The sequence below is a fragment of the Xenopus laevis genome, chromosome 7S (assembly GCF_017654675.1).
Source record: "Xenopus laevis strain J_2021 chromosome 7S, Xenopus_laevis_v10.1, whole genome shotgun sequence".
NCBI classification, from domain to species: Eukaryota; Metazoa; Chordata; class Amphibia; order Anura; family Pipidae; genus Xenopus; species Xenopus laevis.
Genome location: NC_054384.1, coordinates 5,833,943 through 5,906,031, shown reverse-complemented (window position 1 = coordinate 5,906,031; position 72,089 = coordinate 5,833,943). Strand labels below are relative to the sequence as shown.

The window sequence follows — 72,089 nt, the reverse complement described above, 5'->3', positions numbered from 1 at the left end:
CTTTTACTTGAGAGGTAAGTTCCGCCTCGCCCCTTCCTTGGTCACATTTCAAGCCTTTTTGGGTTTGGATATTTTTTGAATTTAACATCATTTGGGATCATGGTTATGTCTGCTGGTGGCAGGGCCGGGCCGGCATCCAAAAACTGGCTCTGTGGGGCCACATTAGTTATCCAAAATGGGAATGTCCAGTGTAAAGCCCTGTAAAGAATGCTGTTGTTGAACTACAATTTCCATTTAGTGTCAATTCAACATGAAGCCATTCTGTTCTTTCCCGTTAGGCCTCCCATTCTTTCAACCCCACGATTGCAGGTCATGGTTAATCTGTCCCACCACACTAGTGATGTTACTATGATAGACCAATATAGTGTGTTTCCTTTTGCCACGAAGCCTAACCAGCTAACCTTGGTAAACTACAACTCCCACAATTTTGAGCTATGAAGGGAAGTTGAGAGCGATGGATCATAACAATTTAGAGGGCCACTGGTTCGGGAAAACCCCCTGGTCTATCTCTTAATTATGGCACTAGGTATGAACATCTACAGGCCAAAGAATAAATATTAATATGATTATTAGATTTAAAAAAAAAAAAGCTTATTCCAAACCACCAGAGAAATAGAAATGCCTGCAATAGACTAACGCCTAACAAACAGCGACCCCTAGTGTTCAAGTGAGACAAAACAAGGCTGATAAGGGTCGCACAAGGGGGAAGCCAATTTAAAAGGACCCCTACCAATTAAAAATGTTATTTTTTGGCTCCTGTTTTGATGTTTAAAGTGTAAACAGGCAGCCCCTGGGCATTTAAAGCTGATTGTGCGGTGGTATTTATGCTCCTTCAGCGGAGCAGTCCAGTCGTGTTTTATGACCGTTCCCAAAATTGCTTTATAGTAGAGCCCACGGGGCAGTCGTTATTGGGAATATAACAACATTCTGGTAAACCCTGATGTAGATAACACAACTCAGGCTACAGCAGAGGAAAGGGTCAGTGAATGCAGCGATTCCTTGTCCCCAGGAAACAGTATGGGAACAGCCCATATAAAGATATTAAATTTTTTTAGCTTTTATAAGTCTTTTTTCCTGAAATCTCTTGTAAAGTAAATCTCTTGAGCCACCATCTATCAGAGGATTGTGGGAGTTGTAGTTTATCAGGCATGAGTTATTCTCTGTATATGGTAAGTGGTAACGGAATGCTGTGACTGTAGCACTAATGCCCAGCGCCCCGCATTCCCCTGACTATTGATTCCAGCACGGTGGGCTATTTTTGTGCGCGCGGGTGGGACAGGCAATAATAGCGCTTCTACTTTAAACCGCGATGATTCCATTAGGCAGAGGGAGCCATAAAAGGAGGGGTGGAAGGTGATAACAGATAATGCAAGTGCTGAGCAGGCAGCAAAGGAGAAGGGAGAGAGGGAAAAACAGGAATCTAAACCAATTAACTTTCAAAACCAAACTGCCATCTAGTTGCTAGGGACAGTGACCCTGGCAACCATAAATCACAGCCTGATGATGGGAGAATTTTGTCTATATTTTCGGTTAAGCACTTTCTGGTTTGTGAAATTAAAACCAACGACGTAACTTTGGACCTGCCACCCTTACACATGGGCCCCCCTCTTTATAATGCTCCCCAACCTGTGATGTATGGACTTCATCCCTTTTGATCTAAAATAGGTAGAGGGTCTATAACAGGGATTGTGGGTCTAAATAAGGGATTGGGATCCACCCCACAGACAGGCCAGGATATAAATTGCGGGCCGTGGGGATCACAACCAATGAGAGTTCAGCAGTTATGGATCCTTACTAGGCTGTCTCTAGCTGTTGGCTCTGTGATTTATGGTTGCCATGGTCACTGTCTCTAGCAACCAGATAGCATTGGTTTAGAAAGAGACAATTTAATATATAGTAGGCCTATTATTCCTTCTCTCCCTTCTCATTCCTTTTGCTGGAACATTGAGGTTGTGTTTGGTGGTGGATTCAAGCAGGAACCCCCAAGATTTTTTGGGAGGGGTCTGGCTCTGTATAGTTATGATATATACAATTATTATATTATTATACAGTGGTGTAACATGATGTTACTGGGCCCCGCAGCAAATTAATTTTAGGTAGGGATGCACCGAATCCAGGATTCAGTTCAGGATTTGGCCAGGATTCTGACTTTTTCAGTAGGATTCGGATTTCGAATCCTTCTGCCCGGCCAAATCTAATCCAAATCCTAATTTGCATATGCAAATTAGGGGCGGGAGGGAAATTGCGTGACTTTTTGTCACAAAACAAGGAAGTAAAAAATGTGGAATTAGGATTTGGTTCAGTATTCGTCTGAATCTTTCCTAAAGGATTTGGGGATTCGGCCAAATCCAAAATAGTGGATTTGGTGAATCCCTAATTTTAGGGCCCCTAACATTTCCAGAGGTTGTCCTTTTTTACCAATACATATTGAAATTGCTCATTAGGGCCTCATGGGGCCCCTATACCTCCTGGGTCCCCCAGGGTCTGCTTTCTCCGTAGTTACACCGCTGCCTTTATACTCCCAAGTCCAATTTAGGGTAGGGCAGAAATGGCATAGTCATGAGCCCCCCAGGATCAGAAGGGCCCAAGAAATAATAATAATAATAATAATGTGATTCCAGGGGTGTAACTGAGGATACATGTGCCTCTCCCCCCAACAACAGAAACACCATTCTGTCCTACAACGTCATATTTGTAATGTAAATGTGTTATTTTAATGGAGTATCAAAGCACATGTGCTACCACTATATTTACACCATTTAGGGCTCTTACACACGGGTGGTTGTACCTGCGCTCCCCTGCGTTGCGATTTCTTCCGTTCAGTCGCAGGGAAGCGCAGGATTAGACGCACTCAATAATTGTGAAGGGGGCTGTACTCACACAGACGCATGTAAGCGCCGAACGCAGGTGAAATGCAACATGCTGCGTCCCACCTGCGTTTGGCGTTTACATGCGTCTGTGTGAGTACAGCCCCCTTCACAATTATTGAGTGCGTCTACTAATGCGCTCCCCTGCGGCTGAATGGAAGAAATCGCAACGCAGGGGAGCGCAGGTAAAACCGCCCGTGTGTAAGAGCCCTTACTGATTCCTTTATACCATGTAACATATTCACATTCACTAGCAGCTAATAAGCCCCTCATGGCTACATCATTGATACATGAAACATATTTACATTTTCCCTGACAAAGGAGCAGTTATTTGTAGCAGTGAGGATTTTGGGCACAGCCAGAAGCCCCCCATAAGCCTGCAGCCTTCGTACATATATCTGCAACAAGCGAGCCATAGACGCGCTAACTCCCAAATACCTCTCACATAGCACCGCAGCTCTATATTTGGACTTAAGTAAATATTCAACTTGAAATAACACGGGTGGCTGGGCCGGCTGGCAGCATGTGTGACCCATTTCTGGGACGGAGGATTAGAAAACGAAGGTGACTTAGTGACTCCTTTCATGGTGCCTTGTTAATTTAGCGCCTAATGATTAATAGGGACCTGAATGTGCGGCTGTTACTAATTCCGTGGCTAAAGATGTGGGCCTGGGAAATGCACGTTGCCTCTAAACCAGTGTTAACCAGTGCCTGTCCAGTTTCTCCGAACCAACAATGCGCCTTAAAAAAAAGTCTTAGGGCTCTTACACACGGGCGGTTTTACCTGCGCTCCCCTGCGTTGCGCTTTCTTCTGTTCAGCCGCAGGGGAGCGCAGGAATAGACGCACTCAATTATTGCAAAGGGGGCTTTATTCACACAGACGCATGTAAGCGCCAAGCGCAGGTGGGTTGCAGCATGTTGCATTTCATCTGCGTTCACCGCTTACATGCGTCTGTGTGAATAAAGCCCCCTTTGCAATAATTGAGTGCGTCTATTCCTGCGCTCCCCTGCAGCTGAACTTAAGAAAGTGCAACGCAGTGGAGCGCAGGAAAAACCTCCCATGTGTAAGAGCCCTTAGGTCGACAGGAGATTAAAGAGCTGGATATAAATATACAGATTTATTATTTGGCCAATCTGGGCATGACCCTTCTGTAATTGCACTTGGCTGCTGTTCGCCTGGCAGGACTGAAAATCTGCTGAAAATTCTCTCTAGTTTGGAATTTCAGCAGCTCTTTGGTTGCTAGGGACCAGTTTACCCATAGCAACCAAGCACTGGTTTGAATGAGATACTGGGAGATATATAGGGGAGGATCTTAAAGGATCTTAAAGTAGTGGTTTACCTTTACATTAACTATTAGTATGTTATAGAACGGTCAATTCAAAGCAACTTTTCAATTGGTCTTCATTTGTTATAGTTTTTTTTTTTAATTATTTGCCTCCCTCTTCTAAATCTTTGCAGCTTTCAAATGGGGGTCACTGACCCCATCTAAAAAACAAATGCCCTATAAAGCTACAAATGTATTGTTATTGCTACTTTTTATTCCTCATCTTTCTATTCAGGCCTCTCCTATTCATATTCCTTTTATTCAAATCAGGGCATGGTTGCTAGGGTAACTTGGACCCTAGCAAGGAGATTGCTAAAAATTGCAAACTGGAGAGCTGCTGAATAAATAGCTAAATAACTGGAAAATCACAAATAATAAAAAATGAAAACCAATTGCAAATTGTCTCAGAATATCCCTCTCTACATCATACTAACAGTTAACTCAAAGGCGAACAACCAATTTAATAGAAAGACAAGGAGTAAAAAGTAACAAAAAGTGGCCTCACAGAGCCATCGGGTTTTTTTGGCTGCCGGGATCAAATCTGCAAAAGGGCAAATCATGAAAAAATGATTTAAAGGACCAGTAACATAAAAAAATTCAATAGTAACATAAAAAAACAACCAAAAAGACAAATTAAACTTTAAAGTAGGGATGCACCAAATCAAGGATTCAGTTCGGGATTCGGGCAGGATTCGGCTGTACCAACCCCTAATTTGCATATGCAAATTAGGGGCAGAAAGGGAAAGTGCGTGACTTTTTGTCACAAAACAAAGAAGTAAAGAATGTTTTCCCCTTCCCACCCCTAATTTGCATATGCAAATTAGGATTCGGTTCAGTATTCGGCCAAATCCTTTGTGAAGGGGTTCGGCCGAATCCAAAATAGTGGATTTGGTGCATCCCTTCTATAAAGTCTTTATTAAGAAATAACTTACCGAAACAACGCTTGCACTCATCTTCAGATCCATTGTGTGGTGCTCGATTTCTCCTCTCTGCCTTCCTTATAGGAGCTAGCCAGGGAGGAGAAATCAAGCGACGCACGATGGATCGACACCGTTTCGCCTTTTCTGAAGAGGAGAGTTTCGGTAACTTATTTCTTAATAAAGACTTAGCGATTTTAACGTTTAATTTGTCTAGGTGGTTTTTTCTCGATGTATTCTAACATTTTTAAAAAAAAACACTTTTTGATGTTACTGGTCCTTTAAAAAAAGACCAATTGATGAGCTGTCAATTAAAAAAAAACCTTCCCTGCTGAAGTTACGTGGTACAAGGAGTGACGTTAATACACAAACACTCCCTATAGATGATAAGTGAGCGATCAGAGGATTTGGGCGACCCCCCAAAATTTCAGGGTAAGTTGACGGCTCTGCAAATAAAAAATGACTAAGAACAGGGCATCCGAACAGTTAACTTAAAGGTCAACTACCCCTTTAAAACTATAAGTGCTGAGTCCTAGCAATAATCACTATTTAGCAGGATGACAAAACATCAGCGCCACCTGCTGGAGACTTCCACTGACTGGCCTGACAGCCAAGCGAAAATTTCAGAAGAGAAAAGCTTTGTAATGTTTCTTTTCTTCCGAAAAATTCCCTGACAGCAGAACTGACCAGCAGGTGGTGCTGTTGTTACAATGACATTCCATTAGCGGTGTAATAACTCATAGGGGCAGATTTACTAAAGGGCGAAGTGATTAACGCTGGTAATGGACGTTACTCCGCAAATTCACTAAGATGCGGATTTTACTGAACGTTATCTCTTTCGCCATATATATGTATATATGTGTGTATGTGTATATATATATATATATATATATATATATATATATATATATATATTATATATATATATATATATATATATAAACATCCACAAACCAGTGCACTCTTAACCCAATGGCCAACCGCCTGGGTGCCGGTCAAAAAGAGAAATAATATCAATACAAAAAAAGCCGCACTCCTAGGTCTTTTGTAGATAAAAAAGGAAAAAATTTTTATTAATTCAACGTTTCGGCAACCACACGTGTGCCGTCTTCAGGAAGGTGACACCTTCCTGAAGACGGCACACGTGTGGTTGCCGAAACGTTGAATTAATAAAAAATTTTCCTTTTTTATCTACAAAAGACCTAGGAGTGCGGCTTTTTTTGTATTGAGATATATATATATATATATATATATATATATATATATGTATATATATATATATGTATGTATATATATATGTATATATATATATATATATATATATATATATATATATATATATATATATATATATATATGTATATATAGGTGGTTTTGTTTGCTCTGCCTTTGCTAACCTGCCTTCTCTCTTCCCCTCTTCTATTCAATTCTGTTACAGGCCTCTCCCAGCTGCAGTGCTGACTATTCCTAGAAGCCTCACAGAAACATTTGATGGGCTCCTATGGGGCCCAAGAACAAGACTGTACCAGAACCAGTAAATAAGGCAAAGGGCCCAACAGTCCTCATGATACAGGTGTGGGAATAGGGACTTACTGGAGCCTGGGAGTTTGGGTGTTTCCCAGTACATAAAACACCCGTGAAGATCAGTGTATTTTTCCAGGAAGGGAGTAGAGGAAGTCACGGGAGGATCAGGAAACACAAATTAGTGCATTAAAAGAAATAATAGCTCATAATCAGTATTATTTTAATTAGGCAAAATTTAATTATTTTTTTTTTTTGGTTTGGTTTTTATGCCTTTTCATTTCAAATGAAAGGCGGTTGTTATTTACATTGGACAAAATGTGATTATGGAGGTGTATTTACCCTTTATATAAATGCCGCCCAGTTAGGCTGTGCTGTAGCTCGGTGTCCCTGATATTCTATATTTAGCCGAGACTGGGAATGACACACAGAGCTGAGAATTCTGGTCAGTTTCAGGTTTTATTTGCCTTCTGGCCGGGGATTAAAGGGCACTGACGGGAGGTCATTTAAATCTGAATTGGTTTCGTTTTATCTTACGGGGGCAGCTTGCAGGCAAGTTCAGGCACATAAATGGCCCATCCTTGTGTAACAATACAACACTGGTAAATATTGTGTCCTTAATAGAGGCCAAGGCACAATGAGGAAGGAATTAATAGCAGCGCTCGGGAGAAACCATTATACACAATACTCGTAGGGAGCATGAGTGAGACCACCAGAGTCAGGACCCCCCACCCTATGTGATACCTGAGAATCATCCTACAGACAGAACATAAACTGATCCGCATCCCACGTACTGTACACATCCAGTGTAACAATAGCCCCATCATTCTGCTCTACACTGTCATTAAAGGGGAACTAGATGCTGCCAGAGGATTAGGCCAGATATGAGATATAAAGGGGGGATGTACACTGAGAAGTGATATAATCAGTCTGCTGCTATTAAATGCTGTTAGGCTAATGCAGGGGCTTATCTCGGACTGGACATAAAAGAAGGCAAGAATCAGCCCCTAGACTGGCACCCGATTCCTTCTTCACCTGCACCTACGGTTCCACCTTTTCTGGAAAATACCGGCCTTCCTATATTCTTGCCTTTTTTTCCTATTAATAACATTCAGGGCCGCCATCAAGGGTGGACAGGGGGGGACAAGTGTCCCGGGCCTGGGCCTGAAGGGGGGCCCGGCAGTGCTGCATTTTTGAAAGAGTCGGGCCCGAGCCGTGCGGCCATTTCCCAGGTTGTAGAATGCGGAAGTGCCTAAAAGCCGAACAGCCGAAGTCCCGAAGCGGCGAAAAGACTCGAAGTTACGAAAGGAGACGAAGTTGAAGTACTGAAGCCTTGAGTTCAATTCTACTGAACACCAGTTTTTTTTTTTTAATCCCCTGGCCACCAATCTATTATTTTAATATTCTATAGGCCCCAATTTTTTTTAACTTGTAACTTGCCACCAATGTTTTCTATTTTTTTTAAATTTTATTTAAAAAAAAATTTAAAAAATTTTGGGGCCCAAATTTTTTTTAAACTTGTAAGGGGCCCTTGCCACCAATGTTTTTTATTTATTTTTTTTTTTTAAAAAAAAAAATTGAAAATTGTTTTTGGGGCCCTTGCCACCAATGTTTTTTTTTTAAAAAAAAAAATATTTACAAAAATTTTTTTTTGAGCCCCCAATTTTTTTTTAACTTTGTTTTTGTTTTTTTTTTAAATGTAAAACTTTTTTTTTTTGGGGCCCCAATTTTTTTTAACTTATAAGTGGGCTCTGACCATCAATAGCTTTTTATAACTTGTGTGTGGGGGGGTTACTTTTTTAGGAGCTGATGTCTGTGTGGTCTTTTAACTGTGATGTGGAGTGGGCGGGATATGGGGTGGGGCTTGGGCGTGAGGGGCCTTGAACTTGACTTTTATCAAGTTTTACAGCAATGTATTAACATATATTTTCCCTTTAATCAATAAGAATTGATATAACCGTTTCAGTAGAACAATAAATGCCCGCAAAGCATTTGTTAGAGGACAATGAAAGTATTTTCCTTTGCGCCGGTTCAGGTTCCACATTTGCTATTTCGGCACACGCACCGGAGCGAGAGATCCCTGGGAAAACGAAAAACAAACGGCAGTGCGGAATTAAGAAATGACCCAAGGCTTGGGCATTGTTTTACAGAAGAGGAGTTCAGGTATGAGATCCGTTATCCAGAAAGCGCCAAATTACGGAAAGATCGTCTCCCATCGACTCCATTATAATCAAATAATAGATAGCAGCTCCCTAACACAAGATAACAGCTGCCTGGTAGATCTAAGAACAGCACTCAATAGTAAAATCCAGGTCCCACTGAGACACATTCAGTAACATTGAGTAGGAGAAACAACAGCCTGCCAGAAAGCAGTTCCATCCTAAAGTGCTGGCTCTTTCTGAAATCACATGACCAGGCAAAATGACCTGAGATGCACCTACACACCAATATTACAACTAAATACACTTGCGGGTTCAGGGATGACATTTTATATTGTAGAGTGAATTATTTGCAGTGTAAAAGATAAACCACCCCTTAAATAATAGAGGGTGTAAAGTCAAGTCAGTGGAGATTTCTCTCCCAATGAAGTAAATGAGCCCATTGGTTGGAACAGAGCTTTGAGCCTTTACATGTTTCATCGAGAAATCAATGACAAGAAGACGAGGAAACAATACAATAAAAACGTATCTTTTTGCCAAGACTGAAATAAATAATCATCTCGACCCTGGATAGATTGTCCTTTAATCGTGTGATCAGCACCTGCCGCCGGACTGGCGCCTCCTATTTTCCTTTCCCCGCATCCCAGACATGATTTATATTCCCGCTGAGGGTAAAATGCTTTACGAGTTTGCTTTCTGGCGTTTCTATATTTACTTTTCCTGTTTTCACGTTCCTCTCTGTGTGAGTAGGGTCCTCAGAGAGTATTTATTAGTGATTATTTATTTTCATAGCGCTGACTAATTCCAAAGGGGGAAACGGAAAATTTCATGGCCACGTTTTTTTTTTATTTGTCTAAACTGCGGCCCCTTATTTATCAGTAGAATGGATTTTCCTACAATATTATTTAATACAATATTGCCATATTACGTGCCTATTATTTAATAAAATATTGCCATATTACGTGCCTATTATTTAATAAAATATTGCCATATTACGTGCCTATTATTTAATAAAATATTGCCATATTATGTGCCTATTATTTAATAAAATATTGCCATATTACGTGCCTATTATTAAATAAAATATTGCCATATTACGTGCCTATTATTAAATAAAATATTGCCATATTACGTGCCTATTATTTCATGAAATATTGCCATATTACGTGCCTATTATTTAATAAAATATTGCCATATTACGTGCCTATTATTTAATAAAATATTGCCATATTACGTGCCTATTATTTAATAAAATATTGCCATATTATGTGCCTATTATTTAATAAAATATTGCCATATTACGTGCCTATTATTAAATAAAATATTGCCATATTACGTGCCTATTATTTCATGAAATATTGCCATATTATGTGCCTATTATTTAATAAAATGTTGCCATATTACGTGCCTATTATTTAATAAAATATTGCCATATTACGTGCCTATTATTTAATAAAATATTGCCATATTATGTGCCTATTATTTAATAAAATGTTGCCATATTACGTGCCTATTATTTAATAAAATATTGCCATATTATGTGCCTATTATTTAATAAAATGTTGCCATATTATGTGCCTATTATTTAATAAAATGTTGCCATATTATGTGCATGGCTGGGGTAATCTTTAAGATAGCAGAGCTTGCAATCGAAGGTCCCTATCACATTTACACACACTAGGACCTGTCTGTATTTGGAGTGTGGGTGGAAAGCAGAGGAACCAGGAGAAACCCACACAGGAATGGGAGAACACGCAAAGATACAGTATACTCAATATCTCATAATGGAAATGAAACACATTGTTTAGCGTAAAGATAAAATTATACACAGATGAAGGTCTGGTAGGAGAATCTGATATGGTGCTTGGTGTTCAGGGGGCAACAAGAAGGCCAACAGGGCTGAACTAGGGGTAGGTAGAAGAGGCAAGTGCCTAGGGTGCAAAAGTAGAGGAGCACCAGACACTTACCTCTTTTGCAGCTAGGGTTGCCACCTGGCTGGTATTTTAGCGGTCTGACCGGTAAAAATGATGGTTGATCCCAATGTTATTAATAGGGAAAAAAGATAAATATATAGGAAGGTCAGTGATATGATCCCAATGTTATTAATAGGGAATAAAGATAAATATATAGGAAGGTCAGTGATCCCAATGTTATTAATAGGGAATAAAGATAAATATATAGGAAGGCCAGTGATCCCAATGTTATTAATAGGGAATAAAGATAAATATATAGGAAGGTCAGTGATCCCAATGTTATTAATAGGGAATAAAGATAAATATATAGGAAGGTCAGTGATCCCAATGTTATAATAGGGAATAAAGATAAATATATAGGAAGGTCAGTGATCCCAATGTTATTAATAGGGAATAAAGATAAATATATAGGAAGGTCAGTGATCCCAATGTTATTAATAGGGAATAAAGATAAATATATAGGAAGGTCAGTGATCCCAATGTTATTAATAGGGAATAAAGATAAATATATAGGAAGGTCAGTGATCCCAATGTTATTAATAGGGAATAAAGATAAATATATAGGAAGGTCAGTGATCCCAATGTTATTAATAGGGAATAAAGATAAATATATAGGAAGGTCAGTGATCCCAATGTTATTAATAGGGAATAAAGATAAATATATAGGAAGGTCAGTGATCCCAATGTTATTAATAGGGAATAAAGATAAATATATAGGAAGGTCAGTGATCCCAATGTTATTAATAGGGAATAAAGATAAATATATAGGAAGGTCAGTGATATGATCCCAATGTTATTAATAGGGAATAAAGATAAATATATAGGAAGGCCGGTATTTTTTTCCAGAAAAGGTGGCAACCCTATCTGCAGCTAAGGTTGCCTCCTGTCCGTTTTTAACTTGGACAGCCCGGTTTTTTGAAGGGCTGCCCAGGTCAAAACTGCCTGCCTGGTTTTCCAAAAGAGGAAAACTGGGTAGGATTCCCTATGATTGCCACGTCAAAGCCCTGCCTCTGATGTCATGACCTCCCCCTGCAGGGTCACAACCCCATTTTGCCCCGGCCCCGCCCCCTGCCCGGATTCAACAGGGCCAAAAGGTGGCAACCCTATCTGCCACCTTCCCCTACTTCCTTCCTTCTTCTGCTTCCTTCCAGAGCATGCCAGGGTCGGACTGGAGGGCCCACCTGGACTATTGTCCAGGGCCCCTTCCGACCCCCCGCCACCCTAATATGACGAGCTGAGTGCGCATGGATGAAGGCGCCTGCTACGTCAATTGGGCCCGCGCACATGCGCAGATGGTACTGTGCGGCGCTTAAAAAAACCTTTTCCCCCCCCGAATTCAATCAGGAGAGGGGACTGGCTCGGCGGGGGCCCATTAAGGGTTGGGGCCCACCAGGTTTTTTCCCGGTGTCCCGCTGGGCCAGTCCGACACTGGTGCATGCAGCACATATTCGACGCATGCTCTTTCCGCAAGAGGAGGCGCGACATAGACTCGGCCCAGCAGCGGTGGCCAAGGCCTAAACCTTTAGATGAAGCATCATGGGCTACTAGTTATTCCTCTGTGAATACATATACAATTTGAAACATTAAAGGGAAAATGTCAAATATCCAGAGCAAAGTAATAGATTATTCTGTGACACAGAGAGGTTGATGTACCCCCTACTGTCATTAATAAGGCAGCACCGGAAGATAACATTAGCTCCAGGGTTTCCATAGCAGCCTGTGTCAACAGACTAGTACAGTTGTACCTAAATAATCCTGATTTTGCAATGCAGTTGAGTCCGATTTGTGCCACAGTATGAGATTATGTCAGGTAATTATGATTGTGTCTGTATTGGGTCCAACAAAACATGCCAAATTGATTCTGATATTTGACTTTGCCGGTAAATGATCTTATAATGCGGCAATTTAAGGGTCAGGACGTCTGACGGAGACTGATATGTCATTCAGGCATTATTTTCTGTCACGTAAAATATCAGATGGCGATTCGTATCCCATTGAATAACCTTGCTAAAACCCTGCAGCCCATTCCTTCAAACTAAATATAGAACCAGTTCCAAAGAACAAATTATTTGCCGAGGAGCGAGTCCCAGAACGTGACTATTTGACTAACAATTCTTCATTTAAATGGAGAGACCTTGAGCGCCTTTGGAGAGAACTGGGCCAGCAGCTATTTTTAACAAGAGCTCAGATTAAAATGAATTGTCAGAACTTCAGCCACGTCCCAGATCTGCTGCCTTTGTTTGGATCTTACAGCTTGAGGCTCTCCCCGCGCTCCTCGGATTCTCGTATCATAGAGAGTGTGATACAGACTTAATGGAAGTGGAGGGATGAGAATTTGTCATTTATCCTTATGTGCAGTGTGGGAAAGAGTTGTGGGGAAGGTGAAGCCTGTGAAGGTCCAATGAAGTGCGTTCCCCACACAGACGCTAAAAACAGAGGGCAACCTTAAGGCTCCCATACACGGGCCGATAAAAGCTGGTGACAGACCGAGTCGGCAACTTATGCGGGACCTTCCGACGGGCTTCCCCAATCGATATCTGGACAAAAGTCGGCCAGATCTCGATCGGGCAGGTTAAAAAATCCCGTCGGATCACGGCTGCATCTGTGCGTGTATGTGGCCCCACGATCCGACCGCCCATTTCAGATGCATTATGATCCGATCATTGGGCCCACGATCGGATCAGCCCGATATTGCCGACTTCAACGTGGGCATATCGGGGAGAGATACACTCATTTGGCGACATTGTTAAACAAGCAGATTTCTCTAAGTCTATGGCCACCTTAAAGGGATACTGTCATGGAAAAAAAAATGTTTTCAAAATGAATCAGTTAATAGTGCTGCTCCAGCAGAATTCTGCAATGAAATCCATTTCTCAAAAGAGCAAACAGATTTTTTTATATTCAATTTTGAAATCTGACACGGGGCTAGACATATTGTCAATTTCCCAGCTGCCCCAAATCATGTGACTTGTGCTCTGATAAACTTCAATCACTCTTTACTGCTGTACTGCAAGTTGGAGTGATATTACTCCCTCCCTCCCCCCCCCAGCAGCCAAACAAAAGAACAATGGGAAGGTAACCAGATAACAGCTCCCTAACACAAGATAACAGCTGCCTGGTAGATCTAAGAACAGCACTCAATAGTAAAATCCAGGTCCCACTGAGACACATTCAGTTACATTGAGAAGGAAAAACAGCAGCCTGCCAGAAAGCATTTCTCTCCTAAAGTGCAGGCACAAGTCACATGACTTGGGACAGCTGGGAAATTGACAATATGTCTAGCCCCATGTCAGATTTCAAAATTGAATATAAAAAAAATCTGTTTGCTCTTTTGAGAAATGGATTTCAGTGCAGAATTCTGCTGGAGCAGCACTATTAACTGATGCGTTTTGAAAAAAATATGTTTTCCGATGACAGGATCCCTTTAAGGCACAAGAAATCTTTACCTGCAAATTTTGCACTGGAACCCATGAGCCTTCACTTCTATTCTTTTGGAGCGGTTCCTATTCATGGGTTTTAGGGTTATGAAAACTACAACTTTCCATAAAATCAAAACTTTCTGCTTCACATTTCCCAAATAAAAACCATGGGGCAGATTTACTAAAGAGCGAAGTGGGTAACGCTGGCGTCGATTCAACAGCGTTACCAGTCGCAGGGAGTTCGCCGATTCACCAACGGGAGCAGGCGCCAATTTGCTAGTGAACGAGAAAATTCGCCAGCATTCGTCGGGCAGGACGAAACTTTGCATTTTAGTAAATCAGAGTTGTCCCAGCAAATTTTCACCTGGCGAAGTGTTGCGATGGGTGCAAAGCCGTCGCTGGCAGATTTTCGCCGCTTAGTAAATTGACCCTAATCATGAGCAGAATTCCCATTATCTCTAGCCTGGTATATAGCAGTATATAGTCCTTGACCCTGTGCGGCTGGATAACTCTCCTAATGTCAATTAAGGAGGAACTCCACGGGCGATTTCGATTTGCGCAAAAATGAAGGCGTCAAGTCGGATGCAACGAAAATAAGGTTCCCTAAAAACGTTTATAAGCCCTTTTGTATTTCACTTTGGTTAAACCAATTACACAAGTCATTTCCTCTGATAAAAAAAAAAAAAAATAATCTATTTTTAAATTTGGAACTCGGAATGTTTTCCTTTTTAGATGATGCAGAGAGGGGGGAGCTCTGAGGACAGAACTACGGGCACCTCCCTAAACCATAACATTTTTAATCCAGATAAGGAAACGGTTCTTCCCCTCATTCAGATCAGCCGAAATCGGCGATTCTCTTGAACCGGGGACCCAGTGTGTTTGTAGGTGAGAGATGAAAGTCGGTAATAATTTAAGAAAAAGCCTGGTTGAAAAGTTGACCCTTTGTACTGAAAAAGAAAAGACTGTGTTTATTTCTGGATAGAGATTATCCCCAATGGGATTCACAGTCTCTCATATAGAGATACACATGGTGTGAATTAGAGAGTTTTTACTTTCGTTATTCCAGTTGACCCGTTAGTGCTACACTGTGTGGTCAATATTTCATTCCATAACAAGGGGGGTTGATGTGAATTTGAAGCTCCTTTGCTTTTCTGGGAAGGTTCCCAATAAATGTTGGAACATTGTCGTTGGGATTTGCTTCCATTCAGCCAGAAGAGAGAATCCCATAGATCTGATGTTGGGGGATCAGGCTTCGCTCACAATCTCTGTCCCAATTCATCCCCCCAGGGATTCAGTTGGGTTGATGTCAGGACTCTGTATAATCAACTTCTTCCACTTCCATCTCAGCAAACCCATCTGTACGAAGCAGGCTGTGGACCTTCCCCCAAACTGTTGCCACAAAGTAGGAAACGCAGAATAATAAAGAGTCGCATTGTACCCTGTTGTTTGTACTTCAACCAGGACACCAAACCATGAACCAGACCATTATTCCTCCTCCACCACCAAACCTTCTGTGTTTTACATTCAGACACTTAGGGGCAGATTCATTAAGGGTCGAATTTCGAAGTTAAAAATACTTCGAAATTCGACCCTCGAATTGAAATCCTTCGACTTCGAATATCGAAGTCGAAGGATTTAGCGCTAATCCTGCGATCGATCGATCGAAGGATTTTTCGTTCGATCAAACGATTAAATCCTTCGAATCGAACGATTCGAAGGATTTTAATCCAACGATCGAAGGAAAATCCTTCGATCAATAAATCACAGGCAAGCCTATGGGGACCTTCCCCATAGGCTAACATTGACTTCGGTAGGTTTTACCTGCCGAAGTAGGGGGTCGAAGTTTTTTTTTAAAGGGAAAGTACTTCGACTATCGAATGGTGGAATAGTCGAACGATTTTTACTTCGATTCGTTCGAATTCGAACGAATTTAACCAATTCGATGGTCGAAGTACCCAAAAAATACTTCGAAATTCGAAGTATTTTTCATTCGAATCCTTCACTCGAGCTTAGTGAATGGGCCCCTTAGTGTTCTCCAGCATCATCCAAATCCAGATCCTCCAGACGATGAATATTTCTTGTGCAGTGAGTATTCCAAGTGAGGACATGACACTTTACATGTGTACTTGCTGATTGGTTGTTATGGAATATTCCTGCAGAATAAATAATTCCAGTTTTTTTTAATAATCCCCTACTTTACAGGCCACTCTTAAAGGGACAACAGACTCCTATGTTCAACATAAGAAGCAGGGCCGGAACTAGGGGTCGGCAGAAGAGGCGGCTGCCTAGGGAGCAATGATAGGGGGGCGCTGGGCAGCTACCTCTAAAATTGTCTTCTGCCGACCCCTAGTCCATGTTTGCACCCCTCAGTCTTATTCCCTCTCCCCCATCATCCACCCCTCTGTCACACCACCCTCCCCACCATCACGTCACCCTCGCCTCCGTTACCCTCCCCTCCATCGTATTTTCTTCCCTCCCCTCCATTGCGCTCTCCTCCCTCCCCTCATTAACGTCAGACATACCAGTATGATCACTGCCTAAAATGGAGAATGACCTGTCCCTTAACCCCAGACATGCCATTAAGATGTAGAAAATGTATAATGAGCACTGAGTTAACCCTCAACATGAATGTATCAGTTAAATCAATGCAAAAACGGATAAGGAGCACCATATTAACCCCTGCCGTGCAAGTAAAACCACTGTAGAACTGGACAATGAACACTACATTAGGGGGCCGATTCACTAAGGGTCGAATATCGAGGGTTAATTAACCCTCGATATTCGACTAGGAACTAAAATCCTTCGACTTCGAATATCGAAGTCGAAGGATTCAGCGCAGATAGTTCAATCGAACGATCGAAGGATAAATCCTTCGATCGAATGATTAAATCCTTCGAATCGAACGATTCTAAGGATTTAAATCCAACGATCGAAAGGAATATCCTTCGGTCAAAAAAAGTTAGCCAAGCCTATGGGGACCTTCCCTATAGACTAACATTGACTTCGGTAGCTTTTAGATGGCGAACTAGGGGGTCGAAGTTTTTTTTAAAGAGACAGTACTTCGACTATCGAATGGTTGAATAGTCGAACGATTTTTACTTCGAATCCTTCGATAGTCGTAGTCGAAGGTCGAAGTAGCCCATTCGATGGCCGAAGTAGCCCAAAAAAAAACTTTGAAATTCGAAGTTTTTTAAATTCGAATCCTTCACTCGAAGTTAGTGAATCGGCCCCTAACTCTAGATGTGCCAGTAAGATCACTGTAAAAAACATATAATAAAGCATTCCATTAACTGGTACTGGCTTTTAATCCTAGTGGTCTATAAGCAGCTGTATAAGTGGTATATCATATGATGGACAAGTAATGCTGGCAGGAGTAAAGTATAGCAGCCTGTAGAGTAGTCGAGATGAGTTAATCAGTATATTTTTTGCAAGTAGTTGTTATGGTTTATTCCAGTCACTAGATGGAGCTGCAGGATAGGAATTGCCCTTGAGGAAGTTCCAGAGTAGGTTCTTCTCTCTCTCTCTACATATAAATATATATATATACATATACAGTTAGGTCCATAAATATTTGGACAGAGACAACTTTTTTTTTTCTTCTAATTTTGGTTCTGTACATGACCACAATGAATTGTAAATGAAACAACTCAGATGCAGTTGAACTGCAGACTTTCAGCTTTAATTCAGTGGGTTGAACAAAAAGATTGTATAAACATGTGAGGATCTAAAGCCTTTATTTAACACAATCACTTCATCTCAGGGGCTCAAAAGTCATTGGACAAATTAAAAAACTGAAAATGAAATGTTCATGTCTAATAGTTGGTTGAAAAGCCTTTGCTGCCAATGACAGGCTGAAGTGTTGAACTCATGGACATCAGCAGATTGTGGGTTTGCTCCTGTTTAATGCTCTGCCAGGCCTTTACTATTACTGTTACTGTTTGTTTGTGGCCTTTCTGTCCCAAGTTTAGTCTTTAACAAGTGAAATGCAGCTCAATTGGCTTCACATCAGGTCACTGACTTGGCCAAAGATTTATGGACCCAACTGAATGGTAACTTTACCGCAACCCCTCTGTGTTTATCTTCTATTTGCCAGGGCCGGGGGCAGCAAAGACAGGGAGCGAGTCTGGGCCCACGATAGCCGGGGCCCCACCAGGTTTTTTCCCGGGGTCCTGAACATCAGCTCTTCAAGTATTTGGATTGAAAGTGATCCATGATCCCTGGTATAAAGGGATAAATAGTATGAGAAACATCCCCATATCATGATACCTCCCAACATTTTGGAAATAAAAAGAGGGACAAAAAAGTTACAATTTTTGACCACTCCCATTTTGTGGCCACGCCCCAAAATTTGGCAGGCTATGAAAGTTTGAACACATTTCTGTGTTTTTTCCCCCAGTTATTACAGTTTTGCTAATGAAGGTGAATTGCCCTTTAAGCTGTGAGTTAGAGTCCTGCAGCGGGTCTGGTACAAAAACCTGCGGTACACTGCGGGTTGTTGGTAGAAGTTCCGGGAGCGGGTATAGACGCTGGTCGGCGGTTCTGCGGGTCGGGGAGCGAGTCTTCTCAATAGCGATTTTTACTCCTTTTTTCTGTTCACGTCTACTTCCGATGATGTCACTTCCAGGACACAATGACAGCACTTCCTGCTTTACTCCTATTTCCCCGATCACGCCTACTTCCGATGATGTGACGTCCGGTTTACAATGACAGCACTTCCTGATTCTTCACGTCAGAGGGTCACGTGTCTGGGTTGCGGATAAGGTACTTGCGGGTTGGGTCGCGGGTCCAATCGCGTAAGAATGCGGGTTGCAGGTTGCGGGTACGGGTTCCAAAAAATGGACCCGCACAGGACTCTACTGTGAGTCACAGTTCCCCCAAGGGACCTGTTATCTTATATTGTTACAATTACTTATTTGAAATTGTTACAAAAGTCTCCAAGTGCACCTGTTCTGGGCTCTCTGCCAAAAGCCAATTAAGTTACAAACATTGTTTCTTTTTCTGGTTGTTCAGTGCAGAGAAAAATGTGACTTTCCAGTACAAATGAGGAACTGCAGGTTGAGCTGTCTCTAAAAACGGGACAGTTGGGAGGTATGCTGTGGCTAAAATTCAGTGTTTGGGAGGGTCATCTGTGCCCCGAGACCCAAAAAGAACAATCTTGCTTTCATCAGTCCACAAAATGTTGCGCCATTTCTCTTTAGGCCAGTCAATGTGTTATTTGGCAAATTGTAAGCTCTTCAGCACGTCTTTTCTCCCGGCTGTAGGCTCCACTAGTAAAACTGACCAGCAGGTGGCCCTGTTGTTTCATTTAAATTAACTAATATTTTTTAAATCTAGCAGAAAAAAAGAATAATAAACTACAAAAGTAGTATTAAAGGAGAAGGAAAGGCTAAAACTCAGTAAGCTTTATCAGAAAGGTCTATATAAATACACCAGTAAACCCTCAAAGTAATGCTGCTCTGAGTCCTCTGTCAAAAGAAACAGCACATTTCTTTCCTTCTATTGTGTACTCATGGGCTTCTGTATCAGACTTCCTGTTTTCAGCTTAAACCTCCAGGGCTAGGGCTTGAGCATGCTCAGTTTGCTCCTCTCTCCCTCCTCCCCTCCCTGCTGTAATCTGAGCCCAGAGCTATGAGTAAGCAGGGAAACTCAGGCAGGAAGTGATGTCACGCCAAGCTAATATGGCAGCTGCCATCCTAAACAAACAGAGAGCATCTAAAGCTTTTTACTCAGACATGGTAAAGCATTCTGCAGAATAAATATAGTGTTATAGCTTGTACTATTGTGGTTATTCTATTGGCAATAAACTGCTTCGGTACCTTTCTTCTCCTTTAAGCCCATCCCACTGGCATGTATGAGGCACTAAGCTTACACACATACATGACTACATCAGCCAATGAATGGAAAGAGGTGTGTTTTACTCCTACTCCTGTTACAGGGGGAAAATAGTGTTTCCTGACCAGTAACGGACAAACAGAACATTACAAAATGGCGTCTCAGGATAAATGTATAAAAGGACAATAATTACCGATATATACACGCAGATTCAATAAGATCTTTTATTAGGTCACTTATTGGCCGCCCAAAGGATTCAACATGGCCACCTGAAGTTAAATATAAATGTATTTTAATTAACAGTTCTGGAAACTACAAAAAAAAAAAAGGGGGCGGGGAGGAAGTGTGACAACAGCAGTAAGGAAACAGAGGAGGGTCAAACATAATAAGAAATTCATATGAAAGTATTTAGAAAGCTTGTAGGGGGCGGGGTTTATTAAGACCATAATAGACACCATAAATAGACAAACAGGGGAGTCATAAGGGAACGCTACAGACACAAGCACAATTTCAAGTGTTTTCTGTTTGCGCATTTTTTTCTCATTTTTTTTTATTTTCAATCACCAATAGTTTTTTTTTTTACAGTACAAATATCACCTTGTGAATACACAAAAAACACAGAAGAAAACTCTGCTTTACAGGAAATACAGAAGAGATATATACGTGAATATATATCTATTATAGAGATTTTTTTTTTTTTAATTTCCCATTCTTAAAAAAATTAGATTCTGTACATTGGCAATCATACCGTCGAATACTTCTTGGAATTATCAGGGTTAGGGTAAAAAAAAAAAAACTAAAACAAAACGTAAAATTTAAAAAAAAATAAAAAGTAGAAGAAATAAGAGAGAGAATGTGTAATTGGGGGACAGGACTTGGCATAACATAGGGGCAAGGAAAAATAAGAGGGTGGGATCTGTAGGGGGGATAATGTATAAATGGGTGATGTCAAACCTTTAGTTGCTGAACTACAACTCCCAGCATCCCTCCGACAGGAGTTGCAGTATAACAGGAGCTGGCCCGTATACGACCATCTTAAAGGAAATGTAATTGCTCATATTGCTCTTCTGAGCACATTTTAAAATAGTTTTCAAGATATTAACACTTTTTGAACCACTTTTCTTAGGGATGCAAAACTGCAGTGGCAACTTATGTCGGCTGAAAATGTATTTCCTGATAGAAACAGATGTGGCATTTCGCTGGCCAGTTCTAAGCAGAGCAATATCTCAAGATGTTCCTTTTGGCAGGAAACAATTTCAATGGCCCGTCGCACAAATGATGGTGGAGAGGTTTGAATTAGTCATATTTAGGTTCAAATTCATTATATTAGCAGTTTAAAACTGCTGATATCTTGAAAACTAGAAATATAAATGCAAAAGTGCTCAGGAGAGCGATCTGAGCAATTTATTTGTTTTGTGGGCCAATATGGGACATGACAAAAGATCTGCCTGAAAATTGGCCACACGTTTATCAGAAGGGATGCACCAAATCCAATATTTTGGATTCAGCTGAACCCCCGAATCCTTCGGGACTAATTCGGCCGAATACCGAACCGAATTTGCATATGCAAAATAGGGGTGGGGAAAACATTTTTTACTTCCTTGTTTTTTGACAAAAAGTCACGTCATTTCCCTCCCCACCCCTAATTTGTATATGCAAATTAGGATTCGGTTCGGCCGGGCAGAAGGATTCGGCCGAATCTAAATTCTGCTGAAAAGGGCTGAATCCTGGCCAATTCCCAAACAGAATCCTGGATTGGGTGTATCCCTATTTATCAGGCAGGTTTAGGGTTGCCACCTGTGCAGTATTTTACCGGCCTGACCGGTAAAAATGATACTTGTGCCCAATGTTAATTAATATGGAAAAAATCGAAATATATTGGAAGGCCGGTATTTTTTTCCTGGAAAAGGTGGCAACCCTAGGCAGGTTATTAAAACCATTGATGCAGTCTTCATCTGGCTGGTCTCCCTACAACATCACTATGCTCCAATCATCAGCCCAGGGGACTAAAATGATTGGATCACCCTGATTTGGCCCGGCCTGTTGGTGGTCAAAATGGGTAAAATGAGCAGATGCCAAGCTTTGCGCAATTTCTACTTTTAAATAGGGGCTCTCTCTGCCCAAAGCTAAATGTAGTCCCACCCCTTGTTTCAATTATTTATTTATAGTTTAAGTGGATGGTGTTTCCTTTTTCTGCATATTGTACGTTTTTTTAAAAAAAAAATTACGGGGGTGATGTTTTAATGTGCACTTCCTGTTCAGACGGTCCCTTCCCGGGGAAGGCAGTGCAACTGAGAATGTCTGTGCAAAGGTTCCTGCTATAATTAGCTGTGCATTAACCACCTTCCGGACACCCAAACTGTAATGATCTGATTGCTGATATTAGGAGATTGGACAGAACTGAAGCATTCTGGCCCGGCATATTTTCATCATATAAAATATACAGAAAACATATAGGGGAAAAAATCCTTGAGTTGAAGAACAGCATCAAGTTCTCCTTGCCCTTTAATGAGAGCTTATTAAGATCACTGTTGCTAAAATAAAAAACAGCTCTTGGGTTAATTATCAGATCTAGAGGTCTCAGCCCAATCTCATGTTCAAGGACACAACCCCTCACACCCTGCTTCCCTTCATATCATTTAAAGGATAAATAAACCTTAAATAAGTGAATGTAAAATTTAGCAGTGGGTTATTCTAAGCACTTTTGCAATGTACATTAATTATTTATGTTATTTAATGCCAAGATATTAAGGGATACATGTACTGTTAATGTGAATGAATTTTGTTACAACAGCACCACCTGCTGGTCAGTTTCCCACCAGTCTGACCACCAAGTAGTCAAGGAAGTTGTCAGGAGAAAGAAAGAGGCTGCTCTGATGTTTTTCCGTTTAGGAATTAAATTAGAAATCTTTTTTTTAAATCATTCCTAAGCAGAAGAACATCAGCCTCTTTCTTTCTCCTGACAACTTCCTTGACTACTTGGTGGTCAGACTGGTGGGAAACTGACCAGCAGGTGGCGCTGTTGTAACAAAATCCATTCATATTAACATTACATGTATCCCTTAATATCTTGGAATTAAAATAAAACAAATAATGAATGTACATTGCAAAGGTGCTTAGAATAGCCCACTGCTAAATTTTACATTCAATTATTTTCAAGGTTTACCTATCCTTTAAATGCCGCTGAGGAAGCAATTCTGCATGCACGCCCTACTTCCTGCTCTTTTCCATTAACTGTCTCCAAATTGGTAGTGGACTGATGAGCCTAGCTGGGCTCCCGTGTAATTGGCTACTAGAGGGAGCCACTAGGTCACCTGATGGACTGGCATGGTCCCACAGAGGTAAATAAATTCAGTTAATTATACAAATATATAAGTTTACATTTCTTGGGTTCTGGCAAGTATTAAAACATCTGGAAAAAAATATAGCTATGGATGGAAAAACATTTAAAGGGGAAGTAAACACCCTGAAACAAATAAATCAAAAATTTCTTGCTCTTTACATATTTTTGTATAATGAGTTTCACATAGCAGCGCCCTCAACTCACAGAGAGCCCTGAGCCCTATTCTAAAGAGAGGGACAGGGTAACACATAAATTAGGGAAGTCCAATAATCTGCTGTACTACAACTCCCAGCATCTCCTGACGCTTCTCTGCTCCTTTCTGTTGCTCGGCATCAGGAGACGCTTCTCTGCTCAGCAAGTTCAACTGGTCGGCCAGCTGAACAGAACAGCAGGGGGCGCTGCTGTAGGAAATTCATTACATTAGTATAAAAACTGCTAATATCTTATAAACTAGGGTGGGAAAAAAAACATTATAAATTCCAAAATATCAGAACAGCAATTTCTGCTTTTGGGGTGTTTCGTCGACCTTAAGGGGTGTTTTATCAAATCAGCATCAAAATTTGTAACAAAATGGTCAAAAAAGGCTCTAGTTTATTGATAAAAAAAAAGTAAGAATTAAAAAAAAAGTAAGAATTAAAAAAAAAGTAAGAATTAAAAAAAAACAGAAAAAAAATCCTTTGTTTATAAACATAGGGGTTTCAGGTTCATATGGGGTTCACAAATAGACGCAATAAGATCTCTCTTTACATATATATATCTCTTCAACTGTATAATAGAATACTTTAAAAGCGAAATCTGTAAGACGGACTACTGACCATACAATCGAGACGAGAAAGGCACTAGAAACAGTTACAAATATCCTCCATTTGTTTTTTTTTATCTCTGACGTAGAAATTTTTAAAGGTCATCGTTTATACACATCATTTTTGTCTGAAAAATAAAGGTAGGAAATCCTTAGAAAAATCACTGTACAACAGAGAGCTCTGGGGCTTTGTGAAAGATTTTACAAAAAAAACACTTTTTACCAAAAAAGTCGCGACAGGGGAAAGGGAGACTGAGCTCCGGGAGGAATAAATAGGTGACTATTTGGGGAAATTTTGGCAGTTCACAAAATGTGATTGAAAAATAAACTTCAACCAGGTTTATCATCGTCACTGATGAGACTTTGGGGGGCAAAAATACCTGGTGCGGGACCTTAATATTCAAAATGCAACATGGGGTTCTCTAAGTACAAGTTCCGGCACACCATGTGACCCTTCAGCGACGGTGCATGCTGGGAGCTGTACTGGCACATTAAAGGGATACTGTCATGGGAAAACATGTTTTTTTTCCAAAACACATCAGTTAATAGTGCTGCTCCAGTAGAATTCTGCACTGAAATCCATTTCTCAAAAGAGCAAACAGATTTTTATATATTTAATTTTGAAATCTAACATGACATATTGTCAATTTCCCAGCTGCCTTCATGTGACGTGTCATGTGACTTGTGCTCTGATAAACTTCAGTCACTCTTTACTGCTGTACTGCAAGTAGGAGTGATATCACCCCCTTTCTTCCCCCCCCCCCAGCAGCCAAACAACAGAACAATGGGAAGTTAACAGCTCCCTGGTAGATCTAAGAACAACACTTAATAGTAAAATCCAGGTCCCCCTGCAACTGATTCAGTTACATTAAGTAGGAGAAATAGCAGCCTGCCAGAAAGTAATTCCATCCTAAAGTGCAGGCACAAGTCACATGACTGGGGCAGCTGGGAAACTGACAATATGAATAGCCACATGTCAGATTTCAAAATTAAATATAAAAAATTCTGTTTGCTCTTTTGAGAAATGGATTTCAGTGCAGAATTCTGCTAGAGCAGCACTATTAACTGATGTGTTTTGAAAAAAAAACGTTTTCCCATGACAGTATCCCTTTAAGCTGATATATAGGGGTATATTTATCAAAGAGTGAAGTTACAGATCGCTACATTCCTCTAGAGTGAAATTCCGCCATTCTCCATTCATTTCTATGGGATTAGAGCCCTGCAGCGGGTCGGGTACCCGAGGGTTACCTGCAAAAGCGGGCACCCTGCACAATGAGGGGGAGGATTTTCAGATGCGGGTCGGGTTGTGGGTCTCATCTAAATTTCTTATATGTAATATTGTCTATATTTCATTCTTTTTTAAGTTTTACAAAACGTGTTTCTGTCCGCGCCCACTTTTGATGACGTCACTTCCTTGCAGCACCATCACTTCCTGTTTAATGGTGGTCGGTGCATTGCGGATGAGGCAGTTGTGGGTCCGGTTCGGGGTAGCGGATCAAAGTGGGTAAATATGTGGGCTACGGGTTCGGGTCTTAGAAATTGGTTCCGCGCAGGACCCTATATGGGATTTTTACAAGAGTATTTATCAATGGGTGAATTTCACTCTAGAGGACTGTGGCGATCTCTAACTTCACTCTTTGATAAATATAATTAGGGATGCACCGAATCCACCATTTTGGATTCGGCTGAACCCCCAAATCCTTCGCGAAAGATTCGGCTGAATACTGAATTTGCTTACGCAAATTAGGGGTGGGAAGGGGAAAACATTTTTTACTTCTTTGTTTTATGACAAAAAGTCACACAATTTCCCTCCCCGTCCCTAATTTGCATATGCAAATTAGGATTTGGCCGAATCCTGCTGAAAAAGGCCGAATCCTGAACTGAATCCTGGATAAGGTGCATCCCTACATATAACCCAAAGTGTTACTGTTGCAGCCCCGTCCTGAATAGAGATAAGAGCATAGGGTGCAATGGAATGATTCACAGTCCCTGGGGTCTTAGGGTGGTCTCCCCTGCCTGCACCCCCTCCAAATACACCTCTGGCTTCACTCATGTTAGTGACGTCTAATTCTTCATAGGGACGTTGCTTAGGGCCCAGTATTTGGGGGGTGTGATATGAAAGTATGTTTTATTCCCAGGCGCGGCTGTAAAACAGGGGAATAAAAGCAAATAACTATTTTAATAATATAATAATAATTAGAATAACAAGGCCCCTTCCTGCACCACTCGGCTATGGGCAAGTCATTGCGGCTCCTGCAGGGAAGGGGAAACAGTGCATGATAAATTAAATTCTTGGTTTCACTTTGGAGAGGAGAAATATCACAGTGCTGATCAGGTAACGGCGAGGAGTAAGGAGGCTGCTAAGAGTCTGCCATTGTCTCACAGGCCTCCTTTGGCCTCTATAACTGATTCACCAGTAGGTTGTACTTGTGCCGCTTCATGCAGAGCCGCTGTAGATACGAGGTTATGGGCCACTGCAGGGAGTGAGGGACTATCCCTTCAATGTTTCTCTCAAAGTACTGGAACGGCTTGTACCACCAAACCCGGGAAAGGAGGTTTGAGGAGCTCTTCTCTTTAAGCACCTGAAAAAAAAAAAGAATGCTCTGTTATACAGATAGCTAGAATCTCAGCTGCCATAAAGCAGGACAGGACTGCTGCTTACAATGGGGATCAGATAGGATCTGTGCAGCCACTGGGACAGAATGTTCTGTTATACAGATAGCTAGAATCTCAGCTGCCATAAAGCAGGACAGGACTGCTGCTTACAATGGGGATCAGATAGGATCTGTGCAGCCACTGGGACAGAATGTTCTGTTATACAGATAACTAGAATCTCAGCTGCCATAAAGCAGGACAGGACTGCTGCTTACAATGGGGATCAGATAGGATCTGTGCAGCCACTGGGACAGAATGTTCTGTTATACAGATAGCTAGAATCTCAGCTGCCATAAAGCAGGACAGTACTGCTGCTTACAATGGGGATCAGATAGGATCTGTGCAGCCACTGGGACAGAATGTTCTGTTATACAGATAGCTAGAATCTCAGCTGCCATAAAGCAGGACAGGACTGTTGCTTACAATGGGGATCAGATAGGATCTGTGCAGCCACTGGGACAGAATGTTCTGTTATACAGATAGCTAGAATCTCAGCTGCCATAAAGCAGGACAGGACTGCTGCTTACAATGGGGATCAGATAGGATCTGTGCAGCCACTGGGACAGAATGTTCTGTTATACAGATAGCTAGAATCTCAGCTGCCATAAAGCAGGACAGGACTGCTGCTTACAATGGGGATCAGATAGGATCTGTGCAGCCACTGGGACAGAATGCTCTGTTATACAGATAGCTAGAATCTCAGCCATAAAGCAGGACAGGACTGCTGCTTCCAATGGGGATCAGATAGGATCTGTGCAGCCACTGGGACAGAATGTTCTGTTATACAGATAGCTAGAATCTCAGCTGCCATAAAGCAGGACAGGACTGCTGCTTACAATGGGGATCAGATAGGATCTGTGCAGCCACTGGGACAGAATGCTCTGTTATACAGATAGCTAGAATCTCAGCTGCCATAAAGCAGGACAGGACTGCTGCTTACAATGGGGATCAGATAGGATCTGTGCAGCCACTGGGACAGAACGCTCTGTTATACAGATGCCATAAAGCAGGGCAGGACTGCTTCGGACCAAATTGGGGGCAGGCCAAGGGCTTTTATTCAAGGGTATTACAAATAACCGGCAACAACATTGGCGGTAAATTTGTAATAACAGCCCCGGCATGGGGTAGGCCAGGAAAATACCTGGCAAGTGGCAACCCTACTAGCGGGATGGCACTCATCACGATTCGTTTTCCGAAGACGCCTGACGTTTCCTTAGGCTACTTCGGAAAACGAATCGCATTAAGTGCCATCCCAACAGCGATTTACATTTTAGCCGGTGGGAAGGCAGTTTGGGGAGATCAGTCGCCCCGAAGAAGAGGAGATTTGCCGCCGGGTGACTAATCTCCCTGAATCTGCCTGTGTGCCCCGACGCTTAGTCTTAGAATCCTTTACTTTACAATGGAATTACACTGTGAGCCTAAGGGATGCTGGGAAATAACCCCTGCAAGCACAGAGGCATACCATTGTGGATTCCTTTTAATCTGTAAAACCATATATATGAAAAAGGGGGTATATTTTTTATTTAAGGAAGGCTTTAGTGAGATAAGAATTAGTGCTTGGCTGAGACTGATGTAGGCTGTGCAGAAAGAAATTATTTCCCCTTCCCAATTCAAAGTGTGGCTTTATACCTAGGAACAGCACCTTTATTCTACTTTATCAATGTATTCCAATATTTAATCCAGGTATTCATGTGATACAGGACACAGCTCCCCCAGAAGAGACGTCCCCAATTAAAAAGTATTGTAACAATCAATAAGGCGGATCAATGCCAACGACCTTAAAACGCTTTCCCTGCAGGCTGCTACCGTCGCTTTAACAAGGCACAGCTACACAGCGTATTAAATATGCATTATGGTAGTCAATACCCTTTAAAGAAGTAAAGCTTAACTAAAGAAGTAGGTAGAAATGTTGTACATGATGTTTTGTGCTTCTGTACCAGCCCAAGGCAACCACAGCCCTTTAGCAGTAAAGATCTGTGTCTCCAAAGATGCCCCAGTAGCTCCCCATCTTCTTTTCTGCTGATTCACTGCACATGCTCTGTGCTGCTGTCACTTACTGAGCTTAGGGACCCACTCACAATATACAGTACACATAGAATAGAAATGTCACAATATAAGGCTGATTAGTAATTAATACACATAATTACTACATGGCAGCACAGAAACCAGTGCAATTAGCATCAGAATTGAATAATCAGCAAACCTGTAGCATCAGCTTATATTACAGCCAGGGAAGCTCATTTTCTGCTGGATAATTAGTGACAAGCCCTAAGCTTAGCTTCTCAACAGCCAATCAGAGCCCACTGAGCATGTGAGTGTCACAGACACTTTCCAAGATGGTGACCCCCTGTGACAAGTTTGAAGTCCTGGATCATTGCTGCTATTGACAAGCTCAAACTTTAGCCTCGTGCAATATGTTCAGTATAAAAAAACATGGCAATTTTAGCCATGTTAATTTTTAGGGTTTAGTTCTCCTTTAATCGAGGAAACAGACAGTGAAATGTGCCGTTAAGCTGCCAGGCTGAAGCTGGAGTCAGAACTTACTTGTTGGTTGGCCATGGTGTGATACCACCAGAAGCTCCTGGATGTGATGTAATAGGCCACGACTACGTCCACAGTGTAGTGATCATGAGCCAGCAGAATGCAGAAGATGCCCACGCAGCTGAGGAACCAGCACAGCCAGTGGTAAAGCCACAAACGCGGCGACGAATCTGATAGATAAACACAGAGTATGTCATTATCTCTATAGCGCCTGTTATACGTGACTGTGGGAGCTGCCATGCTGCAAGGCAAGCAGTAACGTTCACTGAACTACATAGAACAAGAAGCAGAGCAGCAAGTTCCAGGCCAAGCTGTATATTTTATGTTGCCAAATAAGGCAGGTTGTGGGCCATGGCCTTATACAGTACAAATAGAATAGAGAGAATAAAAGACTTACACTCTTTGATGAACATGTAGGTAAGTGTTAACATGACGGTGTGCCCACTGTATAAATAGTCCCCACACAACGTGTGCGATCCTGTGATGGACAGGCCCCCACCCGCTAACATCTTCAGTACCCTCCGGGTCTGTGCCTCCCAGTTGCCAAACAGCTGCCAGGTAAAGAGAAGAACGAGAGATTAGTCTGCAGGAAAATACTTGTATTTATAGAATATACATTGAAGGGAGTTGCCATGGCGCTTGCACCACCAAGTAGCAACGGCATCGCTTCTGCTGGCTTGTCTGGCTGCCACAGGAGGGGGCAGAGAAGCCAATGCCCCGATTCACTATTTGCTTGTGCAGGTATGGGACCTGTTATCCGGAATGCTTCCAGATAATGGATCTTTCCATAATTTGGATCTTCATACCTTAAGTCTACTAGAAAATCATATAAACATTAAATAAACCCAATAGGCTGGTTTTGCTTCCAATAAGGATTAATTACAGTATATCTTAGTACAAGCGACTGTTTTATTATTACACAGAAAAAGGAAATCATTTTTAAAAATTTGGATTATTTGATTAAAATGGAGTCTGTAATTCTGAGCTTTCTGGATAACGGGTTTCCGGATAACAGATGCCGTACCTGTAAATGGAAATCTCTCTCTCTCTCCCTTTTCACATTTTTCCGTCGACATTAATAGTCGAATTAACCCATTCCTTAGCCAATGATAGCGTCAGTCTGATGGGCCGATCTTACGGCTAAAGGTGGCCACTGACGCACAGATAATATTCGTACGATATTCGGTTCGTTTATGGTGGGAAAGACTTGGATATCAGTTGGCTCGTTGATCGGGCTGGACAGAAAATTTTGATTGGGCGCCTCTGAAGGGATTCAGACATCGGCCATTGTTAGCGCTGAATCGTCAGATAAAGGTAGAATTCTATCGTTTTCTATCGGATTAAAACTAACGATCTTTCTTTCTTGGAAAGGTCTTTTCCAAGAAAGATCGTAATTGTTACGTCTATGGCCACCTTAAGAGAGCGGATTGAATTTCAGAACAAGGCTCACATAGAATCCCAGCAAACGTGCCCTGATCCTGACAGTCGCCATGAACACTAGAGAAAATTGCAGCCTGGGCCCAATATGGTTGCCGGTGCCAAAGCAAATAGAATGGTGAAAGCTGAGCCCTGGGGTATTTAGGAACGGATAAGTAGGCTGCCCGTCATACAGCAAGGAGATCCTCCTGTTTACATTGACAGAATAATAAACATAGCAGTCAGGCTGGAAAGTGATGGGTGTTGCCATACATAGATCAGGGAGTAGGCCCCTGCCAGGCATCATTTCTTCTTACCGGAAAGCCCCGGGCAGTGGCATGTGGATTTCCCAACGCTGACGGCACAGAGCTCATCAATCACTGCCGTGCCTCCGTATACTGGGCCCAGCGACCCTAACCAGTGATTAACCACTCGGCTTCCCAATGGGCTAAACTGTCAGCTCAGTGACCTGCTGCTTAACGAGAAATTAGATTCTGTTTATCAGGGTTTTTTCTCCACTACAGGCCTGGCATTCCGAGGGTGAAAAAGAAAAGCCTGGAAAGGTAGCTGGCTAAGAAATAATGTATTTGTGCGCCATTTAATAGATTACCCTCATTAGCGCCAGGACCCCAGTGCTGGTAGAAAGCAATGCCAACCACTGTGCCACAGCTGAGATGAATGGACAGTATGTTTTACTCCCAAACAGTAGCCGGATCCCCAACCATCAGGCTCTAAGGGTCAGGCACACAGGCAGATCCAGGGAGGTTAGTCGCCCGGCAACAAATCTCCTCTTCTTCGGGGCGACTAATATCCCCAAACTGCTTCACGCCGCTAGAATGTAAATCGCCGGCGGGATGGCACTCGGAGCGATTCGTTTTCCCAAGTCACCTGAAGTTGCCTGATGAGGAAACTTCGGGCGACTTCAGAAAATGAATCGCTCCAAGTGCCATCCCGCCGGCGATTTACATTTTAGCTGGCGGGAAGGCAGTTCGGGGAGAGATTAGTCACCCTGAAGCGGCGACAAATCTCCCCGAATGTGCCTGTGTGCCCTGATCTAAAGCTTAGCTTTTGTACCCACCAATTGAGTGTCAGACACACAACCAGCTTTATACAATGTGTCATGTGTTGTGTCACAATTGTAAATGGCATCATGTGCTGTATGTTACCCATGTAAAGAGGAATTATAGAGATAACCCCCCTTTTTTTGGAACATGAAACAAATATCTTACATTTAACAAACGGGCCAAAGAAAGTCTATCCTTTAGTTTCCCTTCCTCCCAATGCTTCATATGGGCAAACAGGTGACCTCCAGACTAGTGCAGCTCCTTATATATTGCATGTATAATGTATGGCCCCATCAGTCTCAATACAGCATGACATGTCCCCACCCCAGTGAGTAGCCATCAGTTGGGGGGTGGGAAGGAATATTGGGCTGGTGTGCAAGGTATCTGCCCCTCAGATGTAAAGGAACAGTCTAAAATTATTGCTCAGCAGTGGAAGCAAGCATTCTTCCATCCTCCACTGAAGTCTATAAATTGATTTTTTTTTCATCATCAGAGCAAAAAGCCCAGAAGGTTCTCAATACATTCCAAGGAGATTATATATATAATTATTATTATACAAGGAGTTCCCTGTGTTTGAGACTAGTTTTAGTCAAAGCCTTTCTCATAATTGGCCCCTGGAGGGCACTGTGGAGCATACTCGGGTCTGCTGTTTGGGAGAAATCATGGCTACATCCATGGAAATCATTAAATAAAAATAAGTAGAGAAGCAGAGCTCCATGCGCAGTATAACCCATGCCATTATGTCCCAGCCAACGTGTACATTAAAATAAACTTGACTTATAACCAGTGTATAAAGTCCCTCTAATTTGCAGAACGGCTCAGAGTTAAAATGAAAAGTTCTCTGGACCTGCAGTTAAAATCCAGGCTATGAATCTGGTGTGCGGCCTTGGCCAGGCACTTACTCTTGCCTTAAAGCAGGTATTCTTATCCTATGGATCCCCATGCTGTTCAGGGAGGGTCCTTATCCCCCAGAGTAAGGCAAAACTTCTGCAACACAAATCATTTATATCACATGCAGAGGCCTCCTGTCCTACCTGCACCCCAATGAGCCCCAGTATTGTCTGTACTTAATAAAAAGCAGAGTTGTGGTCTCCATCTCTAGTATGCAGCCGGGAACATGCCCAGTAGAAGCAGATTGGTTGTGGGCATCATCTGTCCATTGCTCCTGGGCAGTGACCCCTTCCCGCGTTTTTAGAAGCAGGGTCCTCAGTATTTATATATGTAATCTTTATGTGTGATGTGGAAACCCCTCCGTTTGTAGAGGGCCAAGGAACATATACTTATAAATACATTACAAATACATGACAATAACAGACTAATTGTATTTATGTTCATGCCCAAAAGCGCTGCCCGTCTAATGCTGTCCTAATACCCAGTATATAAGTCACTGTGAGAACCAGAGGCAGAGCAGTGACAGTTCCCAGAGCTCGAGCCAATGCACTGAGAGGCATTCCTACTCAAATGCGTTTTTTTGCCTTCCTCTGGATCAACTGGCAGTTAGGCAGGTGTTAAAATAGAGGTTGAACTTGATGGACGTGTGTCTTTTTTCAACCTAACTTACTATGTTTCTATGTGAGGATTAGCATAGCAGGCGACAGTTACTGAACCGTTTAGCCTCTAAATCCAAGTGCCATGTGCTCTCCTAATGATCTCCCCTGGGTGCTGAGCAGGCGTTCTCTATGCTAATCCCACTGTTAATAAGCCAATAGTTCTTGATTAAATCTTAAAACCAAGCCATAAACAATCAGAGAAATTCTGAGCTTTCATGTCCCAATGTGTGGGGAACAAACAGAAACCTATAGGTGTAACTCCCCAGAAGGGATAAACCCCTGTAGGTGGGATTGCTGGGCTTTGGTGGGTGCATTTATACAAGGAGGGAAATATCAACGCCACAGGCACTAGATATTGTGGATATGGGGTGGTAGTAATGGTGTATTAGGGTTGATGTGGCCTGGTAAAGCCTTTGGCACTTACAGATGGGTTTGCTGCTCAACCAGAACAAGCAATGATATTTATGTGAATATTAAAGGAAAGGTAAGGTAAGTAGCAATGTATGTTCTGTAAGAAACAAGCAAAATCCCATGGACTGTAATAAGGCAGAGAGCTGAGCGTTCCACCTCGAGGGAAGCCTGTAACTGTCAGACGCTGGATGTCTCATGGCGTTTCCCAGAAAGCACTCACTAACTCAGTAGGGAAATGCCGGCTGCTCACCAATTAGAAGCATTTAGATCTGTAGCACCAATAATGTCTCATGTTTCACTTTATTCCATGTGAATAGGAAACACGTGGCAAGAGACGACGTGGAACCGGGTTACAGACACACTAACCCTAAACTGCACCATCCCAGTGACTCCCAAGTCCAACACCAATGTTTTGCCTTTCTTAGCCCTGTGCTTAAAGGCCACATTCCCCTAATGATATTCTATGCCACTTATTCATCAAGCCATGACCCCTTCTATCATCTCGTTAAAATTGTTTAATAAGCTTTTAGTATTATCTAGAGCAGGGATCTCCAACCTTTTGAACCCGTGAGCAACATTCAGAAGTAAAAGGAGTTGGGGAGCAATCCACTATTTTGGATTCGAAATATTCAGCCGAACCGAATCCGAACCCTAATTTGCATATGCAAATTAGGATTCGATCGGCTGGGTAGAAGGGTTCCGTCGAATCCTGCTGAAAAAGGCCGAATACTGGATTCGGTGCATCCCTAGGAGCAACACGTGCATGTAAAATGTTCTTGGGGTGCCAAATAAGCACTGTGATTGGCCTTTTGGTAGCCCCTATGTTGATTGTCAACCTACATTGAGACTCTTTTCTCTGTACATCTGTTTTTTATACAACCAACACTTGCCTCCAAGCCAGGAATTCAAAAATAAGCCCCTGCTTTGAGGACACTGAGAGCAACATCCGAGGGAGCAACATGTCGCTTTTGAGCTACTGGTTGGGGATCACTGATCTAGAGAGTGACAATTTGCAATTGGTCTTTATTTTTTATTATTTGTGGGTTTTGAGTTATCTTAGCAGTTCTCCAGTTTGCAAGTTCAGCCATCTGGTTGCTAGGGTCCAAATGATCCTAACAACCATGCCTTGACATGTATATAACAATACATTTGTAGCCTTACAGAGCATTTGTTTTGTTTTTAGATGAGGTCAGTGACCCCCATTTCAAAGCTGGAAAGAGTCAGAAGAAGAAGGCACAAAAATAACACAAAAACTATACAAAAAGAAAAAATGAAGGCCAATTGAAAAGCTGCTTAGAATTGGCCATTCTAAACATACTGAAAGTTGAAAATAGGAGGGCAATAGGGGAACACTAGGTAAAATATAAATAGTATGGCATAGTGTCCATTTAACAGATATGGCAAAGAATGAGCCCGTATTTACCTACATTCATTAAACAAAAGACTGGGCCCCCCCTGACTAGTTCTTTACTGCACCATCAGACGTGGCGCCATTGCAAAATAACCCCTGGAAAGGCCACTCACCTTAGGAGAGCATCTGAAATGCATGCCAGGAACAGGTAGCGTCGTTATGTACATCGTTATACAGCGATAAAGATACAGAGTTCCCACTATACAAAAAAATCTTCGACTAATGATAGATCTGCAACAATAAAAAAAGGGTGAAGTCAGAAAACATTTCTTGTGCGACTTATTAAATATTTCTGTAGATACATTTCTACAAAAAGCGAACACGGCGGAGAGTGGGGATGGTTAGAAGGGGCATCAAGTTGCATCAGACATTTGCTGCATCGGGAACAATTTGTGGAATACCCGCAAATTGGTTGGGTTTCGGGCAAAAAGTCCCCGATTCCCTGGCCGTGTTGGCAGGAACCAGGGGTCAGCCTTGATCACTCCCACCTTCCCTTGTGGTTCTGCCAGTTTTTTACTTTTTATTTTGAAGATTCAGAGCTGGAGTGACGTCACTTCTGGTCCAATGTGACATCACTTCCGGTTTAGTGTGTCCCCGGGTCAGAAGGTTAGTTGGCCTATTGCGGGTCAGGTAGTGGATCAGCAGGGGAAAATTGTGGTTTGTGGGTCTGGGTTGCAGGTCACGGGTATGGGTTGGGTACGGTTATCAGAAAATTGACCCACACAGGACTCTAGCTGCAGGGAAATGGATGCATATATACTAGGGATGCACCGAATCCACTATTTTGCATCCGCCCGAACTCCCTAATCCTTTGCAAAAGATTCAGCCGAATACCGAACCTAATCCGATTTTGCATATACAAATTAAGGGTTGGGAAGGGGAAAACATTTTTTACTACTTTGTTTTGTGACAAAAAGTCATGTGATTTCCCTCTCCTCCTCTAAGATTCGGTTCGACTGGGCAGAAGGATTCGGCTGAATCCGACTTAAAAAGGCCGAATCCTGAACCGAATCCTGGATTCGGAGCATCTCGATTATATACAAACTGTACACAGTCAGAACAGCTTAACATTCTGCTTTTAGTGTAAAAATCATTATTTAAAGACTCAGTACCATGGACATTTTCAAAGAGCTCTAAGGACCGTTACACTGGCATTCATTTGCTATTTAGGCCTATGGAGTTCTGGCCTCCATGTTTTTATGTCATAAGTAAATGCCCAAAATTGCCCCCCTGTTGTTCCCGGTTAGCTGGCAGTTGGGTTTCCATTAAAGTGGCAGCACCTAAAATAATTGTGCTCAAGCACATGAAGTGCCGGTGATGATGGAAGGAGGAGCCCAGAAGGTAAGTGACGGGCTCTAAGCAGCATAGGGCTACTGACCACTACTGATTTAGCTTCCTTGATACACGGAACATGTTGACCTCCAGAGAGGCTGTTCAGTTCATACGGCTGCTGCTAAAACTAGTGTGCGTGATACTTTGCGGTTTTAGGAACGGATGTAAATGATTAACAATACAATGTGTCAGTTCTAGAAATAAAGGGTAATAAATGCCTGTCTCTATGGAGTCTGATTCTGCTCAGATCAAGCTATATGGCACCTTGGTTTATAAGCAATACAGTCATATACTGTAAGACTTTAACCAGGAATATTACTTTCCTGTTAATATATGCAGAAGCATCTGGACATGTATGTGTGGAACCTGATAAGGGTTTTTTTCAACAATTTGAATCTCTGCACTTTAAGTCTACTAAAAAAAAATATTTAAACATTAATTAGACCCAACGGTCTTCTACCTGCAAAGAACACCAGAGCCAATCAATTGCCACGGGTCACAGGACTCGGGCAAAAGTTTCCCATGGTGCTAAATAAGATGTACTCACTTGTGTTTTAGCAATATCCACTGGCACAACCAGAAGCCCACAAGAATCATCCCATTAATTTCACATATGGAAAAAGCCCACTGCACCCTGTCAAAATAATCGAAAAATACATCTGGCAGCGGAGCTTCCTCTGTTTTGGAAGGCACTCGTTCGTGGACGACTGAGATCATCACCGTGGTAAAAATGAAACAGCAAAGTGCATAGAGGAAGGCGATGAAGGTTTTGCCCCATTCATCAGGAAAAGGCTGGCTACGCTCTGGTTCAGGCAAGGGAATTTGGATCATTTCTTTGCAAAACCCATTGGGAATTCCATTCTTTTTGGCAAAGCCATAATCGCCGACTGGGTGAGCTTTGTGGTTGCCGAGGTGACCGTTGGCATGGCCGTTCTTGTGCTCCTCTATATGGTGCTCTATTTTTAAAGTTTCTATCATCTCCAGCAAATGCCGGCCATTGTCCGAAGACACAAGTGACAAGGGAGGCTTCTTGAAGTCATCTACTTTAAGCATGAGCAAGCCCTGGCCAGATAGAGATTTTAAGGTATCAGAGTATTCCTGTAGTCCCCTCTCCGAGAGCCAGTTGGCCACCTCTTTTGGTGACCAGAAGATTACCTGATTCATATTCAAGTCAGGGTAACGTCCCATTTACTTATCCTCAACGCTATCGTAGACTGCAACCCAGCAAGAGACCTATCCTTAGCTTTTCCATGGTGCCCTTTGGGTAGCACAAAATTTAGTCAATGATGACCGACGGGAAGCTTAAGATTCCATGTCCATGTGCGTCTCCATTGGGTGGTGCACAGAATACACTGCTGAGTCTAGAGAGAAAGAAAAAATACACAATTACAGAAGGAACAAGGTAAGGGAAAGTACCCAACCCTAGTGGAAATTCTATTCCTAATCATAACATAAAAGAGCAGCAGCAGTTCTGCACTCTGTTAGGTCCAAAGCAACTCAAATGTTGGACCGATGTTAGCGTTAAAGTTGCATACATTTGGGCCACGTTGGTCAATTGCTGAGGAAGACCAAAGTTTGACAGATAAATAACAAATATTCTAGAGGACACAAACTGTGAAATATCATCAAAGAGGAAATTTTTTGATCTGCTTCACTAAACATTCAGGTGTACCCATACTTTATTAATGGGGGGTCTGCTTTTAATGATGTTGTCCCATTATCATCTGCATCCATAATATCACTGTTAACATTCTGTTCCATGGAAAATATTACTTAAATATTATATTATTTTTATAAGAGAATTGATATTGCTCTATTTAAAAACAATTTCCTATGTAATCTTAACAGAATAATTATCTGAATGAAAAGTATAAAACAGAAGGGTATCTATAGAAATAAGTCAAATCAACTGGATTTGCTGTGTTTTTTATTCCTTGAAGACGTTTCACCAGTCATCCAACAGAATAACTTGCAAATCTTCCTTATTCTGAATTGAGAAAGCCAGTTGGATGACTGGTGAAAAAGTCTTCAAGGAATAAAAAAACACAGCAAGTCCAGTTGATTTGACTTATTTCTATAGATATACCATGACCTGGATGAATGAGAATCTTCACAACCATAAAACAGAAGGGTAATTAAGACAAGCTGTTTGTTGACAGTGTCTTGAGATCTACTGGTCACCAACTAAGGGCAGAGAAACACTCTGCGAATCGGGGAGAAAAATTCCTCTTCTTCGGGCGAGGAAACTTCTGGCGACTTCAGAAAACGAATCGCTCCGAGTGCCATTAAGCCAACGGTTTTCATTCTAGCCGGCGGGAAGGCAGTTTGGGAGATCAGTCGCCCAAAGAAGAGGAGATTTGTGTGTCTCTGCCCTAAAAGTCTACTGGTAGATCCCGATTTACCTTTTGGAAACCCCTGTTCTACATTATCTGCTGTCTGATAAAGGACTGCCATGAACAGCCGTCAGGACGATAAATCTCAAAAGGACGTCAATTTGCCTTTTTGAAAGAGACCGTTTCTAAACAAACTGCTTCCTGATGTTCAGATATTTCAAATTAAACTTGGGAGATGATGGGGGCAATTGTTTGGCCCCTAGAACAATTATGAGGCCGAGGGACACTTGTCACTCCTTCCTTCCAAAATTTTCCTTCCTAACAATTTTCTGACAATCTGGCAAACCATTGGGAAGACCCCATGCATAATTCAAAAGCTTTTATCAGTCCCTGTATTGCACCTTAAAGGGATACTGTCATGGGAAAAAACATTTTTTCAAAATGAATCAGTTAATAGTGCTGCTCCAGCAGAATTCTGCATTGAAACCCATTTCTCAAAAGAGCAAACAGATTTTTTTATATTCAATTTTGAAATCTGACATGGGGCTAGACATTTTGTCAATTTCCCAGCTGCCCCTGGTCATGTGACTTGTGCCTTCACTTTAGGAGAGAAATGCTTTCTGGCAGGCTGCTGTTTTTCCTTCTCAATGTAACTGAATGTGTCTCAGTGGGACATGGGTTTTTACTATTGAGTGTTGTTCTTAGATCTACCAGGCAGCTGTTATCTTGTGTTAGGGAGCTGCTATCTGGTTACCTTCCCATTGTTCTTTTGTTTGGCTGCTGGGGGGGGGAAAGGGAGGGGGGTGATATCACTCCAACTTGCAGTACAGCAGTAAAGAGTGATTGAAGTTTATCAGAGCACAAGTCACATGACTTGGGGCAGCTGGGAAATTGACAAAATGTCTAGCCCCATGTCAGATTTCAAAATTGAATACAAAAAAATCTGTTTGCTCTTTTGAGAAATGGATTTCAGTGCAGAATTCTGCTGGAGCAGCACTACTAACGGATTCATTTTGAAAAAAATATTTCACTACTTCTGTGCATGCCTCTCGTTCCAAAACAGGGAATCTTTCAAAGCAGTAAAAAATAATTATTTTCCAGTCTGACCCGACCCTTTCAACCCAAATTCACCCAACCAGTGGTCAAACCACAGGTCACCGTGACTTTACCCTGATTCGCTCCTCACACTGATGGAATATTTAAACCTACCCAATAGCGATCTATTTGATTCTTAGCCAGATATCATTTGGGAGGATGTTGGGGAGGGCCCATACACATGTGGATTAGCTGCCACCTCAAGTGGAAGGCACCATCTTAAATCTGGCCTGTGTATAGCCGCCATTAACTGCAAATGTAGTGTGAGTTTTCCCAAAAATCAAAAGAAAAGTAGTTAAAAATAGAAAATCATTTATAAAGATATAAAGAAAAGGGCCTAATGTGTTTCATGCCCCTTGGGGCACTTAATTCATAGCCGGTAGTGATGGGCGATTAAAGATTTTGGACGCGTGTCTGAAAAGTCGCTCGTGTCAAAATCGCCGCACGTCAACACTTTTCAGACGCCCATTGACTAACGCCTGCGTTGAAATTGATGCAAGTGACTTTTGCGGCAAAGGGAGAAATTCGTCCATCACTAATAGCCAGCTAAAGACACCTCCCTCCTTACTGCTCTATAGAGAGAGTCCCTTCCCCCAAGTATTCCACTGTAACAGCCCCTGAAGGAATGGGGTGCAAAGGGGTACACCTCATTCCTCCCTATACACTTGCTACAATGTGGAGTCCAGCAAAATCAAGGGGCCCGGGGGTGCTGCCCCATTTGCAGACAATTCCTGCAGAAGTTTGGACGTAATTAACAGAAAGAGACAAAAGCAAAGGAGCCGCTTTCTGTGATTAAGAAGCCAATGAATAATTCACTCGCTGTTGTTTCCACCCTTCTCGAGTTAAATAATTGATTTGTCTATTGAATGTTCCGAGGCAACAGGGGAATAGTTATTTGCACCAATAAATCACTTTACAAATGTGAAGAAACCCATTAACAAGAGACAGAAAGTTAATGGGTCTCTGAAGCCCTTCAGATGATTCACAAACACAGATCTGTTGCCCCCAGTGCATACGGATCCCTTGGGAATGTCAGGGCTGCTCCTTTCATGTGATTTAGAAGCATCATTTTCACACATATATCACATGCGCTATTTATTTATTGGCAGGAGAGAAATATGACTCTATGACCGCCCATTCGGCCACTGCTTCCATAATAATATACAGTTATTGAGAAGCTGACTATGAAAAAAAGCTAGGAGGCTGTTCCTGCTGAATTGTGCTTAGTACAGGGAATACCTATGCTGCCATAGTTTTATGGGATCTCTCTGTACAGACTTTAAGCAAACTTAGGGGACTGTTCCTACTGAATTGTGCTTAGTACAGGGAATACCTATGCTGTCAGTTTTATGGGATCTCTCTGTGCAGACTATGAGCAAACTTAGGGGCTGTTCCTGCTGAATTGTGCTTAGTACAGAGGAATACCTATGCTGCCATAGTTTTATGGGATCTCTCTGTACAGACTATGAGCAAACTTAGGGACTGTTCCTGCTGAATTGTGCTTAGTACAGGGAATACCTATGCTGCCATAGATTTATGGGATCTCTCTGTACAGACTATGAGCAAACTTAGGGGACTGTTCCTGCTGAATTGTGCTTAGTACAGGGAATACCTATGCTGTCATAGTTTTATGGGATCTCTCTGTACAGACTATGAGCAAACTTAGGGACTGTTCCTGCTGAATTGTGCTTAGTACTGGGAATACCTATGCTGCCATAGTTTTATGGGATCTCTCTGTACAGACTATGAGCAAACTAGGGGCTGTTCCTGCTGAATTGTGCTTAGTACAGGAGAATACAATATCTCTCTGTTCAGCAGTTGTTCTGGCTAATACTAATTCCCAAATGATTCAGTTGCCACTCATTTCCCCTATACAAATACTTATCCAGTGTCACTATCCCACATATCATCGAAGTCTGAAAATTATGAGCTGAGCCATTTCGCATGTTGACGAGGTAAAACAAAGCCAGAGGCGAATCACTGCACAGTCACAACTTAATGCCTTTAATAGACTCATAAAACAGGGAAACAAAAGAGGAAAATTGCAACCTTTAAAATCCTCTTACAATTAAAGGGAAAGGAAACCCAAAAATGCTGCCTAATGAAAGCAAATCTAATTCTAACCAGCTTCCCAATATACAGTCATTACACATGTTCAATGTTTCTAAAGTCATATAAATGCCACTGATATAGAAAGGAGCGAGTATTAACAGATCTTGCTGCACTGTTTAAAGAGACAGAACAAGAGAACAAAAAGGGACAGACGGACACTGCTTTCACTAGCAAATAAATAACCAATATATACGTATGTTACAGAATGGCTAATTCTAAGCAACTTTCCAATTGGCCTTCATTTTTTCTTTTTAGTTATTTGCCTTCTTCTTCCGACACTTTCCAACTTTGAAATGGGGGTCACTGACCCCATCTCTGTAAAATTACACGTTTTTTGTTATTGCTACATTTTATTACTTCTCTTTCTATTCAGGCCTCTCATTCATATTCTCTTACTCAAATTTTTCACTCCTGTGTTTTGTGACAAAAAGCCAAGCGATTCCCTCTGAGCCCCTAATTTGCATTTGCAAATTAGGATTCTGATTGCCCGGGCAGAAGGATTCAGCCGAATACCGACCCAAATCCTAATTTGCATATGCAAATCAGGGGTGGGAAGGTGAAAACGTTTTTTACATCCTTGTTTTGTAACAAAAAGTCGCACGATTTCCCTCCCTGCCCCTAATTAGAATATGCAAATTAGGATTTGGTTCGGCCAGGCAGACTGATTCAGCCGAATCCGAATCCTGGCCGAATCCCGAACTGAATTAAGGCAAGGCCAGACATGGGGTTGTTACGTTGCGTTTTTAAAAAAGCTCAGTCGGGCGTAAATACGCCACTGAAACACACGCGACTGTCAACATGCGTTTTCAGCACATAGGTTTTCCCAACATGCACTTCTCATTCCCCCCAATTCCGCTGGCTTGAAATAGAAAAGCTATTTACATGCAAAATTGAGCAGGAATGATTGTCAATACGCAACGTAATTACGTCACAGGCCTAATACGCCGTAAAAATGTATATGCGTCATTTATCTTGCGAGAATTTGGACGCTATATTTATAATATGCTGCGTATTTACGTAACGTGTGGTTTCAAACTTGTAGAGACTATTGATTTGTTAGTTTCTTGACCTATTGGCGTTTCTGCTGAAAAACGCCAATACTTGCGTCCCGTGGCGGACTGCGGCTTGCAAGCGCCCAGTAAGAATTGCATAGTGTTTTCCATTTGTTTCAGTGGTAGTGCAGTTTATCAGTATTTATGCAGCTTTTTTTAAAAACGCAAAGTAAAAACGCCACGTCTGGCCTTGTCCTTAGCAACCGGATGGCTGAATTGGCAAACTGGAGAACTGCTGAGTAAAAAGCGAAATAACTCAAAAACCACAATTAATAAAAAAAGAAAACCAATTGCAAATTGTCTACAAATATCACTCTCTACATCATACTGACATTTCATTTAAACCAGTAAAACTATGTAATGAATTTATATTGGAGAGTTACATGTTCTTTATATAAGGCAGCGTTTTATATTGGGGTGAATATTCCGTTTAAGTTCCAATTCCTTGTTGCGATATTCCTCAAACAAGGAACGCTCCCGAGGCAAATGAACCCAGCACAGTTGCAGGATATCCTCATATGAACTCACAAGATGAACGACTTGTTATAGGAAGGTGCTCCCTTATCACATGCCCGTCTGTTGTATAAATAGCACGGTGCAGCCGGGTAGAGGTACAATACAATACAACTCCCCGTAACCCAACAGCCTTATCTGGAGACCAATAGGATGGACACTTTCACCGACGTGACCCTCACCTGATGAGATCTTCACACCTACCTGAACGATATCTGTCCGGGTGGCAGTTGGGGTTGGCGCATACACGGGTATAAGCCGTCAGTCTGACGCCATCTTTATTATCAAATGGCAGTTTCTGTGTTACAATTCTCTCTAATGTGCTTTATCCCAAGGAATACAGATTTAATACAGGCCGGAGAGATTTGGGTTATATCCGGCTCTGGATTTAGTAATGATCTTTTCCATTTCTGCTCGTCTGATTAATTTCTTTTTTTTTTGTTCTGATATTTTTATTGCTTCTATTCTGGTCTACTGAAAAAGTGGTATAGAGATCTTGTGTTACTGACTGGAGGTTTCCTATAGCCCCCCACTCACAAGGACAAATGAAAAGGCTCCCTACCGAACACTTTATCTTCAGGTGTTTCATGGTCAGATTCAGGGAGATTAGTCGCCTGGTGGTTCGAGGAGATTATTTTTCCCCCGAAGAAGGGGAGATTTGTGACCATGTGATATCTGACCATGTGTCTCTGCCCTTAAAGGAGAACTAAAGCTTAACTAAAGCAGTAGCTAGAAATGTTGTACATTATGTTTTGTGCTTCTGTACCAGCCCAAGGCAACCACAGCCCTTTAGCAGTAAAGATCTGTGTCCCAAAGATGCCCCAGTAGCTCCCCATCTTCTTTTCTGCTGATTCACTGCACATGCTCTGTGCTGCTGTCACTTACTGAGCTTAGGGAGCCACTCACAATATACAGTACATATAGAATAGAAATGTCACAATATAAGGCTGATTAGTAATTAATACACATAATTACTACATGGCTGCACAGAAACCAGTGCAATTAGCATCAGAATTTAATAATCAGCAAACCTGTAGCATCAGCTTATATTACAGCCAGGGAAGCTCATTTTCTGCTGGATAATTAGTGACGAGCCCTAAGCTTAGCTTCTCAACAGCCAATCAGAGCCCACTGAGCATGTGAGTGTCACAGACACTTTCCAAGATGGTGACCCCCCTGTGACAAGTTTGAAGTCCTGGATCATTGCTGCTATTGACAAGCTCAAACTTTAGCCTCGTGCAATAAGTTCAGTGTATAAAATATGCCATTTTAAGCAACATTCATTTTCAGGGTTAAGTTCTCCTTTAACATTTTGGATTTAATGAGAACGCAGGCAGACCCATTGAGAGAGGCCCGCTTTTTTTTCCCGATTTATACAAAGCAAATGGTTATTTTTATTTGTAAATGGATTAGGGGGAATGCGACTCTGTTCATTGTACTTGGGGTTTAATTATCTTTGCATTTCCTCCCTACTGATATCAAACAAGGAAATGAAGCACCTTAATAGCCTTTTCTTGATGGGATTAGAGATTTGTGGATTTAAAGCTTTCGGCACTGCACTAGGACACTATTTACTGAAGCTCAGAGGCAAAAGACTGCTCCTTCTCCCCACTGGCTACACAATATGCTATAGGCTGCTGGGAGTTGTAGTTCATCAGCAGGAGTGTTGCAGATATAGACTGCCTATAACTCCAGCCCAGAGGTGCCATCAGTGCAGCAGCTACAGTGTGAGACAGCCTTGAGCAAGTGAGAGTGAAATGCAGGGAGATGTGATTGGGCGGCCAGTGATTGGGCGGCCAGTGATTGGGCGATGGAGAACTCCCATCATTCACAGCTGTCTTTATAGGGATTTGTTTGCATTGACTCGCAAGGTGACTGTTGAACACAATTCAGTAAATAATAATTTTCTGTCTACAGGGAGAGATTAACGATAAAATAGCTGGCTGCTAAGGGGTTTTGAACATATTAATGTTTACATTCGATTTATTTTTATATTAAAGAGACGGCTCACCTTTAAATTAACTTTTAATATGATGTAGACATTGTTCTCTTTTTATTCTAGCAACCGGGCAGAGGTTGGAAAGAGAGAAGGGAATATGAATAGTATGTGCCTATATAAAAAGTAAAAAAAAACAAATAGATTAATAGCCTCACAGAACAATAGTTTTTGGTTGCTGGGGTCAGTGACCCCAATTTGAAAGCTGAAGAGAGGCAGAAAAGGAAAGCAAATAATTTAAAATCTATAAAACATAAATAATGAAAACCAAGGCTTCAGGCTTATATAAAGGCAACTCTGAGTATCACTCATGTATTATAAGGGATAATGTACCCCCTACTGTAAATGATAAGGATATTAGAAGTCACTGAGGGGTTGTTCTGTGACCATATAAAGGCACAAGGCTGCAGGCTGAGTTATACAGGGAACTCTGAGTATCACTCATGTATTATAAGGGATAATGTACCCCCTACTGTAAATGATAAGGATATTAGAAGTCACTGAGGGGTTGTTCTGTGACCATATAAAGGCACAAGGCTGCAGGCTGAGTTATACAGGGAACTCTGAGTATCACTCATGTATTATAAGGGATAATGTACCCCCTACTGTAAATGATAAGGATATTAGAAGTCACTGAGGGGTTGTTCTGTGACCATATAAAGACACAAGGCTGCAGGCTGAGTTATACAGGGAACTCTGAGTATCACTCATGTATTATAAGGGATAATATACCCCCTACTGTAAATGATAAGGATATTAGAAGTCACTGAGGGGTTGTTCTGTGACCATATAAAGGCACAAGGCTGCAGGCTGAGTTATACAGGGAACTCTGAGTATCACTCATGTATTATAAGGGATAATGTACCCCCTACTGTAAATGATAAGGATATTAGAAGTCACTGAGGGGTTGTTCTGTGACCATATAAAGACACAAGGCTGCAGGCTGAGTTATACAGGGAACTCTGAGTATCACTCATGTATTATAAGGGATAATGTACCCCCTACTGTAAATGATAAGGATATTAGAAGTCACTGAGGGGTTGTTCTGTGACCATATAAAGACACAAGGCTGCAGGCTGAGTTATACAGGGAACTCTGAGTATCACTCATGTATTATAAGGGATAATGTACCCCCTACTGTAAATGATAAGGATATTAGAAGTCACTGAGGGGTTGTTCTGTGACCATATAAAGACACAAAGGCTGCAGGCTGAGTTATACAGGTCACAAAAACCTCTTGTGGTAACAGGCAGTTTTAGGAATTTAAAATTAGCAAATGTGTATGTTATTAATAATTTGGGCCTAAAATATACACGTTCCATTCAAGACAGTACAAAGAGGTATTAGGGGTTACCATCGGCCTTATCCATTTAGTGCCAGATCCCATAAATACTCTGGACTATTGTTAAAAGGCCAATCATAATGGATTTTCCTGATGCAAATAACATTTCTATACCCCCAGTTTATCAGATGGAACATTCATAGTAATTCTGACATTCATGTTGTACACTCAAGGCGGCATTATGAACAAAGAAAAAAAATCACTAACTGGCAGCAATTAGTCAAATGGAAACATAAATCATACATTAAAGGAACAGAACATTAACATAATGACGCTTGGAAAATTACATTTGAAGAACATTATCAGACGAGAAGTGGATAAAGTCCGAGTGCAACATATGCTGGAATCATACAACACTTTTAGTGGCACAATAGCATTGAGATATCTGCTGCACGTTTAGATCTCTACAAATAGGAATGGGAAATGGATTTTGTGATGAGGTTTATTTAGAAGCAGCAGAAATGCCTCTGAAATTGTGTATTGTATATGTAGGAAATGATAAGAGAGCCCAGGTAACACTGGCAGATTTAGTGGAGTAAAGGCGGAGCGGAGTAAAGGCAGAGCGGAGTAAAGGCAGAGCGGAGTAAAGGCAGAGCGGAGTAAAGGCAGAGCGGAGTAAAGGCAGAGCGGAGTAAAGGCAGAGCGGAGTAAAGGCAGAGCGGAGTAAAGGCAGAGCGGAGTAAAGGTAGAGCGGAGTAAAGGTAGAGTGGAGTAACCATGTCAACCAATAACAAAATATTCTAGGGACCAAATCTCCCCAGTGTGGCCTAACCCTAAAGGAGAAGGAAAGGTTAAATCTAAGTAAACTTTATCAGAAAGATCTATATAAATACACCAGTAAACCCTCAAAGTAATGCTGCTCTGAGTCCTCTGTCAAAAGAAACAGCACATTTCTTTCCTTCTATTGTGTACTCATGGGCTTCTGTATCAGACTAACTGTTTTCATTATAAACCTTACAGGGCTAGGGCTTGAGCATGCTCAGTTTGCTCCTCCCTCCCTCCTCCCATCCCTGCTGTAATCTGAGCCCAGAGGTATATGTGAGCAGGGAGAGACTCAGGCAGGAAGTGATGTCACACATAGCTAATATGGCAGCTTATATCCTAAACAAACAGAGAACTTCTAGAGCTTTTTACTCAGGTATGGTAAAACATTCTACAGAATAAATATAGCATTCTAGCTTGCACTATTGTGTATCCTGTGTAACAGTTTTAACCCGCTTAAAACATATGTATCTTTAGCGCTTGGGCTGCCTTATGAACCATGATGATTATTCCAATGGTTTCCGTATGTAAAAGTGTGCACCTTCCAACAGCCCCGAGACTCCCAGCTGCTTCCTATCCAAACAGGGATTTCTTTCAAGCTCCTGAAAACACAGAGAGAAATGAACTTCCTGACCGGAAAGTAGAAACGTTTGTGGCCTGTGGGGCTTCTTCTTCTTCTTCTTCATTTTTTTGTCGCCCCTTTGTTCTCACCCGGAGACCCTCGGACGGGTGTGGAAACTCATGAAATTATATTTATTTATGTTTCTTGCATGGAAGCTTTGTGTTCCACTCACAATAAATGTTGTTGCGTTGATATTCCCTACAATTCTGGGAACAGTAGTTCAAAACCTTCTGCCGACCCTTGTTGTGTGTCATAAGCACCTGCAAGTGACATGTTTGCTCTAGAAAAGCCACGTTTTATTTTTTTTCCATCCTTGTCTCATGGCAGGAGCAGCAATCCTTTTGCTCTGCGAGCCGGCACAACAGCTCATGTAAGCATTTTGCCATATTCGGTGGTAAAGTTTCCCTTTAGAATTCCTTTTCAGAGGTCTGGTAAGACTGCAGGGTGGCATGGTGCCAACTGATTGCAAGAACCGGTCTGCCTTGTATCAAATAGGCGTGTTCTGTATTTCGCTTGGAATAAAATCTATATTCCTTGCGTTGGGGAGGTGCGCTGGCTAATAAAGTGATTTTTTTTGGCACATAGAAATAGACCTGATAAGTTACTTATATATTTGTGGGCCTCCGCCTTCCATTCGTGTCTGGAGTCTTTCCCACTGATTAGACTGTTCCACATCCCACAGGGAAACGGGCACTGGTCACAATATTCAGGGCTGGTTCAAAGGCAAAGCAACAAGGACCACCACCAGTAAATCCATTTTCTGCTCTGACCTCACTGGCATGCCTGGGGTTAATTCTATTCTTAATCCATTTGATGCAGTGATATCACTGGCATGCCTGGGGTTAATTCTATTCATTAAATCCATTTGATGCAGTGATTTCACTGGCATGCCTGGGGTTAATTCTATTCTTTAAATTCATTTGATGCAGATGCACTGGCATGCCTGGGGTTAATTATATTCTTAATCCATTTAATGCAGTGATTTCACTGGCATGCCTGGGGTTAATTTTATTCATTAAATCCATTTAATGCAGTGATTTCACTGGCATGCCTGGGGTTAATTCTATTCATTAAATCCATTTGATGCAGTGATTTCACTGGCATGCCTGGGGTTAATTCTATTCATTAAATCCATTTGATGCAGTGATTTCACTGGCATGCCTGGGGTTAATTCTATTCATTAAATCCATTTGATGCAGTGATTTCACTGGCATGCCTGGGGTTAATTCTATTCTTTAAATCCATTTGATGCAGTGATTTCACTGGCATGCCTGGGGTTAATTCTATTCTTTAAATCCATTTGATGCATTGATTTCATTGGCGTGCCTGGGGTTAATTCTATTCATTAAATCCATTTGATGCAGTGATTTCACTGGCATGCCTGGGGTTAATTCTATTCTTTAAATCCATTTGATGCAGTGATTTCACTGGCATGCCTGGGGTTAATTCTATTCTTTAAATCCATTTGATACAGTGATTTCACTGGCATGCCTGGGGTTAATTCTATTCATTAAATCCATTTGATGCAGTGATTTCACTGGCATGCCTGGGGTTAATTTTATTCATTAAATCCATTTGATGCAGTGCTTTCACTGGCATGCTTGGGGTTAATTATATTCTTAATCCATTTGATACAGTGATTTCACTGGCATGCCTGGGGTTAATTCTATTTTTTAAATCCATTTGATGCAGTGATTTCACTGGCATGCCTGGGGTTAAAGGGGTGGTTCACCTTTAAATTCACGAAACAAAACAGCAAATTGTTGCTCCTCTCATTGTTATAAAGGACCTTGCAATATCAGCCTGATACAAATTAATGTAACTTTATTCACTTCCAAGTGTTTGTTTCATCTGCCATCTTTTAAATGTGTGTCTTGGCCCCAGCAAGGTAAAGGTGGCATGTTTTGCCAAGTATGAGCTCACGTTTAAGAATTCTTTAAAATATAGATAAGATTATATATAAGATTCTTTAAAAATAATTAGCCATGGGCTGAATCTTTATTAAACACACAAATATTGGTGTGAGGCTCTGTCCATGAATAGTAATAAATAAATAAATAGTCCAGAAATCAAGAAATCTCCCAGAGGAACCCCCAGTCCAAGGATTACCATTCAATTTTCCATGTGCAAAAATCCAAATAGGGTGACACCCATTTCCAAATAACGCAGTAGCTCTGGTTTTAGGCTTTATTAGGACATCCATAGGTCTAACGCGTTTCGTAATTACTCAAAATGTATTTTGCTTCCTCGTTTGTGTGACAAAAAGGCACATGATTTGGATTCGGTTTGGCCAGGCACTTGGATTCGGCTGGATCTGAATCCTGCTGGAAAAGGCCAAATCTGGGATACGGCACATCCCTAAAAATAACGAACACAAGGGCAATGCCAGAAAGGATATTTTGACGTTAGTGAGAAATCAAACTCCCCTGGGGCAACAAGGCACCACCCAAATATAATTAATTGCAAGACACAGGAATCACCAAGTGCTCTGATAGTTTAATTTTGTGAAAATACTTGCAAATGTGCCCTGTGCCATCACCCTAAGGGCTCTTACACATGAGCGTTCCGACCTGCGCTCCCCTGCGTTCCGTTTTTTGGCGTTCAGCCGCAGGGGAGCGCAGGAATAGACGCAAGTCATTATTTGAAATGGGGCTGTACTCACTCAGGCGCATGTAGGCGCCGAACGCAGGTTCAGACGCAACATGCTGCATTTTTCCTGCGTTCGGCGCCTACACGCGCCTGAGTGAGTACAGCCCCATTTCAAATAATGACTTGCGTCTATTCCTGCGCTCCCCTGCGGCTGAACGCCAAAAAACGGAACGCAGGGGAGCGCAGGTCGGAACGCTCATGTGTAAGAGCCCTTAGCCATGGAGAATCCCATGTTGGGGTATTTTTGATGCCTTGTTGCCCTTAGCGAGTTGATTTCCTGCAGCGACAAAGTTCGTAGTGTCACATTGGGGAGTTTTTTGAGACAATTTTAGCCAGTTGGATATATTTAGCATGGAAGCAAGAAAGTACACATTGTGTGTGACAGTCGGATCCAGCGTCTATCAGCGCACACTCATAGAGGGGACGGAAGGTAGTGGATCTGGTTTTCGCCGCTGGAATATAAACATCAGTGGGGAAAACAATCCATGCGCTATTAGCCTAATCTGCTCCTGCAATTGTGTGCAAACTCCGGAAATACGGGGATAACTCTATTTCCTTTCCAGATTATTATCCCGTTTAACAACACGTTAAATAGGTTTTAAGCAGTTAAAGGGATTGTCCCAATTTTAACCACAAACATTGTGGAAGGTAAAGTTACAGGACAAAGTAATAAGAAGATACAGACACTTAGGGGCAAATTCACTAAGCGCCGAACGCTAGCGTTACTTCGCTAGCGTTTGGCATTTTCATTACAGCGCAAATTCACTAACGAACGCTGGCGTAGATTCGCTAGTGTTACTTCGCACCCTTACGCCTGGCGAATTATCGCTACGGACGTAACTACGCAAATTCACTAACGCGCGCAGTGTACTGAACGCCACTACCTTTTACGCTAGACTTCCTTCGCCACCTCAGACCTGGCGAAGCGCAATAGAGTAGATAGGGATTGCTTCAAAAAAAGTCAAAATTTTTTCTAAGTCCCAAAAAACGCTGGCGTGTTTTCTACATTATGGGTGATAGGATGAAAAAGATCGCAATTTTTTTTGGGGCTCCCCTCCTTCCCCCTACATTTCCTGACTCATGGCAACTTACCTATACAGTGGGCACATGTGTAGGGCAAAATAAACATTTTTATTTGATGTTTTGAAGGTTTTCTAGGCATTTGTAGTGCTGATACGTATTCCTCCATTGAAATTTGGATTTGGCGCCGTATGCAAATTAACCATCGCTAGCGTAACTTCGCTTCGCTTAGCGAATCAACGCTAGCGCAACTTCGCAACCTTACGCTACCCCTGAGTGCAACTTCGGATTTTAGTGAATTTGCGATGCGCTGGCGAAACTACGCCTGGCGAAGTGTGGCTGGCGCAACTACGAATCTCAGTGAATTTGCCCCTTCGATTTTAAAGAGATACCGTCATCACATGATTACACACTGCAGGTCACTTTTTTTCACAAGCTGTAAATGCTATTTTTCAGTTACATTAGAGCAGGGGTAGACAACCTGTGGCTCCGGAGCCTCCTGCGGCTCTTCATCCTGCGGCTCAGTCTTGCGGCTTTGCCTGTCGCGTCATCTATACAGCCCTCGAGCCTGCTGGTGGCTTCTTGAGTGGGCGACCCCAGTAAGCTAGCCGTTATCTTGCCGCGGTCAAACACTCAGGAAGCCACCAGCAGGCTCGAGGGCTGTATAGACGTCCCAGGAGTGACAGGCAAGACCGAGCCGCAGCAAGATGATTCATCATGGTCCTTACCGCGGTCACACACTCAAGACAAGAGAGTGAAGATCAACATGGAGCTTCAGAAACAGAAGCCACATTAAACAGATGAGAACAGTAGCATTTAATAATGCTATTCGTTGTTTAATTTAAACCTTTTATAAAGTTTATAAGCCGTGTTATGTTTTGCGGCTCCAGACTATTTTTCTTTAGTGGAAGAGGGGGGGCAAAATGACTCTTCTGATAGTAAGGGTAAGGACACACTGGACGATTTGTCGCCAACGTTTTAAAAAAGTAAATCGCGGCGACAAGCCGATCGTCTTTTTTGAACAGGCGATTCACAGCGACTATTGGCACAGAGCGATTTGTATCCCATTACTCTGTGCGGTACGTGCTCCACCCAAACCGGAAACGGTTTGTGCTTCCCGCTGTAACCTGGCGTCTTTACGTGCTTGCGTTCTTGCGTCATTGCGTTCGCATTGTAATTTGAATACAATTGCTGCTACTTATCTGTATGTGTGTGTGCGTGTCTAGGAGATTTCAGTGCTTTTCTAAGTACATGCTATTTCTGATAAATCGCTCGGAAAAGGGTCTCAGTGCGTTTTGGAGCTACAGGCGATTCACAAACGCGATGTGGGCACAGGAGCTGGCGTCTTTCATTTGGTTTTGTTCAGAGACAAAACCAGCGATATGTCGCCGCGATTTGCTTTTTAAAAAACGTTGGCGACAAATCGTCCAGTGTGTCCTTACCCTAAAGGTTGCTGACCCCTGCATTAGGTTCCGATTTTATGTTTGCATCAGACATCAAGGTTCAAAAAGCTGCGACCTGGTCTGGAGGGGGTTCAGCCGACAGTTTTGTTAGTGTATGGCCAGTTTAAGCATTTCTACAACCCTCCTCCGTGTCTTTTCTCATCGGCATGAATGGAAGCCGCCTCTGGTTTCAGGTTTGTGCCATGAAATATATTCCACCAAGAAAGAACAAAAAACGGCAATGAAAAAAAAAAAAAATGAATTCCAATACTGTTATACACAACATCACACACTTTGTGGACAGTATCCCTTTAAATGGGAGGGAAGCAGAAGCCTATTAGGAAATTTACTGAACCACCATCAGGGCCGGCACGAGGCTGCTGAACGGGTGGAACATTCTGCACTAAACTGTGTAAACGGCTTGAGAGTTGAGCAAGAACAGAGCAGGAGCGGCAATAGCAAACTGACAGTGAGTGTAGCGCAGTGCTACTGTCATTTCCAAGTTCAGTTTAAAAGGGAACACAAAAGCAAAATCTTAGAGCTGAGGATCCTGGGAGCTGTAGTTCCCCGTAGGCCTGGCCCTCTTTGCTCGTAGCGACTGAATCTCCTATAAGGCCGCGGGCAATGGTTTCACTTGGAAAATGTAGTAGAAGTCAGCACTCGGCAACGGAAACTTTTGCAGTTGGGGTGCGCGTCTCGTGTATCTACTTCCGCCTGAATGCTAAACTCTATTTTCCCAGGTAGACAGCACCACACATCCAGCCAATTTTCTTAAAAAAAGCCTTTATTGGCAAATGGGACAGAAATACAGCAAGAGCCTTTCCACTTGGCACTATTGCAGTGAAATGTCAGGCTCTGATATGCAAATTCAGTGACTCATGAGCCAACAACTGTGCACATCAGCGATTTGTTTCCAAATTCCAGGCATTGGTTTCATAGCTCAACTGCGCCTGTTTACCTAGAAAACGCTCTCCTACATGTCACACACACACACAAGTGCGCAGGTAGCGACTAAATACAGCACAGGGCCAACGCACGAACATTTTACATTTAAAAAACGATTGTGCGTAAGGTTAAAGCACAGGTGAAGATGTATATCAAACCCTTATGGGCCACACCAACATCTGGAGAGGAAATACTCCCTGTGCAACTTTGCACCATGACCCCCAAAATGATTATTCTAAGTCGATTTAGAAGGTCTAGTAACCCATAGCAACAGATTATTAAAAGCAAGCATTTGGTTGGTTGCTATGGGTTATTAGACCCCGGTTTCTGCTGTGTACAGCGCTGTACATTAGAGCGGGCATTATACCCTAACGGGGAGGTCTTTACCTGATTTTGCCATCCAAGTGATAGGCCAGTTAGGGCTGAACCGGTTCTTTGGTTCCTAAACCAAGGACAACGCAGCGAGGGTCCATACAGACAGTTTACATGACCCAATGTTGTCTTTGCCCCATGGGACTATCTAACCCCTCCCCCCACTGATCTGTCAATCAATCCCAGATCTAACAGATATACAGTAGATCAGTGATCCCCAACCAGTAGCTCATGAGTAACATGTTGCTCTTCAACCCCTTGGATGTTGCTCCCAGTGGCCTCAAAGCAGGTGATTATTTTTGAATTCAAGATCTGAAGGCAAGTTTTGGTTGCTTAAAAACAGGGCCTCCTGTAGGCTGTCCATATAGGGGCTACCAATAGCCAATCACAGCCCTTATTTGGCACCCCAAGGAACATGTTTCATGCTTGTGTTGCTCCCCAACTCTTTTTAAATCTGAATGTTGCTCACAGGTGAAAAAAGGTTGGGGACCCCTGCAGTAGAGGGTCTCCAGGTTAAGAGGGGCAATATCAGCTTGGGTATGGGCAGCTTTACTGGGTCTTCAATACTATAAAGCTAAACGACCAATCGCCATGGTACAAAAAACGTTGGGTCGATCCACACATGGTCCAAAAATTGTACAAAACTTTAATTCTTATGACTATATCTTTGTGTCTATGGTCATCTTAAAAGGACAAAGACTGGAATGAGAATGGAGCCTGTAAATTATATATATCTGGTAAGAATAATAAAGGGTTTTATATACATTTATAGGATCAGTTATCCGGAAACCCCGTTATCCAGAAACTCTGAGGGCTTGTACTTGATCCCAACTAAGATATAATTAATCCTTATTGGAAGCAAAACCAGCCTATTGGGTTTATTTCATGTTTATATGATTTTTTAGCAGACTTAAGGTATGAAGATCCAAATTATGGAAAGCCCCGTTATCCGGAAAGCCCCAGGTCCCGTGCATTCTGAATAACGGGTCCCATACCTGTACCAGTTTTATATATACATTTAGTTACAATAACATCCTTTGCATCAGGAGCAATGTATAGTCTATAGTTTATATAAAGGAGCTGCTTTTTTAGCTAAAAATAGGGCAATAGGGAACATGTTTACAGATATCAGATAAGCTGTGTAGAATACAATGGCTTTTGCTCTTACACAGGAAGATAAGAAGGGGTCAAGTGCCAATCACAGAACAATGCTTCATTTTAAAGAGATACCGACACAAGAAAATAATCTTTTTTTTATCATAACATTGTCTTTGAATTATATTTATAATTTTGCCATAAAAGTATTTGCCTGATGCTTTTACATTACCTTTCTTAGGGCAGGACTACACGGGCGATTTCGCAGCGATGCACAAAATCGCAGGCGTCACGTCGGATGCAACGGAAATAAGGTAAGTAACGCCAGTGTCAGATCGTGTCGCATTGTTGATGCAATGCGACTGTCGGATGCTGACGCAGCGTCAACACTGCGACACGATCAGACAATTGAATTCCGACACGACGCCTGCGATTTTGTGCAGTGCGTCGGATCGCAGCAAAATAGCCTGAAGAAGAAGCAATTTGTCGATGGACGACTAAATTACTCCAAATCTTAGTGTGTGCACTTACCCTAAACTATCGCCACAGATTTAACATAAACATCACTAACCCCCCCCCCCCCCCCCAGGCTTTACTGATCGGTTTCGATGATTTGGGATCTGCATACAAATGGTTTCAACCAAGCCTAGGGTTGCCACATGGCCAGTATTTCAGCAGCCTGGCCGGTAAAAATGATGCTTGATGCCAATGTTATTAATAGGGAAAAAACGTCAAGAATATAGGAACGCTGGTATTTTTTCCAGAAAAGGTGGCAACCGTAATCAAGCCTCAAGCCATGAACTTTGGGAGGTCGCCCCCCACCAGTGGCAAAAGCTCCCGTCAGCAGTGGTAAAATCCGCTCGCCCCGAAAACCATAGCAGAGAGCATGGGGGCGAACAGGAAACGCGCTTCTGTGCAGAAATAGTTTTACTTCTCAGTCGTGCACGTGGGGCTTATACACAGGTACCACGAGCAAAGTCCTTGTGACTGTTGCAACACAGGCCAGACAGCTGTGCGGGGGTTAACCCCTCAGCTCCCACAGGAGATACAGACAACAAGTACGTGGAACTACAACAATTAGCACCCAAGGGGGCATAAACAAGAGCAGTGGATTAGCAGTTCTTCGACTTGGAGGCACTACAACTCCCAGAATCCCCTGACAGCCTTTGGAAGGATAAACAGATATAAAGAACTTCTGATATTACGGCTTACTCTAAACGTTATCCCATAGTTATAGCCTTATTCTCTCTTGCCTTGCTACACACACACACTATCCCACAGTCACAGCCTATACTCTTGGCACATTATTACCTTATTACACACACTATCCAACAGTCACAGCCCATACTCTTGGCACATTATTACCTTATTACACACACTATCCAACAGTCACAGCCCATACTCTTGGCACATTATTACCTTATAATACACAAAAGCCATGAATATCCTGTAAATTATATCCTTATAAACGGTGAGTTCTGATGTCATCAGTTATAAACGGTGAGTTCTGATGTCATTTCTGTCACATGACTCACTAAAACTTGTGTATTATAATAAATAAAGTACCCCCAGTTGTAAAATATGAGGATATTAGAAGTTACCTCAGAGTTCCATGACCTGTATAAAAACACTCGGCATTCGGCCTCGTGTTTTTATATGGTCATGAAACTCCTCGGTAACTTATAATATCCTTATATTTTACAACTGGGGTACTTTATTCACTATATTACACACACTATCCCACAGTCACAGCCCATACTCTTGGCACATTATTACCTTATTACACACACTATCCAACAGTCACAGCCCATACCCTTGGCACATTATTACCTTATTACACACACTATCCCACAGTCACAGCCCATACTCTTGGCACATTATTACCTTATTACACACACTATCCCACAGTCACAGCCCATACTCTTGGCACATTATTACTTTATTACACACACTATCCAACAGTCACAGCCCATACTCTTGGCACATTATTACTTTATTACACACACTATCCAACAGTCACAGCCCATACTCTTGGCACATTATTACCTTATTACACACACTATCCCACAGTCACAGCCTATACCCTTGGCACATTATTACCTTATTACACACACTATCCCACAGTCACAGCCCATACTCTTGGCACATTATTACCTTATTACACACACTATCCCACAGTCACAGCCTATGCACTTGGCACATTATTACCTTATTACACACACTATCCAACAGTCACAGCCCATGCACTTGGCACATTATTACCTTATTACACACACTATCCAACAGTCACAGCCCATACTCTTGGCACATTATTACCTTATTACACACACTATCCAACAGTCACAGCCTATACCCTTGGCACATTATTACCTTATTACACACACTATCCAACAGTCACAGCCTATACCCTTGGCACATTATTACCTTATTACACACACTATCCAACAGTCATAGCCCATACTCTTGGCACATTATTACACACACTATCCCACAGTCACAGCCCATACTCTTGGCACATTATTACCTTATTACACACACCATCCCACAGTCACAGCCTATGCACTTGGCACATTATTACCTTATTACACACACTATCCAACAGTCACAGCCCATGCACTTGGCACATTATTACCTTATTACACACACTATCCAACAGTCACAGCCCATACTCTTGGCACATTATTACCTTATTACACACACTATCCAACAGTCACAGCCCATACTCTTGGCACATTATTACCTTATTACACACACTATCCCAACAGTCACAGCCCATACTCTTGGCACATTATTACCTTATTACACACACTATCCAACAGTCACAGCCCATACTCTTGGCACATTATTACCTTATTACACACACTAATCCCACAGTCACAGCCCATACTCTTGGCACATTATTACTTATTACACACACTATCCAACAGTCACAGCCCATACTCTTGGCACATTATTCCTTATTACACACACTATCCCACAGTCACAGCCCATACTCTTGGCACATTATTACTTTATTACACACACTATCCAACAGTCACAGCCCATACTCTTGGCACATTATTACCTTATTACACACACTATCCAACAGTCACAGCCCATACTCTTGGCACATTATTACCTTATTACACACACTATCCCACAGTCACAGCCTATGCACTTGGCACATTATTACCTTATTACACACACTATCCAACAGTCACAGCCCATGCACTTGGCACATTATTACCTTATTACACACACTATCCAACAGTCACAGCCCATACTCTTGGCACATTATTACCTTATTACACACACTATCCAACAGTCACAGCCCATACTCTTGGCACATTATTACCTTATTACACACACTATCCCACAGTCACAGCCCATACTCTTGGCACATTATTACCTTATTACACACACTATCCAACAGTCACAGCCCATACTCTTGGCACATTATTACCTTATTACACACACTATCCAACAGTCACAGCCCATACTCTTGGCACATTATTACCTTATTACACACACTATCCAACAGTCACAGCCCATACTCTTGGCACATTATTACCTTATTACACAGACTATCCCACAGTCACAGCCTATACCCTTGGCACATTATTACCTTATTACACAGACTATCCAACAGTCACAGCCTATACCCTTGGCACATTATTACCTTATTACACACACTATCCAACAGTCATAGCCCATACTCTTGGCACATTATTACACACACTATCCCACAGTCACAGCCCATACTCTTGGCACATTATTACCTTATTACACACACTATCCCACAGTCACAGCCTATGCACTTGGCACATTATTACCTTATTACACACACTATCCAACAGTCACAGCCCATGCACTTGGCACATTATTACCTTATTACACACACTATCCAACAGTCACAGCCCATACTCTTGGCACATTATTACCTTATTACACACACTATCCCACAGTCACAGCCCATACTCTTGGCACATTATTACTTTATTACACACACTATCCAACAGTCACAGCCCATACTCTTGGCACATTATTACCTTATTACACACACTATCCAACAGTCACAGCCCATACTCTTGGCACATTATTACCTTATTACACACACTATCCAACAGTCACAGCCCATACTCTTGGCACATTATTACCTTATTACACACACTATCCAACAGTCACAGCCCATACTCTTGGCACATTATTACCTTATTACACACACTATCCCACAGTCACAGCCTATGCACTTGGCACATTATTACCTTATTACACACACTATCCAACAGTCACAGCCCATGCACTTGGCACATTATTACCTTATTACACACACTATCCAACAGTCACAGCCCATACTCTTGGCACATTATTACCTTATTACACACACTATCCAACAGTCACAGCCCATACTCTTGGCACATTATTACCTTATTACACACACTATCCCACAGTCACAGCCCATACTCTTGGCACATTATTACCTTATTACACACACTATCCAACAGTCACAGCCCATACTCTTGGCACATTATTACCTTATTACACACACTATCCAACAGTCACAGCCCATACTCTTGGCACATTATTACCTTATTACACACACTATCCAACAGTCACAGCCCATACTCTTGGCACATTATTACCTTATTACACAGACTATCCCACAGTCACAGCCTATACCCTTGGCACATTATTACCTTATTACACCAGACTATCCAACAGTCACAGCCTATACCCTTGGCACATTATTACCTTATTACACACACTATCCAACAGTCATAGCCCATACTCTTGGCACATTATTACACACACTATCCCACAGTCACAGCCCATACTCTTGGCACATTATTACCTTATTACACACACTATCCCACAGTCACAGCCTATGCACTTGGCACATTATTACCTTATTACACACACTATCCAACAGTCACAGCCCATGCACTTGGCACATTATTACCTTATTACACACACTATCCAACAGTCACAGCCCATACTCTTGGCACATTATTACCTTATTACACACACTATCCAACAGTCACAGCCCATACTCTTGGCACATTATTACCTTATTACACACACTATCCCACAGTCACAGCCCATACTCTTGGCACATTATTACCTTATTACACACACTATCCAACAGTCACAGCCCATACTCTTGGCACATTATTACCTTATTACACACACTATCCCACAGTCACAGCCCATACTCTTGGCACATTATTACCTTATTACACACACTATCCAACAGTCATAGCCCATACTCTTGGCACATTATTACTTTATTACACACACTATCCAACAGTCACAGCCCATACTCTTGGCACATTATTACCTTATTACACACACTATCCAACAGTCACAGCCCATACTCTTGGCACATTATTACTTTATTACACACACTATCCAACAGTCACAGCCCATACTCTTGGCACATTATTACCTTATTACACACACTATCCAACAGTCACAGCCCATACTCTTGGCACATTATTACCTTATTACACACACTATCCAACAGTCACAGCCCATACTCTTGGCACATTATTACTTTATTACACACACTATCCAACAGTCACAGCCCATACTCTTGGCACATTATTACTTTATTACACACACTATCCCAGTTACATCCCACCTCTGTAATAGGAAAAACATCAACAACAAATCACCAGGAAAGTGCCCTTGTCGTTCCGTCAGTTTCGACCGTACAAAAATAACAAAAAAGCTTCCTCTTATCTCAAGAACAGTAAGTGATCGTGTGAATATCCCAGGGATCCCCACTGACCGTTTAATAAAGGACGAGTAAGTCGGCGTGAGGCACAGGCAGAGCAGCTGCACTTGGTTTTCCTTGTGTAAACTCAAGAAGGAAACATTCCACGTAGCCTGGGAGGGAATAGAACCTTCACTGGAGCTCAGTTTATAAAACTGCCAGTGGATCACAGACGCTGCTTTGCTTTTATATCGCCCCCCACCACCACCAGCAGGACTTTGGGGTCTTGGGGAAAATCCCATTAGAAAAAGTAAAAGGATAAGCTCACCTCTTTGCCTGGGGAAGCCCTCGGCTGCCTGTGTCCCGTCCCTGAAGCAGCAGCAGCAGCAGATCTGTACGGGCAGAGGAATAAGTGAGAAGTTACAGAGGAAGGAGGAGCAGCAGGGGAGGGAGATCTGGGATGGATTAAGCTGCCTGTGGGCCTATTCTAATACACAACTTTCCAAGCAGACAGTGGGCGGATGGGTGTGTTTATCTGTAACCCCTCTCAGTCTGCTCTCTGGCTGGGTGTGGTGCGGCTGCTCAGTTAACCCTGTTGCACTGCTAACCCCCCTCCTTATAATAACAATGTATTCTCATTACTGATACTACTGGCAATTTACAGGAAGAGAAAACACGTGTCTCCATGTGCAACATTGTATTATCCTTACACTGCAGCTAATTCATAGGCTACAATACGGATATGAATAAAGACGGTTTATGTAAAGTAATACAGTGTAGGGTGGGTGCAATTAACCCTTCACATGCCTAGGGCTGGTCAAGCTTCAAAGACATAACCAGCCAAAAAATAATCTCTTGCCTAATAAAAGAAAACATAATTCTAAGCAACTTTGCGATATACATTCGTTACAAATGTTATGAGATTTTCAAGTTATTTGTACAGGTATGGGACCTGCTATCCAAAAAGCTTGGGACCTGGGACTTTCCAGATAATATATATATTTTTTTTTTTTTTACATAATTTGGATCTCCATACCTTAAAGGCAGAGACACACTGTCAGATTCAGGCCGGCGGCCTCTTCTTCGGGGCGACTAATCTCCCAGAATTGCCTCCCCTGCCTTCCAGCCGGCTAGAATGTAAATCACCGGCGGGATGGCGCTGGGAGCGCTTCCATTTCCGAAGTCGTCCGAAGTTGCCTCACGAGGAATCTGACCGTGTGTTTCTGCCCTAAGTCTACCAGAAAGTCATATAATCGTTAAATAACCCCAATAGGCTGGTTTTGCTTCCAATAAGGATTAATTAAATCTTAGCAGGGCCGGACTGGGAGGAAAAAGCAGCCCTGACAAAAGTAACAAAGCAGCCCGTGTATTCACACGTATGCAAAGCATAATATATATTTCCAACCTCAAGATTAACTAGAACTAGTGTTTATTAATAGATATTTGAAGTGTCCATTACCATATAATCCCCAGCAATATTATACACCCTATGGGCTAGAACTGGCCCTTGCAACAAATATCTCACCCTAGTTTCTATCACAACTATTCTATCAGATGGATGAGTGGCCCTATACTTACATGTATATTCTACATTTTCCTTTGTGTGCCCCCAGCTAGACCATGCACCCTTTAATTACCATGTGTGTCATAGGGCCAAAGTGTGGCATACTTGAAGTGACTAGGTTGCCTCATGCCAACAGCTCATTTACATATTAAATCCAGACCTAATTTACATTTTTAGGTGAGCAGTCCATTTACATTTTAAAGCAAGTGGCCCATCGGGCATTTGCCCGGAACCCACAGATTGCCAGTCCAGGCCTGTATTTTAAGGTGGCCATAGACGCAAAGATCCGCTCATTTGGCGACATCGCCAAACGAGCGGATCTTTCCCCGATATGCCATTAACAAGCATGGCTATATCGGGAGTAATATGGCCAAACGATCCGATTACGATGTGCAATGGGCTTTTTGGCGGGATCGCTCGGGTTAAAATCAAACCTGACCGATCAACCAAACGACCGATCTTCACCGGACGAAAGATGTCGGCACTCTCCACACATGATCCGAAAATCGTACGAATCCTCGATTCGTACGATAGAATCTGTGCGTCTATGGCCAGCTTTAGTCTGGATCAAGTACAAGCTACTGTTTTATTATTACAGAGAAAAAAAGAAAAATTTTAAATATTTACGGTATTTGGATAAAATGGAGTCTCTATGGGAGATAGCCTTTCCGTAATTGGAAGCTTTCTGGGTAATGAAACAATGTACCACAAGCCAACGGACTGACAGACCGGTGTTGCCCCACAAAATCAATTTTTTTTCCAATACTGTCCGAATATTCGCCACTCAAGGGCAGAGACACACACTGCAATTCGCAATTCGAGATTAGTCGCCTGGCTAATCTCCCCATACTGCCTTCCCGTCGGCTAGAATGTAAATCACCGGAGCGATTCATTTTCCTGAAATTGTCTCACGTGGAAACTTCAGGCGACTTCGGAAAACAAAGAGCTCCGAGTGCCATTCCGCCGCCGATTTTCACTCTAGCCGGCGGGAAGGCAGTTTGGGGAGATTAGTCGCCCCCGAAGAAGAGGAGATTTGTTGCCGGGCTACTAATCACCCCGAATTGAAGCTCGTGTGTCTGCCCTTGAGTGCCGAATATTTGGATTAGGATTGTTTCCATGGTCGAGATGTGATAAATCTCACATTTAAATTTGTATTCGAATGTGTGAATTGAGAAACTCGAAAATTCTAATTTAAATTTACTATTCAACCCTTGAAATCTGCCCCAGAGTGTGAGAGTGAATATTGGTGCAATTGGCCAATGAATCGGTGCAACTGGGAGATTTGTCTTGTATGTAAATGTATTTACGTGTAACAGATAAAAGGAAGTAACATGTCGCTGTTTTCAGAATTACTATCACACTATCCTAGCAAACGTATAATAATGTCGGAGCTCTATATAGTTGTTCCACAAATACTGTATGGGGCAACTGTCAGAAGTATGGAAGTAGCTGCCTTTTCAGGCAACAGTTGTGCTGTTCTCAGTTTCCGGTTGGTGCTGTTTTTCAAGATTCTCAATTCTGGCAAATTTCCTGGTGTGACGTTTGCATTTTCTCTGTCTTGCACTGCGATGAGAAAGGAAGGTTGTTCTGCCTTCAGTAACCAATATTTATTCATGATTTTCAGGGCTCCGTCACATACAAAGTGCCCCCCTAGAGCTGTACAGATCACCCCCGAGACTCTCCTCAGTAATGCCACACAAAATCCTTACAACTGCCATTTGCTGCAGCCGCAACTATAGGCATCAAAAATCCTTATGCGATATAAAGTTAAACATTGACATGAATAGACACTTATTCTATCTTACAACAATTGCAGGTTAGAGACTGCGCCTTCCCCGGATTCCTGCTCCGACTTGAGCAAACAAAAAGCAGTTAAGGCAACAGCGGGTGTCTCAATGGAAACTACAACACAATACAAACTCATTGCCTTGAAACAGTGTGTAACTTCCAGCACAAGCCGGCAGCAGGGTAAACACCAATTGTTTTATCTTGGGGTGCTGATCTTTATCCATAGAGCTGGCAGAGCCAGTTTTCCCTTAAAGGAGAACTAAAGCTACTAAAGAAGTAGGTAGAAATGTTGTGCATGATGTTTTGTGCTTCTGTACCAGCCCAAGGCAACCACAGCCCTTTAGCAGTAAAGATCTGTGTCTCCAAAGATGCCCCAGTAGCTCCCCATCTTCTTTTCTGCTGATTCACTGCACATGCTCTGTGCTGCTGTCACTTACTGAGCTTAGGGAGCCACTCACAATATACAGTACACATAGAATAGAAATGTCACAATATAAGGCTGATTAGTAATTAATACAGATAATTACTACATGGCAGCACAGAAACCAGTGCAATTAGCATCAGAATTTAATAATCAGCAAACCTGTAGCATCAGCTTATATTACAGCCAGGGAAGCTCATTTTCTGCTGGATAATTAGTGACGAGCCCTAAGCTTAGCTTCTCAACAGCCAATCAGAGCCCACTGAGCATGTGAGTGTCACAGACACTTTCCAAGATGGTGACCCCCTGTGACAAGTTTGAAGTCCTGGATCATTGCTGCTATTGACGAGCTCAAACTTTAGCCTCGTGCAATAAGTTCACTATATAAAATACTATAGAAAATAAATATAATATTTTTAAGGTTTAGTTCTCCTTTAAAATGCCCCTTCCTTTTTCCCTAGGGTGAGAAAGTGCCAGAAGAAAGGGAAATCAGCAGATGCCTCTCAGGAGTAAGACTGGTAAATCAAGGCGGCTCATCTGAATGGGACCTCTCACCTGTAGAAATCTCACGAAACTCAACTCTGCTAATCAGACCAGCATTTCTACACGGAGATAAAAAGAGGAAAAACAAGTCATAAGTATCAGTATAGAATGAAAATGGGGCTTCCCCAAGTCACTATTTATTCTCTAAAGAGCTTGTCCAGGTGTTTTTGTACCAAATAGCTGTAAAACAAGAATAACCACCCTACATTTACTACTATACAGTTACTACTCTAGTGTAGGGATGCACTGAATCCAGGATTCGGTTCGGCCAGGATTCGGATCCATGCTATTTGAAGGAAGTTTGGTTTTACTATAGGAGAACGAGTTTATTTTTGGAGCCGGCAAAGACCGGGATTCTTTGAATAAACTTTTTGCTATTGACTAAAACCCATGGACTAAGTAGTATGGTCTGAATGGACACATGCAATACAATAAAGCTAAAGGCCACCCACTCAACGATTCATTTCGTACGATCTTTGAACCGCGTGGGCTCTGAATAATCGTCCAGACAATTTCCGTCCCGTCGGGATCAGTCGTTTAGTCGATCGGACACACTAGAAAATTTCTGTCGGACAACAACAATATCTTTCCGTGTATCGACTGACAATATCCATGGGTGACCATCACTGTTTCTAGGACATGACTTTGGTACGATTGTTGTCTGTCAATTAATGGCCAGAACATCGTCTGATTTGTTATTTTTCCTACTTTATTCGTACACAATTGAAAATTAGAATATCTACATTTATCATGTACTGTCTCTTTAAAAATTCGTCTTCGAACATTCGCATCTAAAACCTGCCGAATTGCTGTTTTAGCCTATGGGGGACCTCCTAGAAGCCATTTGGATTCAATTGGTGGACTTTTTTTTTTGGGAAAAACTTAAATTCGATCGAATGCACTATTACGTCGATTCTTACGATTCAAATTGGCCCTATTCGGACAAAAAAAACTTCTTAATCTCGGCTGGTCTTTTTGAATTAGAATTTCGACGTTTTTCAAATTCAAAATTTGACCATTGATAAATATGCCTCATAAATGTACAACATTTCTAGCGATTTCTTTAGTTAGGCTTTAGTTCTCCTTTAAGGCACATAAGGGTAACATTCCTCAATGTACTCTAGGGATGCACCGAATCCCAGATTTGGTTCGGGATTCTGCATTTTTCAGTGGGTTTCAGCCGAATCCTTGTGCCTGGTCGAACTGAATCCTAATTTGTATATGTAAATTAAGGGTGGGAAGGGAAATCACATGACTTTTCATCACAAATAAGGAGGACATTTTTTTCCCCACTTCTTCCTTTGACGCCTCTAATTTGCATATGAAAATTAGGATTTGGATTCGGTTCGGTATTCTGCCTTCTTCAGTGGGTTTCAGCCGAATCCTTGTGCCCGGCCGAACTAAATCCTAATTTGCATATGTAAATTAGGGGTGGGAAGGGAAATCACATGACTTTTCATCACAAATAAGGAGGACATTTTTTTTTCCCACTTCTTCCTTTGACGCCTCTAATTTGCATATGAAAATTAGGATCTGGATTCGGTTCGGTGTTTGATCGAATCTTTCACGAAGGATACAGGGATTCGGCCGAATCCCAAATAGTGGATTCAGTGCATCCCTAGTTTACTCATCAATAATAACAATAATTCCAGTACAAATCTGAATATGTTTTAAGATATTAATGATATAAACGATGAGGGTGATTTCTGCCCCAGTCTCCTGTGCCGGCAGTCTATGTATATCCAGTCTATGTATATCCAGCCTATGTATATATCTCATCTCTATAAATAAACAGATAATGACAGTCTTGTGCATAAGCAGCTTTTGTTGAGATATAATTCCCCATTCAGCTCCAACGTGTGACGTTCTGAATCGGTAGAAAAACCTGCTACTCACAAACACATCTGCGGGGTGAGGGGTTGCTCACATAAGGAGTGTTGTAGTTTGCGCTTGCCCTTGAATGGGCAACTTACATAAAATTTTCATTTTCGCGAAAATTTGTTTTGTACGATAATATCGGTGCGTCTATGGCCACCTTAAAGGAACAGTTCACTGTAAAAATAAAAACTGAGTAAATAGACAGGCTGTGCAAAATAAAAAATGTTTCTAATATAGTTAGCCAAAAATGTAATATATAAAGGCTGGAGTGAGTGGATGTGTAACATAATAGCCAGAACACTACTTCCTCCTTTTCAGCTCTCTAACTCTGAGTTAGTCAGTGACTATAAGGGGGGCCCACATGGGACATAACTGTTCAGTGAGTTTGTAATTGATCCTCCGCATTCAGCTCAGATTCAAAAGCAACAGTTATGGCCCATGTGCCTCCCCTCAAGTCACTGATTGGTTACTGCTTGGTAACCAATCAGTGGAGAGCTGAAAGGCAGGAAGTAGTGTTCTGGCTATTATGTTACACATCCAGTCACTCCAGCCTTTATACATTAAATTTTTGGCTAACTAACTATATTAGATACATTTTTTATTTTGCACAGCCTATTTATTGACCCAGTTTTTATTTTAAGACTTTTGCAACATTGTTTAAAAAGGAACAACCAGGAATTAAGCAAACGTTGCTTTCAGTAGCGATTGTTTTTACAGAGAACTTTAAATAAATGTATATTGGAAAGTTGCTTAGAATTAAGTTTTCTTTTATTAGCTAAGTTTTTTTTTTGGGGGGTTGACTTTCCCGTTAATGATCTCAGTTGCACAATCCTGTCAAAGCAAAGATTTAATAAGGGAAACAAGAAATGGTGAAACAGTAGAGCAATAATTTTTTTGGTGTCGGGTTCCTGTTTTTCACAGATGAGTGCACAGTGTTTGATTTCAAGAAATCTTGTGTGAAACAGAACCATAGCTCTGGCCCCAAACCGGAACTTCACTAAAAGGTTTTGAAGTAAAGTCCTACGTAGTTATCATTAGTGACGTTCCCCTTAATTAGAGCTAGACAGCCGCACATACCCCCTACCCTACATAGACCCCCTCCCTCCTAAACCCAAACCTAAAGGTAAAGTGACTATTTAATGAATAATATATAGTAGACAAGTAGCCAATCATGTTATGAATGCATTAAGGAGACCCAGTAAGGACACAATACCAATTCCTCCCCTCCAACGGTCCCAGATCCTCAGTTTGTCGCTGGTGGGAGAGATCCAGTTACCCCAAAGTTTAGATAATTTTACATCTTGCCCTCAGCCACCTCCCCATAAAACTATGGCAGCATAGGTATTCCCTGTACTAAGCACAATTCAGCAGGAACAGTCCCTAAGTTTGCTCATAGTATGTACAGAGAGATCCCATAAAACTATGGCAGCATAGGTATTCCCTGTACTAAGCACAATTCAGCAGGAACAGTCCCCTAAGTTTGCTCATAGTCTGTACAGAGAGATCCCATAAAACTATGGCAGCATAGGTATTCCCTGTACTAAGCACAATTCAGCAGGAACAGTCCCTAAGTTTGCTCATAGTCTGTACAGAGAGATCCCATAAAACTATGGCAGCATAGGTATTCCCCTGTACTAAGCACAATTCAGCAGGAACAGTCCCTAAGTTTGCTCATAGTCTGTACAGAGAGATCCCATAAAACTATGGCAGCATAGGTATTCCCTGTACTAAGCACAATTCAGCAGGAACAGCCCCCTAAGTTTGCACATAGTCTGTACAGAGAGATCCCATAAAACTATGACAGCATAGGTATTCCCTGTACTAAGCACAATTCAGCAGGAACAGTCCCCTAGTTTGCCCATAGTCTGTACAGAGAGATCCCATAAAACTATGGCAGCATAGGTATTCCCTGTACTAAGCACAATTCAGCAGGAACAGTACCCTAAGTTTGCTCATAGTCTGTACAGAGAGATCCCATAAAACTATGGCAGCATAGGTATTCCCTGTACTAAGCACAATTCAGCAGGAACAGTCCCTAAGTTTGCCCATAGTCTGTACAGAGATCCCATAAAACTATGGCAGCATAGGTATTCCCTGTACTAAACACAATGTAGGGTGATTTTAGTGGATGTTGGCCTAGAAATTTTTTTTAGCCAGCATGCTAAACCATGATTGGTGCTATAAAAGGAAAGCTGTACAGAGAGAACCTTGTATATGGTTAAAAAGTAATGGATTAAACAGGCAGTTGTAAGGTTAAGGGCCCAGTTAAAGGAGTGAAGTGCCAAGGTACTTACAGTACAAGGAAACAGCACAGCCAGTACTGTGAATATCGTGATCATTTCCTAATATATTGAAAAGGGGGAACTATGAAGCTTTCCTAGTTAAGAAAGGCCAAGTGTTTAACTACAGTCCCAGCTGAGCACACAACAACGTCACAGCGTTTCCTATTTAGTAACACGTTTTGTTCCCTTTCGCACTGGACACTTTAATCTTTCACTTTGATTCTTTTCACCTTGTTGCTTCCCGGTCGACAGTAAAGTCACAGGGGCTCATTTACAAACTTTGCGCAGGGCAGATTGGTTCGCACAGTGAATATATTTGCAGTGCGCATGGTTAGATTTATAAAGCTGAATAAGGGTAGAACTACACGGGCGACTTGCAAGTGATTTTGGCGGATCCGACGTTCAGGTGTCAAGTCGGATGCGACTAATCTCCCCGAATCTGCCTGTGTGCCCTGACCCTAAATCAGCAACCAGCACTTGTCTGTCTATGCCCTCCTTTGTGTGTTTGTTAAAGGAAGAGGAGACCAGCACACTTTAACGGGACATTATATGGGGCGGCTATTGACCGGGACATAATAATAAATACGTCTTTTCTGCCACAGTGAATGTATTGCCTTGTCACTTAAAGACCTGTTTAAATGGAATCTATTGAGCAAAACAAATTCTGAGGATAAACAGGTCAATACCAGAGCTATTTAATTGAAATCTGAATGGGCCCTATAACTGGCTGAGCTGCTCCTGGAAAGGGAACAATGCAATTAATTAACCTTCTGTTCGCTCTTATGGCAAATGAGTAACGAATGAGCAGCATAAGCATTTGCTTGGGGTCATCTACTGATCAGGCACCCAAAGGCCCTGTAATCCCATGCAGAACATATACGGAGACCTCTGCATTCACATACGACCCTCAAAGTAATGCTGCTCTGAGGCCTCTGTCAAAAGAGACACCACATTTCTTTCCTTCTATTGTGTACTCATGGGCTTCTGTATCAGACTTACTGTTTTCAGCTTAAACCTCCAGGGCTTGGGCTTGAGCATGCTCAGTTTGCTCCTCTCTCCCTCCTCCCTTCTCTGCTGTAATCTGAGCCCAGAGCTATAAGTGAGCAGGGAGAGACTCAGGCAGGAAGTGATGTCACACCAAGCTAATATGGCAGCTGCTATCCTAAAAAAACAGAGAGCATATAAAGCTTTTTACTCAGGCATGGTAAAACATTCTACAGAAAAAATATAGTGTTATAGCTTGCACTATTGTGGCTAATCTATTGGCAATAACATGCCTCTGTCGCTTTCCTTCTCCTTTAATAAAACAGTGCCCAGCCTACCAGGATAAGTTAAAGGGGTGCTTCATCTTTAAATTTAACTTTTAGCATGTTATAGAATCGCTGTTTTTATATATATATATATATATATATATATATATATATATATATATATATATATATATATATATATATATATATATATATATATTTTTTTTTTTTTTTTTTTTATATATATATATTTTTTTTTTTTACTCACTTGCCTTCTTCTTCTGACTCTTTCCAGCTTTCAAATGGGGGTAACTGACCCATATCAAAAACAATGGTTCTGTAAAGCTGTGGATATATTGTTATTGCTACTTTCTATTACTCCTCTTTCTATTCAGGCCTCACCTATTCATATTCCAGTCTTTTACCCAAAGCAATGCATAGTTGATAGGGTAATTTGGACCCTAGCAACCAGATGGCTGAAATTGAAAACTGGGGAGCTGTTGCAAAAAAGCTAAATAACTAAAAAAATAAAAACCAATTGCAAGTTGTCTTATAATATCATTCTTTACATCATACCAAAAGTAAAACTCAGATGAACATCCCCTTTAAGGAATACCTGGCTGGCTTCAATGTCTGTATTACTTCGTCAGAGATGTCATTCAAATCGGGAATTGATTTCGAAATGCATAATTGTTCAATCCCTTTAGAGAATTCGGTTTCCCTATTCTTCTTATTGATTCATCCTGGCACAGTCTTTGCAATGAGAGGAAACTGCCAGCC

At 41.9% G+C, this 72,089-nt stretch overlaps 1 protein-coding gene and 1 long non-coding RNA gene across 2 annotated transcripts in view; one reads left to right on the top strand and one right to left on the bottom strand.

Annotated features, from left to right (window-relative positions):
- LOC108697358 overlaps positions 1–6,834 on the top strand; it is an 8,413-nt gene extending 1,579 nt beyond the window's left edge. Inside the window, exon 2 of the long non-coding RNA XR_001932417.2 lies at positions 6,548–6,834. This is a non-coding gene — a long non-coding RNA (uncharacterized LOC108697358). The remainder of the gene's footprint in view (positions 1–6,547) is intronic.
- A 17,093-nt stretch (positions 6,835–23,927) lies between these two features.
- Positions 23,928–61,955, bottom strand: sgms1.S (sphingomyelin synthase 1 S homeolog). Its single transcript, NM_001091141.1, is given in 7 exon segments — positions 23,928–24,660; positions 25,280–26,740; positions 29,358–29,524; positions 29,752–29,905; positions 35,320–35,437; positions 37,086–37,899; positions 61,912–61,955. Coding segments are annotated over 5 exon segments (1,239 nt in total). The 5' UTR covers positions 37,703–37,899; positions 61,912–61,955; the 3' UTR covers positions 23,928–24,660; positions 25,280–26,557.
- Positions 61,956–72,089: the final 10,134 nt, after the last annotated feature.